The sequence below is a fragment of the Lactuca sativa genome, chromosome 5 (genome assembly GCF_002870075.4).
Source record: "Lactuca sativa cultivar Salinas chromosome 5, Lsat_Salinas_v11, whole genome shotgun sequence".
Classification (NCBI taxonomy): Eukaryota; Viridiplantae; Streptophyta; class Magnoliopsida; order Asterales; family Asteraceae; genus Lactuca; species Lactuca sativa.
In genome coordinates, this window is record NC_056627.2 from 49,285,755 (window position 1) to 49,357,843 (window position 72,089).

General features: G+C 37.1%; 5 protein-coding genes and 1 pseudogene across 10 annotated transcripts; 1 reads left to right on the forward strand and 5 right to left on the reverse strand.

Moving 5' to 3' along the window:
* Window positions 1–4,556: 4,556 nt before the first annotated feature.
* LOC111883276 (uncharacterized) lies at window positions 4,557–5,696 on the reverse strand. Its single transcript, XM_023879614.2, has 3 exons — window positions 5,300–5,696; window positions 5,042–5,164; window positions 4,557–4,905 (listed from the first exon to the last, which is right to left on the reverse strand). The coding sequence occupies exons 1-3, from the start codon at window positions 5,679–5,681 to the stop codon at window positions 4,766–4,768; spliced, it is 645 nt and encodes a 214-aa protein (XP_023735382.1). The 5' UTR covers window positions 5,682–5,696; the 3' UTR covers window positions 4,557–4,765.
* Window positions 5,697–7,989: 2,293 nt separating this feature from the next.
* On the reverse strand, window positions 7,990–9,573 carry LOC111883278 (eukaryotic translation initiation factor 5A). The gene is made up of 5 exons (XM_023879616.3): window positions 9,334–9,573; window positions 8,720–8,842; window positions 8,572–8,628; window positions 8,409–8,483; window positions 7,990–8,306 (listed from the first exon to the last, which is right to left on the reverse strand). Exons 1-5 carry the CDS (start codon window positions 9,454–9,456, stop codon window positions 8,205–8,207), a joined length of 480 nt encoding a protein of 159 aa, XP_023735384.1. The 5' UTR covers window positions 9,457–9,573; the 3' UTR covers window positions 7,990–8,204.
* A 25,278-nt stretch (window positions 9,574–34,851) lies between these two features.
* Window positions 34,852–36,373, reverse strand: LOC111883280 (uncharacterized protein At5g01610). Its single transcript, XM_023879618.3, has 3 exons — window positions 36,148–36,373; window positions 35,524–35,578; window positions 34,852–35,439 (listed from the first exon to the last, which is right to left on the reverse strand). Exons 1-3 carry the CDS (start codon window positions 36,247–36,249, stop codon window positions 35,060–35,062), a joined length of 537 nt encoding a protein of 178 aa, XP_023735386.1. The 5' UTR covers window positions 36,250–36,373; the 3' UTR covers window positions 34,852–35,059.
* A 1,149-nt stretch (window positions 36,374–37,522) lies between these two features.
* On the reverse strand, window positions 37,523–38,579 carry LOC111883273 (pentatricopeptide repeat-containing protein At4g22760-like; annotated as a pseudogene).
* An 11,181-nt stretch (window positions 38,580–49,760) lies between these two features.
* LOC111883289 (uncharacterized) lies at window positions 49,761–51,929 on the forward strand. Of its 2 annotated transcripts, XM_023879627.3 has the most exons (3): window positions 49,762–50,394; window positions 50,471–50,582; window positions 50,744–51,929. In XM_023879627.3, the coding sequence occupies exons 2-3, from the start codon at window positions 50,481–50,483 to the stop codon at window positions 51,833–51,835; spliced, it is 1,194 nt and encodes a 397-aa protein (XP_023735395.1). In that variant the 5' UTR covers window positions 49,762–50,394; window positions 50,471–50,480; the 3' UTR covers window positions 51,836–51,929. The 2 variants fall into 2 exon arrangements, with proteins under 2 accessions (XP_023735394.1, XP_023735395.1); XM_023879626.2 differs by having other exon boundaries at window positions 49,761–50,582.
* A 3,138-nt stretch (window positions 51,930–55,067) lies between these two features.
* LOC111883266 (cytochrome c-type biogenesis CcmH-like mitochondrial protein) lies at window positions 55,068–57,404 on the reverse strand. 5 transcript variants are annotated; one of them, XM_052764166.1, is made up of 5 exons: window positions 56,817–57,404; window positions 56,074–56,205; window positions 55,963–55,996; window positions 55,810–55,885; window positions 55,068–55,276 (listed from the first exon to the last, which is right to left on the reverse strand). In XM_052764166.1, exons 2-5 carry the CDS (start codon window positions 56,118–56,120, stop codon window positions 55,206–55,208), a joined length of 228 nt encoding a protein of 75 aa, XP_052620126.1. In that variant the 5' UTR covers window positions 56,121–56,205; window positions 56,817–57,404; the 3' UTR covers window positions 55,068–55,205. The 5 variants fall into 5 exon arrangements, with proteins under 5 accessions (XP_052620126.1, XP_052620125.1, XP_052620124.1 ...); XM_052764165.1 differs by having other exon boundaries at window positions 55,802–55,885; XM_052764164.1 differs by having other exon boundaries at window positions 56,074–56,412.
* Between the last annotated feature and the right edge of the window lie 14,685 nt (window positions 57,405–72,089).

Sequence of the window (72,089 nt, forward strand, 5' to 3'; positions counted from 1 at the left end):
TTTAACTATCTTCCTAGTTTTTATTATACAAAACTTTCAATCCATAAACTTATGTTATAATGTTGAGATCAAACTCCATAACCAATACTCATGTCATCATAAAAATGGAAAACTCATGTCATCATAAAAGTGAAAATCCCATGTCATCATATGGTTTGCTAGATGTGGTTACTTGTTTTTTTTTTCTTTGTTCATCATATATAAAGTAGGGTAAAGGAAAAGGGCTAAAGCGGAAACTTAGTGTGGTAAGCTTTCACTTTTCTCACATTGGTCAATGAAAATCAATATCTTTTACATTTTGACCCCACAAGTTATGATAAATATTATCCAAAGCACTAAATACATCATAAAAAGCTTCACATGATAATTGATGTTTCTACCGACGGGTGTCCACATTTTAAATGGATGGCTAAAATAAAGCATTTTATTGCTACTTTTCAATATATATGATTATACACATCTCAACTGGGTTTGCTTCTATTTTTGTGCCATTTACGTTAGCATATATTTTAGTAACAAAAACTCAACATAAATTCAAAATATAATATATGAATAACCTTTTTTTTGAAATTTTACAATGGATTCTTGGTAAAACAAAGTATGAAATAAAAATGAAAGGGATTACAAAAAAAAAAAGGGTATAACAACACATAGTGCAAATACAACTTATGCTTGTTTATATGTTAGTATATCGATCCATTGTGACACTAACTTGCAGCCGGTTGTCATCCTTATATCATAAGTATAAAATAAATTGATTGAAATAATATAAAATTAAGCAAGAAAATTTTTATATAAACATGTTATATATTCCCAAATAAAAAAATAAAAGTTTTTTACATGTAATATATATATATATATATATATATATATATATATATATATATATATATATATATATATATATATATATATATATTCAAAATGATTTTTTTTTTGTTTGTAGCAGTGAGATTGTATTTCATAAGAAATTATCTTCAATGGCGAAAAACAACAAGTGGCACCAGAAGAAAAAAAATTGCTGCATATGCCTGAAAAAAAGAGCTGCATTCGTCTAGAAATGGGTTGCATAATGTCCTAGAGCTTAATATGTAATATAGAAAATAACACTTTATTGAATATATAATGGAAGATCTACTTTATAAAATATTTCCAATTATATTAAAAATAAGTTATGATAAAAAAAATGTTTTAAAAGCCATTTTTTGTATTTTATAAAATTATAAGTAAAAAAAATAAAAAATAAAAAAAACCTAAGAGGTGAACTTTATTCTCCAAATAAATGCTTTATTATATATATTAACTTATGATATTTTATAATTTTCATAAAAAAAAGTTGGTTAAAGGACCGTATTTTATTTTATAAAAAATTGGTTTAGACATACTTCAAAGTGGCCATGTTATACTTCTAATGACTTTTTTTTTTTTGAAAGGTAGGGTTAATATTTTCCTAGGCTTGAACCTAGTACCTCATGGTTAGAAGCTTCAAATTAGACATTTTGTTAACCAAGTGAACTAACCCCAACTTATGCTTCTAAGACCATCTTTAATGGTAGTTTAATGGGGAGTTTAATCCCATTAAACTCAAAATTCTCATTGTAGGTTAATGACATGGCACTCAATAGAATGGGGAGTTCAATCCCCATTGAACTCCACACTCTCTCTCCTCTCACACACATATAAATGATGTGGCAATCCATTAAATTGTATTGGGTTTAATGGAGTGTAGAGTTTAATAGGTAAAATTGTATTGTAAGTGGAATGTACATGTGGCAATCCATTGAACTCATTTGAGTTCAATGCATTGAAGATGGCCTAATGACTAATTGGTATGTACTATTACCACTTAGACATAATGGCATTCTAATATTACATGTATAACAATCATAAATGGCTTGAGAGGGATCTTAGTTAGAGGATCTGTGACTTCAGTGGGGATTTTATAAATCTTAACATCATCTGTGTCAACAATAACACATGAGATAATATTTCATGAAAGTTTGCATGAATGTTGTCACAAAGAATTTGAATTGGACTTTAGTTACTGATTGTGACTCTATCGATCCACAATAAACTTCTTGATCCAAACAACTTCCTTCGACGCATCACATGTTGCTTGGGACTTGAAGTAATCATAGTCAATATTTGATGTTAATGTTGTGTAACACAATTCCTCATTAAGGCCTTTTTTTGCTAAAAATGTATCTTTAGCACTTCATAAGTATTTCATGAGTGTGGTATTACATGTTTTTATCCGTGAATTATGCAAATCTTCCATCATTTTGATATGATTTTTACAACTTCATTGATATAAAAGAGGACCTTGCCTGGGACTTAAAGTCGCCATAGTCAATTTGGAAGTTCATGTTGTGTGACACGTCCTCATCGAGACCATTATTTACTAAAAATGTGTCTTTAGCACTTCATAAGTACTTAGTGTGTTAGGTATTATAAGTTTTTATCCTTGAATTACATAACTAGAATGGAATCAGTGCGCCTTTGGCGCTGTGGTTTTGGAATTAAACTGCATCACAGTTACGTAAGACTTAGACATAGCAACAAAATATTTACAACATCAGATTTCTTGCAAAAGGACAGTTACATACCAACATAATATTCATAGCAAAAGATTACTTCCTTAAGGGTTGCATAGGTACATATTGTTTATTTATAGTAGAACATCACTAAATAGATAAACATATTACTTATAAGGATGTTTGTCTTCAGGGAGTTTCTTGATTTGTTGTTTGAGATTGTTGATAAGGACGTCATATTTTTCCTGCATTTCATGAATGGTGTTGGTCATTTTTGATGTCTCGTAGTGGTTGTCAAGCAACACATGTTACGTAGTGTTTGAACATCAACGTCGTCACCGTGATTTGTTATGTATAGTCGGATATTTTTGTCAATTGTGAAACTTTCTTCTAACCTCGATTGAGTTGCTTCAAGTATGTCTGCAATTTCTCTAAGGAAGTCGATCATAATCATCAAAGTGTTATTGAAATATGTACTATTCATTTTGATATTTATGATGCGATGTGGTTTAAATTTAGTTTTCAAAGTTACAATTTATATGTGTGGTATATTGTCATTTTGTGCATGTAGATAATGTAAGTTATAGTTATAGACATCCATGTGTGATGTTTTCCTGTTTGTAGCATTGCTTATTGATTAATTGCAAAGTAATCGAGAATAGTACGTGGCTTGTTATGCAGTGGGTTGGTAACAAATGTTATAGTAGGTTACAGTTGAAGATTATTATTATATGATGACAACTTTAAGTAAGTAAAAAACAATAATAGTAAATAAAATTTATAAAAACTTATAAACGTGTGTGTGGTTAGTTACATAGAAAAATTTAGTTGGAATATTACTTTCATGTTTTCTAATAATATTTTTTTATTTAGGTCATATTAATTTAGTTTATATGAATATGTAAAAAAAATTTAACTGACTCTTACTGTGATGTTGTATAAATATATATTTTTGCTTTACTTAAAATCAATTACGTTTTTTTTTTATTATTTTATAGAAAAGGTGAACAGTAAGCTGTTATAGGTTGTAGTTGATAAGATATTAATAAAGAAAAGAAACAGAAGGCAAGATATGTGCCCCAAAATGAAAAGGCGAAGACTCCCATGTGCAATGAAGAAAGAGAAGAAAATATATTGTTCACGAAAGTTTTAAGCTTTTATGTTATATATAATTCCACGGGAAGGCATGATTGACTTGGGCCACGACCCATATCATCATTCTAAAGGGGCAGTTGTTTTGGGTCAAAACTAGTTCCTTCCGTTCCAAAATTATTGTCAACCTTACTATTTTAGTTTGTTCCAAAATTACTGTCCACTACTACCAAAAGTAGATATACATTTTTACCATATTACCCCTAACATTTAATAAAGTAAACTTCAATAATTACAAATGCACATTTCCTATTGTTTTTAGAAAATGGCAAGATGATCATTTTACTCAAAAAGACAAAACTAATGATTTTTTTTCTTAATCTTTGTATTTTTTTTCTGTGGACAATAATTTTGGGACGGAGGGAGTATGAATCTGGACTTGAAATTTTGTCTTCAATCTTCACCTGATCGTAACTCAACGTCGTCACAGCATGATGATCAAATATGGGAAAGATGTCCAATATTTGTCTATTTTTATATCTATGTATCTTCCAAGTATTTCTTCATAGGCATGCTACTTTAGGACACAAAAATATGTCCACATTATACTCTGACATGCTCAAAATACATACAACAGCAAGAAAACAGACCTTGATATTTTTCATTAGTAATCTGAAGAAATTGGTTTATTGTCATAATCAGATTTATAGTAGAATTTAATAAAATGAGGCATTTTCATTATTCTGAAACATATGTAAATGGTAGCAAAACTGGAATTGATATCTTTTCAATTGTTGATCTAATATTATCAAGTAAAGCTTTAGAGGTACCTTGATGAACAAACCAAGTTGAAAATGAAGGTTGATGATGTTGATTGTTGAATGCATAAAATGAGGAACAAAAATATCCACTGTGAAAAGATGTTAGATGTTATGGAAATTGAGAATTCAGGCAAAATATCAAGCACAAAGTGTGTATCTGTGATACAAATTTGCAGACAAAACTTATACAATAAAGACCAACAATAATCATACCATAAGATCCGAGTGAATGGATTTATGAATATCTTTAGCTCATTTTTTGTTACTTTGAAATTGGGACCCACCCACAAAATAAAAAAATAAAAAAAGATGACTGTCTCAAGGCAAGGTACAGACAGGTGTATGGTCTTTAGGCTTGTACTTGCCAAGCAATTCATCGATGCTTCTGCAACGACATTGATTCCCTGGACGAATTACATCGCCATAAACTGCCATTTCAATGATGTCCAACTCCTTTTCTGTAAACCATATCATGTCATTGTTACTAGATACAGTCAGTTAACTTTGTATAAAATAAGCATTTTTTCCTTGGATATTATCTCAACACATTTCAATTCATGATCAATGTGGGGGGATGTGAGGGAGAAGAAATACCAGTGAAGTTGATATCACAAGAGTAACCACGCAACTGTGTCTTGTCAAGATGATCCTTGTCCGACTTGGTTCTATTTACCCTCGTTTGAAGAATCTGACAATTTTCAACTACCGATTCACCACCTACAAAATCAATCACACAATTTTAGCTTCTACAAATTTTGATGGATTTTCTTCCACAACTCCCTAAGCATCAAAGGCTATGCATCACAACAGCGGATCAATATTTGAGAAGCTTACAGAGTTAGTTGTAAAGACCTTTCGAGAAGGGGATGATGTGATCGTATTCAAAGCAGAGACATCCCTGACAGTTGCCGAAGCGCTTACAGACGACGTTGCCCGCGGCATCTTTACGCCATCGCTCCGGGTGTCTTCCAGGGACAATCTCGGCTTTGGCCCAGCACAGTTTTTTGGTCATGGAGTCAAAGAATCTCGGTCTCTCCTCCTTCCCGTTGTTACTATTATCGCCACCGCCACGATGCCGCTGCGGCGATGAGGGGGCAGGAGAACTAGAGCTCATGTTGCCTCTCTCCGGCCTCTCCTCTATGAAATTGGAGGGGACTGCTGAAATTGGGATGGAAGGTGTTCGAATAAATGCCCCAAAGAACTCCTTTTCTTTCGAGGGGCAACAATGCATCATTGCATAATTATGCAGCCACGAGTAAATTACATTTTCGGTCCTTCAGTATAGTTTAGTTTTCCAATTTTGGTTTTTAAATTCTTAAAATTTTTACTTTTGGTCCTCAATTTTAAGATTTTTGGTCCATTTTGGTCCTCATTCGGGGTTTTCTTTTATGTAAAAGCTTTGTACTTCTCTTGATAAAACGCAAACTCAATGTTTCTATGATTTGTGCAAATATTTAACTTGTAGATAGATCAATTTATTTGCCAAAGCATTCAACATCAATTACCAAAAATAATGGCCTTCAATTTTAGCAGCTCAAAACGAAATTGGAACTACAAATTTAACTAAAAAAAGCCCAAGAAAATAAACATTGCTCTCGAAAACACGAGGGAAATGAATCGTAATAAAACCATCACACAATAATTATTTAATCATACTAAATATACACATTCGAATTGAGTAACATTTATTTACTCAAAGTACGATATTCTTTTAATATATGACTAGTTTAACCAGAAACTTTATGTAAATGTGCACAAGCATCAAGAAACTTCAAAACCGACTCAACAAGCTCTGCAAATTTACCACACGCTACAGTAGTATCCAAAACTAGCTTCGGCACATCCCCTACATCATAATCGGTGCATCCGTTATAACCCTCCAACAACCTTTCCATATCCCGCCATGTGGCGGGCTTATGCCAACTGCCACCACAACCGTCTTTCCCTCTATTCTCAAGCCGACGACGCCACTCACTCTCGTCTTTCGGCTTGCACTCAACCACAACAAGCTGAGAGCCGTCAAAAGAATCGGCTAGTTCAACTAGCCGATCCAGATGACTCTTGCGGGAAAGAGGCGAGTCAATGACAACACTCAGGCCAAGACTGAGTTGGGTCTCGACCATTCGCCAAAGTACTTGATAAGAAAGATCATTAAGGAGTTTAGAAACAGTGTGTGACTCCACTACTTCTGCTTCGATAGCAGAAGTGGAGTCACGTATGTCGTCTTTGTCAAGGAGCGGGCATCTTAATGATGCGGCTATGAAGCGGGCAAGCGTTGTTTTGCCCGTGCCTGGGTGTCCCTTCATTGCTACTATGACTCTTCTCGGTCGACCTTCTTCGTGTTCCATTGGAGATTAATTTAATTTCTATTGTTATATAGATTCAGTGTACTATTTTCCTTTAGCACGAATAGTTGGGGATTTTATAGGGGCGAGGTGAATGTTACATGTCCTTTTCCGCTCATCTCAGATAGTTTTCTTTATAGATAAAAAATACATTTATTTACTTTTTTTTTTTTAATTCCATCTTATTTCCCTAGCTTCGGTGAATAAATATCAGAATAATTTCTCGTTTTCTTAATCTTCGGATAAGGTGACGAGGTGACAAGAGAATCTTGACGTTTTGTGAAAGGAGTTTGACAAGTGTTGTTAATGATAAGCTTTGCCAGGTCAGAACGATGGTGACAAAGATTAATATGAATATTTACAAAATTGGTCATTGATTTATAGGATATTTTTCACAATAAACCCACAACTATCAACTCTAACACCTTGGTCCTCACTATATTTGAAGTTCGTAATGCACTTGGAAGCTAGTCATCGACGATTGTAAAAGAAATTCACAGGAGTTAAAGAACAGAAATAAGCAAATAGAGAAATCAGAACCCGGATCTAAAGGACTTGAATTTGGGTTTTTTTCTTTGTGTCATGTCTTACCGGTGATTATGGGTCTGTTTGGGTATGGCCCTTATTTTAGATTTTTCATATTGTTATCAAATTTTAATACTAATAAATCAAAAGGATGCATTTATATAGCTTCTATGTTATTTATTGTAATTTAAATATTCAATAGTTGAGATATAACAAGGTAATACTTTAGCAATTATATAAAAAACAAAATAAATAAATAAAACCATAGGGGTTTTATTTAACTTTGCATCTCTACTTCACGGGTTAGGTTTTTTCTTTGTATCAGCTGTTGAGTGAAAAGAAACAGTTATACAAATTTGAATGCATTAAGTCACTTATCACATATGATATGCTAAGCTGGTGTTTCTTTGACGTAATGGGCTAAACTAAAAAAGAAACAGCAGCTAAGCTAGTATTTCTTTTTGAACTGAACGTATATATATATATATATATATATATATATATATATATATATATATATATATATATATATATATATATATATATATATATATATAGGTGTTGCTTATCTTTAGCTTAACATATAAACCATGTCTTAGTGGGTTAAATTAAAAAAATCTGACTTTTTATGAATTCAAAATAAGAATTTCTAAACCAAATAATCCAAAATAGTAACATAAGAATTTCTTTTTCAGACCAAATAATCCAAAATAACAAGAGGAGGTAAAAATACTTTATGTTCATGGTACCCAAACATAACAGTCAAACAGTAATACGAAACCCAGGTGGTAGAGTAGATTGCTACTATTATAACAGAAAACATTCTGCTGATAATGCAAGCAACAAGTGTTTATGGATTCATTTATAGACTTAGTAGAAGTAGATTACTACTTTGGGCCGATATCCTTAAGAGCACAGATCTGCTCCTCTCCCATTGCTGACATCACACTCACCACCAAGTCCTTTCCCTCTGCAAATCCATCCTTGATCTACAATTCATCCATATAAAAAAAAAAAAAAAACACTTCCTTCAAATCTTCAAAAACATTTATATATCTATATTAATACAATCACACATCATAACCACATACCTGAGTCAGGAGAGCATCATCAGTTGGGAGCTTGAGGTCATCTTTAGTGTTTCCATTTTCAGTCAGCAAACTCACCTAACAGATTTTCTTTTTTATCAGTTCCTATTATCATAACTTGAACAAAAAATACCAATTAACAAAGCTTGAATAGAATGAACCATACAAATCCATCCTCAGAAATATCAATTAGCTGGTAGTCAGTGCGGTTGACATGAGGAACCTGCAAACAGATATTTTATAAAAAAAAAAAAAGAAGTTAATTTTATAAAAGAGACAAAAAGACTGAAAAAAAAAGTGGATTGATTACTCACATCACAGTTATGGGATGAGGGAACAATATCTTCAAGCTTTTTACCATTGAAGATATCAATGGCGACAAAGTGACACTTAGCATGCCCATGCTTCCCAGTCTTGGAGGTAGAAACTTCAACAACCTGTTACAATTTAATGCATTAAACACAAAATTTCTAACAAGATAACATACTACACGGTTATATTAATCATTGAGTAAGATCAGACTCTCAAGATATCACCATACAGCAATTACCAATCAGTGAACAATTGATACAACCCACAAGAACAAAGAGATTCAATGAAATAGATCTAGGTCATATAACCTATGGTCAACTCTAATAGCCCTTACTGTAGCTTCTAATGAAAAGCTAAATGCTTTGACACGAAAATATCAAAATATCGGAATCATAGCCACTTTCAACCAAAAAACTCAAACTGAAATTTCGCAATAATCAGACGCACATCCAAACATTCCTTGAATCTAATATACACAAAAAGTGAAACCCTAACACTCGAAGTCAAAACCAAATCAACTCAAACCAGATGAAGATATTAACACGGAATAGAGAAAAGGATTCCGCTAAGCGAGATCAGAACTTAAAAGATCGAAGCTTATGAGAAATAAGTAAACCTTGCAAGCGCGATTTTTGATGACGATGTGGCCGCCCTTGCGGATAGTACCGGCTTGCTGAGGGTAGGTCTTGGAAGCACCGGCGTCGGCCTTTGATTCAAACTGATGCTCTTCGTCCGACATAGTTTTCCGATCGATCGATAGATTGATTGATTGTTGCGGTTTTTCAATCGAACTGAAGAGCAAGACGCAACGAGACAGAGGGAGAGGCGGAGAGAGGTGAATCAGGGGGGGTTAATATACATCCAGGGTTTACTCTATCTGTGGGGTTGAGCCCGGTTCAGCCGTCGGTTCATTTTAGAAAGTTAAAGATTTCGGGTTGATACTATTGGCGTTTTAAGGACGCCGAGTTAAGTGAATCGGGACGTGTGAACCTCACCGACCCGTATTTACTATTTAGAAAGAAAATGGAGAACTAAAAAAAAACAAATATCCATAACATATATTTTGAGATTCTATTCTTCAATCTTAAGATTTTACAAGAAAAAAACAATTTCGATCATGTTATGATTGATTACGAAATGAGATTTGGAGTAAGATTTATGCTCCCCTTACAATTGTAACATGCTATTCTAATATTATCTTATATCTATGGCCTTTTAACTTTAAGAGATGTTTGGGATTTCTTATTTAAACGACTTATGTTTTTTAAAAAATGTTTATTAACTTATCCCATGTCAAAACAAAGTTTAAAAAAAAATGTTTGATCGAGTTTATTCGATATCAAAACATAATAAATTAATAAGTTAATTTTTAATGTTTGGCAAATGGTGCTTATATGTATAATTAGGTAATAATTTACCAAGAACTCTTTAAATAAATCAATAGGTGTAACACTCAAAAATTCATAAAGATTTAAAATTTTTAAAAACCACCATTACCGATAATTGTTTACAAAAATGAACCGTTGTTTCAAAAGTAAAGTCATATCAGAATGTTTCAAAAATAAATATCATGAAAATAGGTGTAACGTCCCGAAAATCATGACATAAAATTTTTTCTTTTTAGATTAATAAATCATTAGTAAAGCTTATTTCCATAAAACCAAGGTAACCATGTAATATCCCAAAAATTATGACAAAAAATTTCATTTTTAAATCATTTAATAAACCATAATTAATAAAATTATCTTATCAAAACATAAATCATAGTATCACAAAAACATTATTGTCAGAGTTTCCAAATCATAATATCAGAGTAAACATCTCAGGCCAAACATCGTGATGTGTGTGCAATGCAGTCATCCCGAGCTCTTCTCTTTGCAACTGGAAATACCTGAAACCAAAACTGAAAATCGTAAGCACGAAGTTTAGTGAGTCTCCCCAAATTACCACATACCATACACATAATCACAAATATTGGGCCCCTGCCCCCTTCATCGGGCCCCGTCTAGCATCGGACAGAGTCCGACATCAGGCCTCGCCTGGCATCGAGCCCCGCTCGATATACATATATGTTTCTCACAGGCCCCGCTTGTCGTTGGGTAACACCCCGATTCTCAGGTATAAACTTTACAGTTTTATTTTCATTTCGAAAGGTCAACTCGACGAGTTGCATGTCCTGACTCGTAAAGTACGAACGAATTTGGTCGCGTGTTTTAAGTGATCAACTCGACGAGTCAGATGACACGACTCGACAAGTTGGAGCTGGAGGATGAAACCCTAATTTCCAGGGTTTTTCACCATATTTAAAGGATCGTTTGCCCCCTTAGCCTCCCTTACAGTCCCCTCTTGAGTCCAGAAACCCTAAATCGTTGCTTACTCTCCATTTGTGTGAATTTTAAGCTTTGAATATGGTTATAAAAGGAAGATCTTGAAGCACTAAAGCTTGGAATAAGAAAAAGGTTGTGGATCTGAGTCCTACTTCATCTTAACATTGTTTTGAGGTAAGAAGTCGTTACATTGACCTTCTTCTAACTAGATCTATTCATGTTTGAGATTTAGGGCCATTTTAGCAATGTTAATGTGCCATTGCGGGTATTGGGGGTGATCTGAAGTTGCAACTTCATATATGGGCCCATCTTGGTCTCTAAGGTCATAAAGCTTCAGCCTTTAGTGAGTTAATACCTTTTTCATTCCTTAGAACCTTTTATATACCTTGGTTTTGATGATTTGAGCCTTGCATGCACGTAAACTTTGCAACTTTACGTGACAAACGTGCCCAAGGAGGCTAGATCTACTGTTTGGAGCATTGGAGTAGCTTAGAATCACTTGGAAAATGGGATGAATCGCATGAACCTGACGAGTCGGGTAATCCAACTCGGCGAGTTAGGGAGGGTTTTCCCGTTACTGGTTCTGCATGAACTCGGTGAGTCAGCATGATAACTCGACGGGTCAGTTAGAGTTTTCCCGACAATTAGACACGCATAGACTCGACGAGTTGCCTGGAAACTCGACGATTCAACTAGGGGTTTTCATGACTTCTCAAGTTTTGGAAGGACTCGACGAGTCAGTGAACTGTACTTGACGAGTCGGGTCAACATGGACTGTCAACCTTAACCATTGACTTTGACTTTGACCAAGGGTTGACCAATTTGACTTTTGGGGTTATTTTGGTAATTTAGGAATTTAGGGAATTGGACCATTGGCAAGTGTTGGTGAGGAGCTATATTTGGAGGAGGTTGATACTATCGCTTAGGACTACTTGTGAGGTGAGTTGTCCTCACTATACTAACAGGGTCGAAGGCACCAATGTTGGCCCTTTTGGATTTGTATCCGGGATTATTGTACGTTATGTGACATCCCCAAAATCACGGCCAGAAAAGACCAGTTTGTTTATGCTTTATTTAAAAATCAGAGTAACATTTTAAATAAAAGTGTTGCGGATTTATCCCAAAACAAAATATGATAAAGATTTATCAAAAGCATTTCCATAGAAATGTATTTCATTAAAAGACTTGGGATGTCATGTTCATACAGATCAAAAGCATAAACAGTACAATATAAGCCTTACTACATTATTTCATATCTACAGGCCTATATCCGATTAATCTCTCATCCCAAGACATCACATCTATGCTCATGCGCCACTACCTATAATACAAGAAGCTGAGTGGGTCAGGCTTGGGAGTCTGGTGAGCACATAGGGTTTTCAACCCACAATAAATAAGTTTATTAACTTCATTAAATTAAACAAACCCGATTACCCGTTCCCGTTATCCTCACATTACGTCCCTAAGCATCTATCATAAGGGGCCTACCCTAAGGATTATCATCGGGACGGACACTACTGCTAAGGGGATTCCTCAGCAATAAATGTCCTTGAGGCAACCATGTGGGGGATGGAGTACATCTGGTGAGCACACAGTTCAAATAAACACACAGTTCGAATAAACACCTACAGGTTGCGAGCCTGCTAGTGTTCCACTGGACTGTCTAGAATAGTCCGTGGTCGTCATCTATACTCCGCTAGATGACTGATTCATCAATAACATCTATAACGAGGCCTCTCATTATTTTATTTCGTCACACAACAACTATTACATCTACCCATGTTTTACCCAACACATTTTGTAGATATAAAATACATATACAGTTTAAATCATTGAAAACATGTATAAAACGATCATCCAGCATAGATAGCAAGTATTCAGATAATATGCACACATAACACGTAATTTATATAAAATACTTCATATCTATGTTTAAGCTGAAAGTAACTATGCACTCACCTGAGTAGGTGGTGACTCGGCGCTTGGACAACACTTCGTTACTCTTAACACACTTTTCCTTTGGCAAAACCTAGTATCATTGCCACTAGGGTTTAGTCTAACGATAACCGCGATTAATTAATAGTCTAGCTATTATTATTATTATATAAGAGTTAAACTATACTTATATAACCCATAATAATAGCCCAAGTACTTATTATAAGGTCCTAATAACATTACTATATTAAACCGTAAGCTAAACTAAAGATAGGTTAGGCGTAGCTCACTTACAGCAGGTTTTCTCGAAAACCGGGCTTCGCTAGAGCAGCGTTCCTGAGTAGAAAGACTCCTTTTTCTCGGGACTCCGGGAGCCTCGGGGCTTCCTTCGGGTGCTAGGGGGTTTACCCTAGGCTTTAGGGGGTTAGGGAGGCTTAGAGAGAGATTCTAGAGAGAGAAAGAGAAGTTGGAAGGTGTGAGAAATGAGGATGCCCTGGCACCCTTTTTATAGGATGGAAAAGCCAAAAACTCGTCGAGTTCCAGGCCAGGTGTCACCATCTGGTGGCTAGCCTTGGGGAGGAAGCAACGGCCAGGATTGCGCCACGTCACCCGATTTCGCACAACAGCCTTCCGACTTAGAAAAATCATAACTCTCGCATACGAGCTCCGTTTTTGACGTTCTTTATATCCACGCGTAGGTAAAATCAAGATCAACAACTTTCGTTTAGACTCCGTCGGCTAATTCTCGACCGATCTCAAATTTAACAGTAGGAGGCGTTTAGACTGTTAAATGACCACGAAGAATTCGTAACTCCTTCATAAAACTCCGTTTTCGTCCATCTCTTTACCGTTGAGTTCCTATTAATGATATCTTCAACTCTCATTTAGGTCGCGTAAGCCAAAAACCGCTCGAACTAAAATTCGAGTTTCGGGCTGTAAACTGCTAAGCCGAATCTTAGAAAAATCATAACTTCCTCATACGAAGTCAGATTTGGGCGTTCTTTTTATCGACGCGCTTAGTTTAACATATTCTACAACTTTCGTTTAGATTTCCAAGGCTAAATCTTGCTCTATCGTAAATTCACTATTTACGCTTCCTGGTGTCGTGCCGGTTTTTTGCCGTAAAACTTCGACGAGTCATAACTTCTTCGTTATAACTCGAATTTCGGCGTTCTTTATATGTACGGAAACCTTGAGACATATTCCACAACTTGGTTACGATTATTTATTCTAAATAATCTTTTGTAGAAAAGTCGTTTTCGACCCCTATTTCCTCTAAATTGACTAGCCCGGATTTGCGGGCGTTACAGTTATCTCCCCCTTAGGATGATTACGTCCCGGAATCATCAACAAAACAGGGTCGTATAATGACTCCATACGTCATCTCTTCATCCTAGGTAATAATTATAACTTCTACATTCCTTCAAGTCTATCTCTCAGACTTATTAACTGTATGCAATACTCGATCGTGCACCTGCTCTCTACCTCAGGCTAGACTCCTAATTATGACCTTTAAGTCACAATCTTGATCCTTAATGGATACGAACTTGAGATGATTTCTTTTATTACTACTATGGATTGATGTGTCATATTCTAATGACCTATCATCGCATGTTGCAACACTTAGACTTAGGTCTCTTAGAGTTAAATTCTAAAACAGACTATGCCTTCCTTCATGTTCTAATGATATAATCACACTTTAACATTAGGCATTTCTGGCTACCAACTTCTTTAACAACGAGCGTGATACTTCTATTGATCGCTTTGATTTCAATCGTTTGGTTTAAGTCGGACGCTTCATCAAACTTGGTTCTCTGAACCACGTAACCTAGGGGTGTAAACGAGCCGAGCCGAGCCCGAGCCTAACCAAGCTCGAGCTCGGCTCGTTTAATTTGAAGAAGCTCGAGCTCGAGCTCGAGCTCGATTCGAGCCTTAAAATGAAGCTCGAGCTCGGCTCGTGAACAATTTAGTGGGCTCGCGAGCCTAAACGAGCTTAAACGAGCCTATATATATATATATATATATATACACACACACACACACACTTTCTCTCTCTCTCTCACACACACACACACATATATATATATATATATATATATATATAGGCTCGTTTAGGCTCATTTAGGCTCGCGAGCCCACTAGCTGAAGCTCGGCTCGAGCTCGTTTAATAAACGAGCCTCATATTTGGGCTCGAGCTCGGCTCGGGCTCGTTTAATTCGATCTCGAGTCGAGCTTTTAACGAGTCGATCCCGAGTAGCTCGCGAGTAGCTCGGCTCACTTACACCCCTAACGTAACCTACTCACCGTAGTCGGACTCAATGGGATATGACCACTAGGGTCGGGATAACAACAATCTTCTTAGTCATTACCGAAACAATGGTAACGACATACTTGAATAAAACGAAATCAATTATTAGCTTCTTGGTAACCTTGTGACTTTCCCTGATCCAAGTGTGAGTCCTATGCTTCCAGTAGTATAGGCCTCTACTACCATTCACACCTACTCATACTCGTCCCAAGTATTGTCTCACAGTTTCCCAAGTCACCATGCAGCAAATCACACAATCATTTAACACATCAGATAACAAAACGAAGGTTTTATATTATTTCTTGAAACGATTACATAGGTGTTCAAGTTCACCCTAGACTATGCCTCTACTAGGCTACATCATACGAAACTATAGCTACTACATAATCCGATCGTCAGGTAAGAAGTCCTCATTCTTGATTCCTCGCATGGTTCCCTGCTTCGTCGAGGATCATGTGAAATGCCCTTGGCCTTGGTGGCGTTTCTGGTCTTGCTGCTTTATTTTTCCTTGGGCGGTCTCTGGACATGTGCCCCTTGCCTCCACATCCATAGCATACTTTATCATTATGTGTGCAGTCTTTGGAATAGTGACCAGTCCTCCCACACTTGTAACAAGTCACTTCTTCGTTGCACTTCCCACCATGCTTCTTCTTGCATTTATCACACCATCTCGCTTCACCTCCATCTCCTCCTCCAAGCTTTGAGAATTTGCTTTCCTTGTTGGACCTTGAAGATCCTTCAAACTTCCGCTTCTCTCCTTCCTTATCTTTTTCTAGACCCTTTTCTCTTATCTGGGCCTCTACGTTCTTAGATGCCCTAACAGTTGTTTTCAAGGTAGTTGCCATTTTGACCATTGGGCCAAAGTCAGTGGGCAGTCCGTTAGCAAACCTATCAATCTTGGAGAGTTCAGTAGGCACCAAGTAGGGGAATAGCTTCATCCTTTCGGTGAATGCGGTGGCATACTCATCAACACTCATCTTCCCTTTCTTCAGGTTCTGAAACTCGTTGTTTAGGTCTATCAGATCTATCTCCGAGCAGTACTGCATTTTCAATTGTTCCAAGAACTCCTCCCATGACATCCTTATGGCTTCTCCTCGTGGCATCGTATCTGCCAATAGCTTCCACCAGCTCAAGACTCCAGTTTTCAGTTGTCTTACGGCGAAGATGGTCTTCTATTTCTCGCTACAGTCGCAGCTCTCAAACACCATTTCCATCTCGGAGATCCAATCCATAATCTCAACAGGCTTTGGGCTTCCTGAGAGACTTGGTGGTTTCGCACCCAAGAAATTCTTTTACACCCGCCCATCCTTGTTGTTTCTCCCTTCTGGGCCATCCCTTTGCTCACCTTGAGTCCCTACTTGACTCACTTGGCGGCTGTAGTTCCCTTCCTCAGATTGCTCGGGAACTGGCTTCGTCGGTTCAACATGTACGGTAGGTTCGTCCCTATTCAACATCCGTCTCATTTCTTCCCTTTGTTCAGCCAACATGTAGCACCCGGTTCCTAGTACGTAAATGTTATTTTGAGTATTTCCTTTCTTTTAGCCTTGGACTCGGCGAGTCATAGGTCCGACTCGCCGAGTGGATGCGGGACCCGGGACACGTTTAAGTTGGCGACTCGGCGAGTCCATATCCTGGACTCGGCGAGTCACAGCTGTTGGATGAAACCCTAAGTTTCAGGGGTTTGCACCCTATTTAAAGGACTTATCCGCCCAGGCCAGCCCCCATTCTCTCCCCAGAGCTCCCAACCCTCGTTCTAAGCTTGTTCCTTGAGAGTTTGAGGCTATTGTGTGTGTTCTTGAAGGTTTTGAGGAAAAAGGGGAAGTAGATCAAGAGGAAGGAAAGGAATCCGGGCATCTTTGCACTCTTTCAGCAGTTCCTTTGAGGTATAATCCGTTTTTCCCCTGTTTCTATGCTTATTACTTCATGTAAGTCATTCTTGAGCCAAACCCCAAGTTTGAATGTGCAAATTATTTCGTAATAGGCTGATTGGCCCTTAGATCTAGGCAAGATTGAGCTCCAGGAGCTCAGATCTGTTAGCTTTATGGCCCCATGTTGCTTGTTCACCCTAGATCTACCCTTTTGAGGCATTTTGAGCCCTAAAATCCATATTGGTGAATATCCACACATAAAGTTGGAAACTTTACGTGTGATTCGTGTCCTAGAAGTCCAGATATGTGAATGGCGTGGACTGGAATCGAGCAAATCTGTGTATTTAGTGGGTGCATGGCAACGACTCGGCGAGTCGTTCATATGACTCGGCGAGTCTGTTCGCGAGTCTCCGAGTTTGTCCCCTTTTCGTAGTGTCGAGTGAGCAGTGAGTCACGGGGTGTGACTCAGTGAGTCGGAAGCTTAACTCATCTATGGAGGTACTCGGCGAGTCAATGCCCTGACTCGGCGAGTTCAAGGCAATCTCCTTAGATCAAGAACAGACTCGGTGAGTTGTTCATACAACTCGGCGAGTCTTAGCATAAGTGTTCATCGGATGAAGATGAACTCGACGAGTTGTTCATACAACTCGGCGAGTAGGATGAAGGACTTGAATATTGGTTAAGAAGGCGAACATGTCGAGTCGTCGCCTAACTCGACGGGTAGGATCGGGATTCAGGGCAGTCGTTTGGGTAGGGACTCGGCGAGTTGGAAAGCCAACTCGGCAAGTCGGGTCAACTGAAAGTTGACTCTGACTTTGACTTAGGGCGTGGTCAGGGGTAAAATGGTCATTTTACCCAAAGGTCAGTGAGCAGTGTTTGATTGAGTATGTTGTGGGAATTGCAGCCGGAGGGTTTCTGGGGCAGCAGCAGTAGCAGTAGGTGATCAATTCCCACACCGACCAGCAGCTATTTCGTGGTGAGTTTCCTTTCCAGTAGGAACGGGTCTAAGGCACCAAGGCCGACCCGTGTAGACGAGATGCTAGTACTAGAGTGTGGTCCGAGCCCGTATCTTTGGGTTTAGTCAAGTATGATATATGTGTTAATATGATAGAGTTGCTTATACTTGTTGTCTGCGTGATACTTGTATGTTATGGGTTAGCGGTTGAGTGTGGGCAGGGCCCGTATCTCTCCGAGGTTGGAGTGTGGGCTAGGCCCGTATCTCCCAGATATCGAAGTGTGGGCAGGGCCCGTATCTTCACAAGTGTGGGCGAGGCCCGTATCTCCCAGCTAGCGAAGTGTGGGCAGGGCCCGTATCTTCCCGAGTGTGGGCAAGGCCCGTAACTCCTAGCTGAACATTGGTTGTTATATGTTTGCATGGTATGGGGTATTATGGGGGAACTCACTAAGCTTTGTGCTTACGGTTTTCAGTTTTGGTTTCAGGTACCTCCTCAGCCAGAGGAAAGGAGTCGGCACGGTAGCAACACGTCACACACACACTCTCTTGTTTCCGCAGTTACGAGTCTATCCTGGGATTGATACTCTGATATTTTGATTAGTTGTATGTTTTGGTTTTCAGACATGGTTCACTTTATGTTATGGTTGATCAAACGATGTTTTTTAGTTATTCATATTTTCTAAAGTAACGTTTTTAAACAAATTTTTTGGATGTGAAAATTGGGTCGTTACACAACATAGCCCGAATCATGGCTTAAACTCCAGCCATGGTGACTGGCTCAGGCGCAACTTCTTCTACAACAGGTATTTGCTGAACCACTGGGGGTTGGTTTATGTTCCCAATTGCGTTTACGTTTCCGCTACGGGTTCTTACCATCTTGATCTATACACCGAATAAGGTGAATCTAGATCTTAATTTAGGATTGACGTATTAAATCATCCTTATCACCCCGAAATGTTTATATGATAGTTCTAATATCGTAGTTAAACGCTTAGAATCCTAAACACATAAGGTTTCCAGATCCGGTCGGCAACAGACCATAAATCCGAACAAATAACAACATATCATGCACAAAGCATTTAGCACATAAAAGCAATTTAGGTATCATTCCTAAAATAAGCTAGTGCTCACACCTCACAATCATCGTTTAGCATTCTAAGTTTAAGTCTAAAAATAAATCCATATTCCTAGTTCGCTTAAACTAATGCTCTGATACCAACTGTGACATCCCCAAAATCACGGCCAGAAAAGACCGGTTTGTTTATGCTTTGCTTAAAAATCAGAGTAACATTTTAAATAAAAGTGTTGCGGATTTGTCCCAAAACAAAATATGATAAAGATTTATCAAAAGCATTTCCATAGAAATGTATTTCATTAAAAGACTTGGGATGTCATGTTCGTACAGATCAAAAGCATAAACAGTACAATATAAGCCTTACTACATTATTTCATATCTACAGGCCTATATCCGATTAATCTCTCATCCCAAGACATCACATCTATGCTCATGCGCCACTACCTGTAATACAAGAAACTGAGTGGGTCAGGCTTGGGAGTCTGGTGAGCACATAGGGTTTTCAACCCACAATAAATAAGTTTATTAACTTCATTAAATTAAACAAACCCGATTACCCATTCCCGTTATCCTCACATTACGTCCCTAAGCATCTATCATAAGGGGCCTACCCTAAGGATTATCATCGGGACAGACACTACTGCTAAGGGGATTCCTCAACAATAAATGTCCTTGAGGCAACCATGTGGGGGATGGAGTACATCTGGTGAGCACACAGTTCAAATAAACACACAGTTCGAATAAACACCTACAGGTTGCGAGCCTGCTAGTGTTCCACTGGACTGTCTAGAATAGTCCGTGGTCGTCATCTATACTCCGCTAGATGACTGATTCATCAATAACATCTATAACGAGGCCTCTCATTATTTTATTTCGTCACACAACAACTATTACATCTACCCATGTTTTACCCAACACATTTTGTAGATATAAAATACATATACAGTTTAAATCATTGAAAACATGTATAAAACGATCATCCAGCATAGATAGCAAGTATTCAGATAATATGCACACATAACACGTAATTTATATAAAATACTTCATATCTATGTTTAAGCTGAAAGTAACTATGCACTCACCTGAGTAGGTGGTGACTCGGCGCTTGGACAACACTTCGTTACTCTTAACACACTTTTCCTTTGGCAAAACCTAGTATCATTGCCACTAGGGTTTAGTCTAACGATAACCGCGATTAATTAATAGTCTAGCTATTATTATTATTATATAAGAGTTAAACTATACTTATATAACCCATAATAATAGCCCAAGTACTTATTATAAGGTCCTAATAACATTACTATATTAAACCGTAAGCTAAACTAAAGATAGGTTAGGCGTAGCTCACTTACAGCGGGTTTTCTCGAAAACCGGGCTTCGCTAGAGCAGCGTTCCTAAGTAGAAAGACTCCTTTTTCTCGGGACTCCGGGAGCCTCGGGGCTTCCTTCGGGTGCTAGGGGGTTTACCCTAGGCTTTAGGGGGTTAGGGAGGCTTAGAGAGAGATTCTAGAGAGAGAAAGAGAAGTTGGAAGGTGTGAGAAATGAGGATGCCCTGGCACCCTTTTTATAGGATGGAAAAGCCAAAAACTCGTCGAGTTCCAGGCCAGGTGTCACCATCTGGTGGCTAGCCTTGGGGAGGAAGCAACGGCCAGGATTGCGCCACGTCACCCGATTTCGCACAACAGCCTTCCGACTTAGAAAAATCATAACTCTCGCATACGAGCTCCGTTTTTGACGTTATTTATATCCACGCGTAGGTAAAATCAAGATCAACAACTTTTGTTTAGACTCCGTCGGCTAATTCTCGACCGATCTCAAATTTAACAGTAGGAGGCATTTAGACTGTTAAATGACCGCGAAGAATTCGTAACTCCTTCATACGAACTCCGTTTTCATCTATCTTTTTACCGTTGAGTTCCTATTAATGAGATCTTCAACTCTCATTTAGGTCGTGTAAGCCAAAAACCGCTCAAACTAAAATTCGAGTTTCGGGTTGTAAACTGCTAAGCTGAATCTTAGAAAAATCATAACTTCCTCATACGAAGTCAGATTTGGGCGTTCTTTTTATCGACGCGCTTAGTTTAACATATCCTACAACTTTCATTTAGATTTATAAGGCTAAATCTCGCTCTATCGTAAATTCACTATTTACGCTTCCAGGTGTCGTGCCGGTTTTGCCGTAAAACTTCGATGGGCCATAACTTCTTCGTTATAACTCGGATTTCGGCGTTCTTTATATGTACGGAAACCTTGAGACATATTCCACAACTTGGTTACGATTATTTATTATAAATAATCTTTTTTTCGAAAAGTCGTTTTCGACCCCTATTTCCTCTAAATTAACTAGTTTGGATTTGCGGGCGTTACACGTTATGCTTTATGATATGTATCCTGGTTTTAGGATGGTTGTTATGCTAGTGATCGGTTAGATCGGTATCCTGGTTATAGGATGGTTGCTCTGTTAGATATCGGTTAGATCAGTATATTGATTATAGGATGGTTGTTATGGTAGTGGTCTGTTAGATCTGCATAACTACTTGTTTATATGTACATGTACATGTTTGTTGGTTTGGGGAACAAGTTGAGGCATGCCCTACTGTATGCAGTAAGCCAAGACACCCGGGGCGGACCGGGTAGACTGCAGGACCGGGCCGAGAAAATCTGGTCAGGCCGAAGGCCCAACGAGCGATCCGGATAAGCTGAAGGCTCTAAGGGGCGGTCCAGACATGCCGAAGGCTCGGAGAGCGGTCCAGATAGAATGAAGTCCTGGGGAGGCGGTCCAGTCAGACTGATGACTCATTATGCATGTTTTTTGCTTATTATTATGTGATATGGTTATGTATGTATATCGTTGGTATTTTAGGGGAACTCACTAAGCTACGGGCTTATTGTTGTTGATTATGTTTCAAGTACCTTTGATGATCACGGGAAAGAGAAGGCGTGATCATACAGCTCCTCATATTTTATGATTTTATAATTTGATTCTGGGATACTCTGACATTATACTATTTTGAAAACAAGTTTTGTAATAATCATTGGTTTTGAAATGTTTTAAAAAATAAATTAAATTTGGCATGGTTTTTATGGATGTTACAAGTTGGTATCAGAGTCTTGGTTTGAGTGAACTGGATTAAACACTCGCGTGTCTCCAGTCTCAAACTAAGGACAAGATTCTAAAAACGGTTTTCTTAAAATGTTTCCAAAATAATAAAGGAGAATGCAAGTGTACGATCAGTCGGGGATTGCGGATAGACCCCAAAATACCTTACGAATTATTTGATTTATGTGATATGTTAGAACAGCATGCCAGTACTAGGCTAGGGATCTTTAGGAATTACATGATATAATTTCCTGATTATATGATGCCTGATAGCCTAGGGTTTTTCCGTATATGAAATTGACATCATTATTGTAGTTGCTTAGTGTATGCATCACGGCTGCACATAATTAAGATCTTATAGTCTGAGAATGTTTGGTTTATCTTTATTTCTTATTCCTTGTCTGGTTGTGGGCTTACAGTAGGACCGAGTATTCAAAAGTTTATAGGGTCTAACGTTATATGTGGTTAGCATACACGAGTGCTGCAGGGTTGCTGGAAGTTTCATGGATGGGTTGTTGGTATAAATCCGCCAGTTATGAGATATTTAGCCTTCCTCTAAGAGTGAGGATTGAGTGCATGCTATGCTTGCATATAGTTCTAGGGCGTTGTGATGATACTTGAGACAAATATGTGTAGGTGTGGAAGGTAGTATGGCCCCGTACTACTGAAAGAACAGGACCCTTACGCGTAGCAAAGAAGTCACAACCCCTAAGGTTCTGTTGGGGTTGGTTCCCAGATTGTTATATGGAATATCTGATATCTTACTGGCATATTTTTTTAGCATGGTGGTTACTAGACGATTTGTGACTGGATCCGGGTCAGGATCAGGAGAAGGCGGACAAGAGGCACCCATAGTCCCGAGACTATTGGCCAGATGGGGCCAGACGAGATGGACTCAAGGATCCGGGAGATCCTGCATGAGGAGGTGGCTGCGATGTTTCGGGCTCAGTTACCGGAGATATTTGGGTCTATCAAGATCGTCATAGTGGAGTATTTTGATGATCGCTATCTAGCCATTACTGAGGCGGCTATCACAGCAGCCACAACGGCTGTAACAGCCGCAAGGGTAGGAACCAGTCAGTGTGACAACCCGATATTTTCGAATCAGTGTAATGACCTAAAAAGTCAAGAATTTGTAATCTCTTTTAATGTAATGAAATTTGCATCAAAATTTTGAATGTTCAAAAGTCTCTATTGGGTTACATAAAATGATAAACATCGTATCAAGGGTTTCAGAAATATAAAGAACACTAAAAACCGAGTTATAACGAAGAAGTTATGATCAATCTAAGAGTCACAGTAAAATCCGACAATACTGATAAACGTAAAATGCGAAGTTTCAATACAATTATATTTAGCATTAAGTATCTAAATGAAGGTTGTAGATATCATTAAACCGTATGTATATATAAAAAGAACGTCCAAATCTGACTTCGTATGAGAAAGTTATGATTTTTCCAAGTTCCGAATATAGCAGCAGACAACTAAAATACTCAAAATAGAGATCGAGAGATTTTTAGCCGATACAACCTAAATGAGAATCAAAGATCTCAACAATAGTATCACAACGGTATAAAGTTTGACAAGAACGGACATCACATGAAGAAGTTATGAATTTTTAATAGAATTTTTGTGTCCCGGCCCGTTAAAAATAAACAAAAATAAATAAAAAATAAAAATAAAGTCAAATTTTGCCGACAGAGTCTAAACGAGAGTTGTAGAGCATAATCTCACCTACGCGTGGATATAAAGAACGTTAAAAACAGAGCTCGTACGCGGAAGTTACGAATTTTACAAGTTTTCGACACAAAATTTGAGGTTGTCAGGCCCACCACGACGTGGTGAAGAAGCCACGATGTGGTATTGTGACTGATGGGTGCCAGGTCCATCAGCAAACATCTCGTCAACAGAAGAGGATAGAATCCCTCACCACGACGTGGTGAGGTGTACCACGACGTGGCGCCCAATATAGGGCTATAAATAGCAGCTGAAGGTGTTGGGTTCCATTGCTCATTTCTTCTCTCTCTCGTGCCGAAGCTCTGCGTTTAAACCCCCCGAAGCCATCCCGAAGCCCCGGTCTTCATATCCAAGTTTCGAAGGAAGGTTTTTCACTCCCGAGATTCCCGTGAATCCCGAGAAATTCAACTTTCCCTAGTCGAGGTTCTACTGAGTTTTCGTTTCACCTTCTTCTGTCTATCAAGTGAGTTCATACCCCTACAACTACGTTTTCAAATACTTTATAAATGCTTTTATACACTTTCAAAGGGGGGGGGGGGGAATACAAGTAAACACACAGTTACTCTCATGTGAAAAACATTAAGCTTTTACTACACTTATCTTTATATAACAAATCATATGTGATTCATATTTATCATATGAAAACATTCGCATGCAACACCTATTCAATAACATTTTGTCCTTTAAGAGTAAAAACATGTTATACAAATATCAAACACTTTATTTATAATTGGGTGTATAAATGTTCAATAGTGTTATTACAAATGTTATACTTACATACCAAGCTGATACTGCATTAGGGTTTATCATACAACGAATCATACATTTGAGAAAAACTATAATAGGTATAGTTTACTAGATATTCAAGAGATTTTACATACTATAAGTACTATATCAAGGAAATACTTTCATATAGAAGAACAAATGAACTTTTCATACGTAAATCTATTTGATGCTAAGTTTTGTGAGACGTTCAACTTCACGTACTTTCGAGTATGCAGTTAAAGTCCTGTATTATATACCATAATCTCTTGTAGGGAGAGCGTGATACTTGTGTATAGATCTATACAGGATTGACAATCCCACACCTAAACTGTTAGCTACAGTTACACCGACATGTTTGGGGTGACAAACATCATAACATTCCAACGCCTGAAGAACGTTGTTACAGGCAGTATGGGTCAATAGTATGGTTATAAAACTCACATGGAGTATTAAAAACACGTTGATTTACGGGGTTATCTAATGCCTTATCGATTCTTTTACATACATAAATCTACTATTCTAGGCATGAAAAACACTATTGCATAATAATTTTTGGAACTTTTTAACTACCTTACACTTATGGAAAAATATTGGAATTTTAGAAACAACATTCGAAACAGTCGGGTCTTAGTAGAAGACTACTTTTATACTAGTAGGAAATATGGGATTTTCTAAGAGTTTTCAAACATCTACAAACAAATTCATTCAAATTTATACAAACATTGACATTAAATACTTATGAATTCACCAGCTTAAATGTTGATCTACTCTTTCAAATCTACTTGTATTTCTCAGGGATTCAGTAATACAGGTAAACTTCAGCTTTTGGAGAAGTGATGCTAAAGCGTCAGTTTTAAACTCATTTTGTCATCATATTGTAATTTGTTTTTGAAACAAGTATCACCCAACAATGTAACTCTTAAATTATATATATGATGGTTGTGTTTACTTTCTTTATTATGTATTCAAATGTTACGATACTACATGAAGTCATCTACACTCGAACGATTCCGTTGTTCTGGTTTGGGGGTGTGACAGTCGGGTCTTCCAGTATCGAGACTTCGACAACACGAAGCCCCTACCTTTGATAGGACTTAGGACCCCGGCAAAGCCATGAGGTGGTTGTCTAACGTGGAGGGGTGTTTCTTCACGTGTTCATGTCATACTTATCTTAAGACACATAACTAACTAGGTCAGAGTTCATCAGCGGATTTGAGAGCTACAATTTGCTAATCAGTTTTGAAGTTATATTGGCAACTATAGTTATTAGACTTATCTAGGTGGGAGATTGTTGGATTAGGTGTCTAAGCCCACAACTATAATTGGTATATACTTGAATTGATGGTAGCACTGTCCTTTTGGGTTGCCTTCATAACTAGCAACTAGACAATATGATTTTTGGAGAGAGGTTGTATTTATTATTTGCATAATAAATTAAGATAATTGATTTATTAATGTATTATGAAAATAATATATTAATTAGAAATCATATTATTTGATTAATGATTAATCAATAAATAATTGGAATTAATTGAATTGATTAAAAATGCAATGGCTTTTTAGCAACTTATTGATAGTTGAGGAAAGAGGTTCTAGAACCTCCCTAGAAAGTTTTGGACGAAAACTTCTAGGAAGGCCCTAGAATTTTTGTCTTAGGGCTCTTGGATGGGGATTCTTGGGCTGGTTGGTCCTTAAGCTAAGGAATTAGGGTTTCCTCCTAAAACCCTAGCTTTGAGTCTAAGATACCTCACATATATAAAGAGCCTTACCCCTTCACATTTTTGGCTACCTAGAAACCCTAGAAGGATAGCCAAAAATCTCAAGCTCCATCTCCTCTCTCCCCTTTCCTCTCTCATCCTCTTGCTTAGTTTGTGTGTGATCTACTAGAGACGTGACACTTGCTCTCAAGGTTCAAAAAGACTTGGATTTTCATTGCTATTACTACATAACAATAAAAGGTATGTTTACTAACCCTAATTATGATTTTTGAAAATAATATAGATCTCCTAGAGATTTCCATTTGATGTTCAAAAGTTATATGTTTAATTAGAGAAAACATAGATCTAAGAATTAGGGTTGCATGCATACATATGTTTTTGTTTGTTATGCTCAAAACTCATTAGTTACGACGTTCAGAATACAAAACCTAAGCACCGAGTAATCGAGGCCGTAGTGCTCATAAGCATACACAACCCCGAACATCTAATTAATGATTGTCATATGTAGGATGTTGTGAGAAAAAACTAAAGAAACCATTTATAAGTATTGAATGTGTACAAAAACAACAATGACTTATTTTAAAACAAAAAAATATTATAGGCTAAATGTGCAAAAAAAAAATATTAAATACTAAATATGTATAAAGTGAGAAATATATTACCTTATTAAGTCATTTTTTCGGTTTACCTAGAATAATCGATCATAAAGAATAAACATATATAATTAAACAAGTTGAAGAGACAAATATAAATGAAAAAATCACAGTGGACAAAATATATACAAATCATAATTTTTTTTTTTTAATTATTATCCTTTTTTTATAATGTTGGCAGTAGGATCGACCTTCAAAGACTTGATTTAATAACTATTCATGTCTAAAGGTCATTGAGATTCGTACCTTTTTCGATAAATGAAAACAAATAAAAAATAATAATAATAAGGGCCTGTTTATGACAGTTACAAATTGTGAAAGTTAGTGGAAGAAATTTAAATGAAAATATAAAAAAAAGGAAAAATAATAGTATCAACAACAACATATTGAATTACCTAATTGCTTTGAATATGTCATGATCATTGGTATTAACGAAAGAAATATTTTTACTGTCTTTTCTTGAATGGGTTTAATCGTTATTAAATTTAAAAAATCAATATTTTCAAGAATTATTTTACTTTTGGAAAAGGTGAATATTATTAACAACCTTGTTAACAACCTTGTGACTAGCTAGGAACTAGTGGGTGCAACAAAAAGAAAAAAACACAATAATAATTCTTTTTCAATAAATATTTAATACTAAAATTAATAAGATTGATTTTTTTTGAAACGACCAATATATTAATCTCTAAATCTCTAAATATTATTAAAAGAGAACCTTTAATTCTAAACTGAAGAAATCAGGACCATTGATTGCATTTCAATCATATATTTTTCACCTTTGGATTATTTGATGACATCATCTTTGTCAACCCATTTATTTTTGTCAATAGATTTTATAAAACGTATATTACATTTTAAATTAGAATTCCATTAATGACACTTAAATATCACCAAAAATAAAATGAATTAAATTAGGAATTCTATTAATGACAATTAAATATCACCAAAAATAAAACGAATTAAATTAGGAATTCTATTAATAACAATTAAATCTCACAAAAAATAAAATACAAAAATACTCCGCCTCCCTCAATTCTTTACATAATATATCTAACCTAAGTTTTGTAGTGGAGAAGAAAATGGGGGAAAACATGTTGTTTTGATTTTTACTTAACGATTTAGATTTGTAGTCGAACGACTGGATTATAAATACATCAGATAAAGGTAAGAAAACAAATAACTCAAATTCCACTTGACAACTTTTTAGTCATCTCATATATGTTTATTTCTTGATAACTAATATTTGTACTATTTATCGATGTTTATGTTAAAGTTGTGACAACATGAAAATGATTGTTACTCAAGTTGTTTGATTTTTTTTTAGATTTTTTGTAGGTCAAAATTGGAGTTGACGAACAACAGAAATGGTCGAATTCATCTGGGTTCTTGTGAACGTAAGTAAAATATATTTTGATTTTTATGTTATGAGGGTGTCAAATTTTATGGTTTGAAAATTAATTGTCACAGTTGTGTTATTTAGAAATTTGAATCGGATCTTTCTATGAGATTCCCCATTTTTTTTCATACTTTTGACGAATTGTTCAATAAGTTGAGCAATCAAATTATAAACGATAAACTCATACACAATGTATGTCATATCCTTTGCTTTTGGTTGTTAAAATCACAAATTTGTTTTTTTTTATGTGTTAGGATTTGAGACCTTGATTTGGATACTTGGAAATTTTGTTTGGTCTACCTGTCTACTACATGTTCGATGAAATGCTTAAGGGAACAATATTGGGATAAACTTGCGGCCCGGTTTAAATTACTTTAAAAATATATTGGTTTAAATTACTTAAAAATATATACTTGTCGATTTTTGTTATCCTTCACGGTTTAAATTTGTATGTTTCTCCTTAAAGTTTCATGTTTCATCCCTAATAGTTCTTTGTTTATGTTTTAGTTATAATGTCTTCTTTGACCCTTGATCACATGGTTAGTTTCTCATACTAATTTTTATTTAAAAATTATATTTAATTGCAAGTTATTACAGTATCTAATACCCCAATAATCTCTAATATTTGTATAAGATGGTGACAATTATTATTTTTTATTGCAGCTTCTCTTCATATTAATTATCGGATGTGGTTTGAGTTATGGAATGCTGCGACTGAGCGGATTCCACATTGTGGGGCGTTAGAATTCATTACAGAAGGAGGTATGATTTATATACCTTATTGGGTATTGATGGAAACGTTTAATTCTTGCTCATGTAGATCGATAAATATTTTACAATATATTCTTTTAACCTTATATTAGGACCTTTTTGGAAAACAAATTGTTTTTAATATTAAACTTTAAAAAAAAAGTTCATATATAGCATCATACTCTTAAAAAATGACTTTTTTGGATTATTTTTAGTTGATATGGAAAGTTATATTTTTTGTATATTGAAGCTTATTTAAACGATTGTTTTCTGGAAAAAAAATCATTAATAGCGTTAAAAATATATTGGTTTAAATTACTCAAAAAATATACTTGTCGATTTTTGTTATCCTTCACGGTTTAAATTTGTATGTTTCTCCTTAAAGTTTCATGTTTCATCCCTAATAACTCTTTGTTTATGTTTTAGTTATAATGTCTTCTTTGACCCTTGATCACATTGGTTAGTTTCTCATACTAAGTTTTATTTGAAAATTATATTTAATTGCAAGTTATTACAGTATCTAATACCCCAATAATCTCTAATATTTGTATAAGATGGTGACAATTATTATTTTTTATTGCAGTTTCTCTTCATATTGATTATCGGATGTTGTTTGAGTTATGGAATTCTGCGACTGAGGGGATTCCACATTGTGGGGCGTTGGAATTCATTATAGAAGGAGGCATGATTTATATACCTTATTGGGTATTGATGGAAACGTTTAATTCCTGTTGATGTAGATCGATAAATATTTTACAATATGTTCTTTTAACCTTATATTAGGACCTTTTTTGGAAAAAAATTGCTTTTAATATTAAACTTTGAAAAAAAAAGTTTATATATAGCATCATACTCTTAAAAATGACTTTTTTGGATTATTTTTAGTTGATATGGAAAGTTATATTTTTTGTATATTGAAGCTCATTTAAGCGATTGTTTTCTGGAAAAAAAATCATTAATACCATTAAACTTTTCAAAAACGTTCATTAATAGCATCGTAGTTTCAAAAAAATGATTTTTCCGTATTCTTTTTGGCTAATCTAGAATTTTTTTTTTCTACATTAGAGCTAATTAATAGGATTTTTTTGAAAACATTTTATTAATGGAAAATACATTTTCATTTTCTTTCGCGTAATAGACCATTTATGTAAGAAAAACATTTCAAATATAGACCATTTGTGTACTTTTGTTCACATGTGAACCATTTATGTAGTATATAAATTTAATTGTTAATTAGTAGGTCATTAATATGACAATTTTCTAGTGTAAATTTGCTTTTAGTATTGAAATTTGCAAAAAATAGTAGAATGATAATAATATATTAATTTATTTGTATTTATCATATATATATATATATATATATATATATATATATATATAGAGAGAGAGAGAGAGAGATAGATAGAGAGAGAGATAGCTAAGTTCAAATATTCTAACTAATTATTATACATCTATCGTATGCTATGAGAATGATAAAGAAAATATGTTGTTTGATAATATAAATACGTTCAATCTTACATAACTATTATCATTAACACACATTCTCACTAATTAAATCGTCTATAAGGTTATTATTCACTTATTATTATTATTCTCATTTCTGTCAGAATGTTTTATTGGGTCATATTCTGTCAGAATGAAAATGAGTGAAAAACGATGTGTGAGAACAAAAATAAAATTAACAAGAATGCATGAAAATGACGATATTCTTTTATGATTAAACGTATTCGCATTGCTAAACAACTTATTCTGTTAATAATTCTCATTGTATACGATAGATGCACAATAATTAGTTAAAATACAATAACCTAAGCCTATATATATATATATATATATATATATATATATATATATATATATATATATATATATATATATATATATATATATATATCAAGGTTGTAAAAATCGCTCGGCGGTAGCTCGGTGGTCGACTGGGGTCAAGCGATTAATCGGTTTGGCGGGGATTAATCGGGGACCATAAATTACTAATAAAACTATTTTAAAACTTAATATATCCTAAGAAAAAATAGTATTTGAAAATTTCAATTTTTAAAATTTTGAAATTATGAAATATTTGGTATAATATTTGAAAATTTGAATATTTAAAAATTTAAAAATTTGAAGTTTTGTAAATTTGGTGTGATATTTGAAAATTTGAAATTTTGAATTTTTTGAAATCTTCCCGCCAAGGACCGCCTAGCCCGAGTTTGACCGATATTGACCAATTTCCGCCAAACACCCCTAATCGTAATCAGTTGCAGACCGCCTAGCGCCTAGGCGGCCGCCTAGGCCGATATTTACAACACTGATATATATATATATATATATATATATATATATATATATATATATATATATATATATATATATATATATATATATATATAAAAGTTATATTATAATATAAGTTTTAAATAAGACATAACGAGATTATCACCTTATAAAAATAAAAATAAGATAGCAACCAATTAATTGATTCTTTACTTCAATATTTCATTATTATTTTTAAACGATTAATTATGTTCTAAAGTTTTGTTATACAAAAATATTGTCAAATATATAAAAGTAATCATGTTTTAATTTTTCAAATTATAAAAGTAATCATGGTTTATTTTTTTCATATATGAAAATCATATTACGAAAAAGAGTGTTAGCATCTACTCGTTTTAAAATAAATTTCACATATTATTTTAGTTTTTAAACTGATATTTTGACAAAATAACTATTTTTTTTAGGATTAATGTATAATTATATATGAATAAGAGATGATACAAGAACAATATATTACGTGTTCTTTAAAGTATAACATGTTCCTGCTAAGAACATATGAAAATTTGCATTCATAAATAAGTCTCATTTTTTAACAAATTTGCTAATATTTATTGCAACACACCCTCCCTCTAAACCTTAAGCTCCTAAATAGTCGTCTGAAACTTATCATCAAAAGAAACTATTTGGTACCGTTGCATCACTAATAGTCAAAATAAACTATCTAGAGATTTGGTCCATGGTTTCCTTTATGTCCGCATGAAGATGACATGTTACCATTCAAACTGATAAGAAAACAATTTCTAATCAAATTATGTTTCGCGATGGCAATCAATAAAGCTTACGGAGAAACAATTCCAAATGTAGGTATTTATCTCCCAGAATCGGTTTCACGCATGACCAACTTTATGTGACATTGTCTAGAGGGATATCGTGTGCCAATACAAAAGTATTAGTGAACTCTGACGAACAATTCAACGACAATGAAGTTTATACATCAAATATGGTCAACAAAGAGGATATCATTGCTCTGTAGGTATTTATCTTTAAGAATCGTTTGGAGGCAAGACCATTTTATATGGAGATGGCTTTAGACAAATTCTTCTAGCAATACAAAGAGGCAATTGTTCGGATACTGTGCATGCATTATATTCGTCCAAATTACAGCGTGATGTACAGTTTTACGTTTAACCGTAAACATGAGATTTATTTTGGTTGTATAACTAAGATTTGGATGAGACAAAGCATTTGATGAGTGGATTGTTAAAATTGGTGATGGTAATATTGGCGGCCCTAATGATGGTGAAGCTGAAATTGAATTTCCAGAAGACGTTGTTGTTCACTCTATAGGTGACCATATTCATTCAATTGTATCCATCATTTATCTATCCTTTGAAAATCATCTTGATGATCAATCATATTTTCAAGATAAAGCTATTTTGGTCCCTACAAATGAAGAATTTGATGCTACCAATGACTACATTTTAGGATTGATGAAAGATGAAGGGAAAACATATGAGTTCAAATTCTTTACGTGATACAGAGTTACCGGGTTTTTTTTGAGGAATCAATTTACTCTTCAGCTGTGTTGAATGATTTTAAGGCATCTAGAATTTCCATCCATAAACTTACACTAAAAATATGTGTTCCAGTCATATTACTTTGTAATATCGACCAAACCAAAGGACTATGCAATTGTACTAGATTATAGATTGTTAGGCTTGGAAGAAACATCATTGAAGCCTGAATCATATATGATAGATTCTTTATGGAGACTACTTATATACCTTGCATGAATTTAACTCCGTCTAATGAAAGAATCTCATTATGTTTTCAGCGGAGGCAATTTCCTATAATAGTTTATTTTGTTATGGCCACTAACAAAAGTCAATGACAATAATTATCAAATGTTGGATTATACTTGCATAAGTTTGTCTTCACTCATTTTTAGTTATATATTCTTTGTTTTTCACGTCACAAATGAAAAGAGATTGAAGGTACTCATATATTACGAGGAAGGTTGTCCAACTAATAAAACAAAAAGTTATGTTTACAAAGAGGTCCTTCAACTATTATAGATATTCAAGTGTTTCTTTGGTTTTTTTTCAAACATTTAAATGTTAACAATAATGCTAAGTCTGTTTATGTTACTTTATTTTTTTATAATGCCAACTTTTTTATACATTTACATGTACATTTTTATATGTTCCTCCGCGTTTTACGCGGGGTCATAATCTAGTAATAAAAAGGAGTCTAAACCACTTAGCAAGGAGCTAGAAATGGGAAACAAAACAAAGAAAAGATAGAACAAAAAATAAGAGAAAACAAAAAAGAAAAACCAAATATTACATGCCAATAAGAGGGCAATGGGATGAGACTCTCTTAGGTGTAGATCTCCTCTATTACTCATGTTTTTAACCCATAGGAACGCCAACGATTTAATGATGTCTATAGTTTTAGTGGGTGATGACCGGATCTTTTTAAAGATTTTGTCGTTCATTGCTTTCCAAATACACCTTAATCTGCAGTAACAGATTGTTAGTAATAGTTTTCGTCGTTTTGGATAGGTTCCCCATTTTGCTGCATAATCGAGCATATTGATAACCGATTGAAAATCTTAAAACCTAAAAACCAATTCCATGACCTTTTTAGCGAAATCACATTTAACTAAAACATGATCGGTACATTCATCCTCTTTATTGCATGTAAGACAAGTTGATTGTGCAAAAGTAATGAGATTGATACTAACTTAAAACCTAAACTTTCAGTTTAGTAAAAAAACCAATTTTGAATTACATTAAGATCCCGTTGGGATTGGAAAAATGCACGACATATCGGCATATCCATTTGATTTGTAATTTTTTTTAAATGACAAATAATTAAATATCTCTTCTATCTAGACCTCCTTGTTAATTGTTAGATTAAAAACCTTATCCCAACTTGCTTCGTAGTTAGTTTCCCTTTTTCACATAGTGGCATGCAAAACTTTAGCAAACATATTTCTTTAACCAATATGTTTCCTTTTTGCACAATGAAATACAATATTTAGTACCTTATCACCATTGTTATTCCTTGCAAGTTGCAACTATAACCGCTTTTTTTAGAAAAAAATCATTTTTTACATTAAAAATAAACTTCCTCAAACATGATATAAAATATAATAACTATTTCATTATTTTTTATTTTATCCAACCAAATATAATAACTATATTATTATTATTATTTTCATCCAACAAAACAAACCCTAACTCATTTTTCCAGGACATGCAAACACTCAGTAAAATCAATATTTTAATTTTCTTTGGAAAACGATTAACAAATTTGACACACTAGCATCATTAAACAAACTTGACACACATCATAAAACATGTTAAGATCCATTGATAGTTTGATACCAATGGACAATGTGATTGAAACAAATCAAATATTAACATAACAAGAACAAAAAAATAATTATCTTCGTGAAATGTGAATGGTGACCTTCAAAATTCATCAACTCTAATCGCATCACGGGGTGTCTCATAAGCATCTCTAGACCGTGATTTCTTCACACCAGCCGTGAACCACACTTTATCAGACCTATAATTCTCCACAACCACACTCGATACTTTCACCCAAACAACCACCTTTGTCTTCATTCCTTCTATCACAGTCAGCTTTCCCCTTGACACAAGCCCTTTCACTCGAGTCGCGTATCTTATCACAGACTGATCCTTGAAGGTAACCTCGCAAGGAGAGGGTAAATGCACCACGAGTTTTAGCTTTGCCTCATCAAACTCATAACATGTTATGTTTTGTGGGAATAATCCAGGAGGGAGGTTGTATTCTCTAAGGAAATCTGGCAATGGTTTCGAAGGCTTGCCTATGAAGAAATATCAATTATTTTTATACGACAATGATACGTGTAGTATATATATACGTGCACAAATTACAAACAGTTTAATACCTTTTAGTTTGTCGAATACCCATTTCGCCTTCTTTTCCACTGTGTTTGAGAGCGTCTGCAAACATGAATACAGATCATTTCAAGTGTCTTAATTGGGATAGTCTTATTACTAAAAATTCAAATGAAAAGACATATTGCCTATCTCTTCTTTTACCTCGGGGAAACAAAGACCATTCAGATCCTACATTATTCCCAAACCCAATTAAATTTATACTCAATTTCATTGGAGATCTCTACTTAGACCCTTATCAAGATCAAGATAATTCCTCAATTTATCTCCTCATATGATTAATCGATTACCTATTAAGTCTCAACACCCATATAACAAAACTGGGAATTAAAGAAATAGTGAAATTAAATTGAGCTTGATTTGTGAAGAAGAACAAAAACCTACACGTAAGAACAAGAACAAAAACCTACACGTAAGAACAAGAACAACGCAGATCCTACATTGCGATTGCACATAACGAACAAACCCATAAAAATCAAATTTTTACTGACGTTTCTATCCAAACACAGATCAAAATTAAGCAACTCGAATCAATTGAAGATTACGTATAACAAACAAACCAAAATCAAAATCAACCAAGAATTACTGATAAGCTATTGGGTGTGGGTAAATACCGAAAGATCTTGCGAAATGTTGGAGATCTCTTCTTTGGCCTTTTTAGAAACCCAAAAGCTACCAGCTTTAATGCTGCCAACTTTAATCAAAGCTTTCTCCATTCTTCTTTCCCTCTATCCCTCCAATCGATCAATCGGCAACACTCAAATCTTGGAAGAAAAGAGTAGAGATTTCACAGAAATCTCCCTCACACTAAATCCACTTTTTTTGCACCGATTCTTCTGTTCCAGAGCTTTATCAAAGCGTAACTTTCCCCCAGAGCTAAAATGTTTCTTTTCAAAAAATATAGAGTATCTAATGCATAATGTACAAGTTATTAAAGAATAACTTTCCTGGATTTGGTAAAAATGCTTTGCTAAAAGGAATTACCAATTATGCGGCTCTTTTCATTTCACTTTCCTAGATGTTTTTTCATCATTGATCCTTCAGCTTTGGGTTTTTTCTAATTTTGGTCCCTTGCTTTCTATTAAAACGAAACCACATCATATTCAATTTTTAGGTTCTCCCTGGTATGTTCTCTTTCTTGAATGCAGTTTAAAAGGAAGATAAGTGACGAAAAAAATATTTTAATGTCTTTGTCAATCTAGAATTGACTTGTGAAATGTCCATTTACATGACTTTTGAAAGGAAATTAGGATGTTTAAATTATTATTTTTTTTGTTAAAATCTAAAATACAACACAATTTATGTAATAGAAAATATAACCGAGTTTAGTCCTTGGTAAAGAGTGTAATGATACGATCTTTCCTTGCTCTTGCTTTGAATAACGAGGCATATCACGTAATGAATCTGAATTGAACAGAGGCTTGAGCTTTAATCAAATTGAACGTAAATAAACATTTTTAAGTTGCTTATAATTCAAATTCAAAGTCAAAGTCAAAGTCATCCAATATTATTTGGTTACATTAAGTAAAAATATAGAAAGAAACTTAAAATCAGATACATTGTTTTCTCTTTATATTCATTAATTATTTTACAAATTAAGTGTAGTATGTAATGAAAATTCCCAATCAATAATCATCGATTATTTTACAAACTTAAATGTATGCAATGAAAAATTCCAATATTAGAGGGGTAAAGTGATGAAAAATTCCAATATTAGAGGGGGTAAGTGAAAAATCAAGATATAGTTGAAGTGAGAAATAAGCAATAAGCCACTCCAAAGGCCATCCAAGTTACGACCCTTTTAAGTGACATCCTACCAATGAAATTGACCGTTTAGCTCCATTAAGAAATATGACCATTTCTATTAAATTGATCAGCTAACCTATTGACAAAGTAAAAGGTTCGTGTTTTAGTACATTAAGCTAGACTTGTTGGCTTAACCTAATAAGTAAGAGGGTGTTTGGATAAATTAACTTACAGCTTATTAACTTAGTAACTTTCTTCGACTTTACCAACATGACTTAACACGGTTAGTATTCCTGAAAATGTGACCAAATTTGGACGGATTTTGGACTCCATCATTTCATCGAACACTTGGATGGCAATATGTTCCTTCCCATTGTTCCCACAACCCAAAATCATGGATGTGTATGAAATGATGTCTTACTTGTGTAACTTGTAAAATAATTTTAAAGCTTTATCGATGAAACCATGTTTGGAATATAAGTCGATTAATGTTGTATGTAAGTGATCATCCATGGTGATGCCGATTTGTTTCATGTAAATGTCATGTATCCAAGACCCGAAAGTGAAGTCTTCTACTTGGGAACAAGCAGATATGACAGTAGCTAACGTCATTTTGTCTGGTTGGATGTTTGATTTTAGTTGAAGCATTTTGTCGAATAGCTGGAGTGCTTCTTTTGGCCGACTGTATTTAGAGTAACAAGTGATCATGGCATTATACAACAATTGGTCTTTATGAAACATATCATTGAATACTTGACGCGCCGATTCGATATCTCCACACTTTGAGTACCCAGTACCCACCAATCATTGTGATACAAGAAATGGTGTTTCTTTGGGACATTGAGTTGTAGAAGCTTCGTGCCGAATCGTTTTTATCAGACTCCACATAATCACTGAGCATGACATTCCATGAAGTTGAATTTCTCTCAGGCATTTCTTGGAATAAATGTAACGCCTTCTTAATATCCCTTGTTCTTGAATACCCTGAAATCATGGAATTCCAAGAAACAACATCATTGTTTGGCATTCCAGAAAAGAACTCTTCAACTATTGATACATTCCCCTATCTTATATACCCATCTATCATGGAATTCCAAGACATTACATTTTTTTCAGACATTTCATCAAACACCTTCTTTACAGTCTCCATGTCATTAAAACTTTTATAAAATCCAAGTAGAGCAGTCTCCACGTAAACATCCCCACAAAACCCATGACTATGGATTTGACCATGACTCATAATCCCGCCATTTCCATTACCAAGCCTTGCACATGCGTTCAAAGTAGATGCTACAGTAAATGAGAAGTGATTTCATGGTTCGAGTACCATGATTGGCAGCAGGTTGATAAGTGATGTCACAGTTCGAGTACCATGCTTTGTAGCGGATTGAGAAGAGATGACATGGTTCGAGCACCATGATTTATATCAGACCGAGAGGTGGCCACTTGGTTCGAGTACCATGATCGTGGTGGGTGGTTAGTGTTACCGGTTCTACCAGTTATTCCGTTATGTTTGGTTATACTGAGATCAAATATGAAAGGGTATGGGCCCAGAGGGCCAATTTGAATGATTTTCGATGGACCATAACTTGAGAGGGAAATCGAGTTAGTTCCCGAGGAATTTTTGGTGAGATGTCATTTGGAGTCGCAAGACTCAAGGATAAGTAGAGGTGGTGTTTTTTAAGGATTGCGGTCTGAGCTGAGCAGTCGACCGATAGCAGAGATGCCACTTTCTGTGACCAGAGTTGTGCTATTTTCTGTGAGGAGCAGGAGGGATATTGAACTTTCGGTTTCAGAGTTGGAGGTAGACGCGGTGGGGTAGCAAGGGGTTGTGACCTTTGCACCAGAGTATTTGGGCAGTATGTTTGCTGCGAGGTATTCTTATCCTATGAGAGAATCATTAGTGGGACTAAGATGGATAAGAACAAAGAGGTGCTTTATTGAGGGTGATGTATTATTTTTTTTGGCAGTTCCCGGTGGCTAAGAGGAGTATATAGGGGCGGTGGCCCCCATGGTCTACGTTGTGTATCGACAATGAGAGTGAGGTCTATTGATTTTATGAGTATTTCCGATTTAGGAAAACGGGTCGAGGAGTCAGAGTCGAGGTGTGTGATTGTGCATCATTTTCCGGACCGAGAGTCAAATTTAATTCGAAGCAGTGAGGTACCCCGACGGTGTGTCGGTTTGAGGCTTCGAGATGAACAAAGGCAGTCACGCTGGGAGGATTCTGAGATTTTTGGTCAAAGTTGAGATATGTGGAGTTTCTTGGTTTCTATTGGGAAGATCATTAAAGCGATTACGTGACACATTCCAAGAGTCAAGTGTGAGATACCTGGTGAAACAGTCTATGGAATAGATTGTTGGTATACCAATTGGTGATGGTTCGAACCCTGAGTGGGGGAGAACTGGGTATTCTATTGAGAGGATCAACAATCCGTTAAAGTGCGGTTATAGGATTGGTTATGAAGATTTGCGGTGCGGACACATGAAACCTGGGTATTTGGTGAAAGAGGTGAGGTTCGATGCAAGATGATGTATTTGTATGTGCTTTCGAAAGGGTGTGTGAATCCACGGCGATTGGTCGTTGGTCAGAGAATTTGTTATGGCTAGGGATTTTTTTTTCAGATTTGCAAATGTTGAGTTCGAGGAGATTGGTTCGATGAGTTCAGGGTGCAATAGCTGAGATTTGCGGGTATAGGTATATATTGTGATCTATACTTCAGGAGGGGCAACTGTGGATTTGTCAACCAATTTTAGAGTTGGAATGAGTAGTTTCGCTTGGGTGGTGATCAGTAGAGGATGCAACTTCGGAATTTAGTCAACGTGTTTACAGTCATTGATCTTTCCTTCGTGTTTCAATGTGTGAGATGGGAATATTTTGAGGTTCCGAGTGCTTGAGTAGAAGAGGGTATCAGGGTACTGCGGGGAGCCAAAGTACTAACTAGTCAGCGAGAGAGTGTCGTGATACTGCGGGGAGCCGTAGTATTCGCTGGTTAGCGAGAGAGTATGGTGATACTGCGGGGAGCCGTAGTATCTACCAGCCAGCGAGATGATGTGGCGATACTACGGGGAGCCGTAGTATTTGCCAAGCAGTGAGGGAGCATTGTGAAACTGCGGGGAGCCGTAGCTTTCACTGGTCAGTGAGAGAGTGTTGTGGAACTGCGGGGAGCCGTAGTTTTACTAGCCAGAGCATGACGTAGAGGAGTTCCTAGGCTTGGGTAGCCTTATCAGTGAGTTTGTGGGAATCTGGTAGACAGGACATAGGCGAGACTGGGGTCTCCCTAATGGTCGGGAGTCGTTGTATTCTGAGTTAAGGTGTGGTTATGGCATTCATAAGGAATTGGATGTAGTGATGTACGCAAAAGTTACGAGTCATGGGTTATGAGTTGAGAGCTTCATTGGGACGAGTGATTCCAATTTTGCGTCGAGCCAGAATCTTGAGTTTTATTTGGCTCTAGTGGTGTAATGTGAAGGCAAGATGAGATTCCGAGCTTAGAGGTGGGTTCCTTTTGAGGGGTATTGTGTGTCATCTGATGTTTTAGACTTGTGTGGGTCAGTTTGTTTGTATGGGACGGAACACGAGATGTATGAAGCTAATGAGTAGTAAACGACAGGGGTCGAGGGTGAGACGATTTCAATTGGAATTGTAGTATTCGCTTGGGATAAAGCGAACTTTGTGACTTGTGTGTCATGATGGGCCGAGATAGTTGTTGTGAGAAGGAAGCCGGTAAGTCGTTTTATTGGGTGTGCAGTGGGTAGCCCTTGAAGGTCCAACAGTCGGATCAGGAGTTGACCTGGTGTTCAGTGTCGGATGGAACATTTGAGAAGAACTGGGGCTTATGATTCAGAGTGCCAGAGGATCGTTCCGAGCCGGCTTGACCGCTTTCTTGTGTTTGAGGATAGAATTTTGAGGATCATTTCCTTCAGAAGAGTTATGATAGTTGTTCAGGCAGTGGGTCCTTAGTGGGATATGACCTTTCCATCCCTTTTAAGTTGCGAATGGGATCGATTAGAGAATCAGAATTGGTAGAGTATTCTTAGAGTATGTTATTCGATGAGCGATTAACATGATGATATTGCGAGGGTGGTTTGGCAGGAAAACAGACCAGTAGAGTTTTCAAGTTCTGGAGAGGCGGATTGATTACCACAACGGCATAAGGGTTTGTCCTTCTTCGGGGTCGGGAGTTCCTGTTGGGTTTAGGTGTTTTTGGAAGAGATCGTTGTATGATATGGGGTTCTTTCGATGGTTCTTCCTGAATCATTGGGTTCGACCTATGTGTTGATAAGGAGCGATTTCGAGGGCGAAATCTATTTCAAGTGGTGGAGAATTGTAACACCCTGTTCTGGATTATTTTGTGATTTAAGGCCCATGGGCCTTAATCCGAGTATAAGAAAGGTTATGCCCTTTTGGGATGTAGGTGAGGTAGGTTGTGTGATCAAAGAGTTTGGTTTGTGCTTAAGAGCCCAAATGTATTGTTAAGGCGCTGGTTCGGGCTTTTCATGAATTTTGGATTTGAGTTCGAGTGGTATTCAGGAGGAATAAAGTTGATAGAAGTGTAGGGCTTCTCTTTAGCTTTCCGTGGATATAAGGATCATCGGAAACGGACTTATAACGAAGAAGTTATGGCCTTCAGAAGTTTTATGGTTTAGTCGAGTACGTTGGGCGTAATTTAGAGTACGTTGGGCGTACTCAGTACGCTGGGCGTAATTTGGAGTACGCTGGGTATACTGACCAAGGAGGGTCGCGAATGTTCTTCAAAGTACGTTGGGCGTACGCCAAATAGACCTGAACGCTATTTTAAGGTCTTGGACCCTATTTAAGGTCCTTATCTCATAACCTAACCCTAATACCTTCAGCCTCCATCCCTCTAAACCCTAGAAATCGACCCTAAGCCTCCATTTGAGTGATTCTTGAGCATTTTGGTGATTTAGTGAGTTTTCGGTGCATATTGTGGAAGAAGGAGTTTCTTGAGGAAGCATTGCTTGGCTTGGAGCTTGTGGATCTAAGCCCTAATCATGTTGATCTAGCTCCAGAAAGCATAAAGTTTGAATCTTGGTGGGTTTCTCATATGGATCTAGTGGGGTGATGACTTGTTGTTTTTTTGGCTTTTGAAGAAGAAGGAGCTTTGAAAGAGAATGGCTTGAGCACCTAGCTTTTGGATCTATGTTCTTCTCTTGTTGGTGCATCCTCCAGAGGTATCAAGTTTTGAACTTGCTTATTATTGTGCTAGTTTTGTTTTTGGACCATTTTAGGGTTTTTGGTCCCAAAGCTTGAATCTTTATGAGTGGTTAAGCTCCACAGCCTAATATATGTCCCTTTAAGTGTTTCTAGTGGAAAGGATTCATAAAAATGAGTCCTTGGATGTTGGAATCAAACCATGCATGAGATATGGGAATTTTTGGGTAGTAAAGAGTGAGAGTTTTTGTGTTTGGGACTTGCTCAGCCATGCAAAGGCTTAAAGTCATGAGCTTTGTTGAGTATGAGCCTTTATGGAATCCAGATCTAAGAGTATAGCTATGGTCTTAACTGATTAAGACCAAAAGAGTTGAAAAAGTAAATATGGGCGTACGCTGAGCGTAAATCTAGTACACCCCGCGTACTAGGTTAGTGTCCCCGATCAAGATTCGTGTGCGATGGAGTACGCTGAGCGTACCAAAGGAGGTACGCCCCGCGTAACCCCACTGTGGAATTTTTGGGCTAAGTCTTATATTGGGCCTTAAGTGTTGGGCTTGTTGTGCTAGAGATTTGGACTAGAGGAATATGTATATGTGCCTTGGGCCCTTGAGTTGGGCTTGCCTCTTGGACTTGAGAGTTGGGCCTCGGTAGAGTCCATTTATTATTGGGCCTTGGTGGGCCCAATGGTTTTTAGGGGTTATTTATGGACTAGTTAGTGGACTACCTTTAGACCTAGAGAATGAGGGTTGGGACTTAGATCCTAATTTGAGATCATTGTAGATATGGCTCAGAGGCAGAGGCTGGTGCGCAACGGCGATATTTGTAGGAGCCGTTCATCATTCGAGGTGAGTCTTCTCACTATACGTTACCTAGAGTGGTATTTATGTGATGACCGGAGGGTCTTATGTGTTATGTATGAGATTATGTTCTATGTGATATATGTATGTTATATTATTGTATAGACCGGACCGGAGGGTCCAACGATACAGACCGGACCGGAGGGTCCAACGATACAGACCGGGCCGAAGGGCCCAACGAGCTATGACCGGACCAGAGGGTCCAACGAGCTACGGGACTGGAGGGTCCTGCTGAGACTCATCGACAGGAGGGTCATACTGTAGCCTCGAGTGGCATATGTGTTGTATGCGGTATTTTGGGGAACTCACTAAGCTTCGTGCTTACCGTGTTATGTGTTATGTGTTTCAGGTTCTTATCAAAATCGCGGGAAGGCGGCGGATCGATTGTACACACCAGAGAAAAGAGTCACGAATGGGGATCCTGGATTTTGATAATGTTTTGAAAACTTTGTTGACTATTAAATGGTGTTTATTTAAAATGACACGTGTTTTATGAAATTAAAAATGAAAATTTTGTTTGAGAATTTACGGTGTTACAGAATCGAGTGTAACAGTCCGTTTTAAATAAATAAATAATAAACCCTAGAACTCGAGATGTATTTTTAAGTATTGTATTTTAGCCCTAAGTCGTAATAACTAACGGGGTGTGCACATTGGGGTGTTAAAAGCTACATTTTTATTATTTGAGGGTTAAATGGTAACTGTCGGACTTGAATTGTAATGAATTATTAAAGATGGGCGTTGTTTGGTAAGTTTTGGAGTTAATGTGAAAAGCTTATGGTGGAGGAGGACCAAACTTGAAAAAAATGAGTTATATTTGAATGTGGAACGGGATTAAACCCGGTAACCTTTTCCCCCCTCATTTTCTTGAGGAAACCCTAAACCTAGATGTGTAACGTCCCGTTCCTGGTACACATTTCATTTATTCAAGTATTTATTTTTTTAAAAGCTACTCGACGATTCGGTTGCCCTAACTCGTCGAGTAGATGCCAGATTGGACACGGGGTTGCAGATGATCAGCAGCTGCGGTGGAGGTAATATCTTCAATATCAGAAGAATCTGCGGTTGGAGAGGGCAGTTCCCCCTGTACTTGAGAACATCCTACTGAATTGTCTTGAACTGGGAAGGATGGATCAGAGGTGCAAACTTTATGACCACGGAAGCCCCATGCAAGCTTATATGCAAGAACATGGCCTTTTTAGCTCTAAAAGAGCATGCATGGAAGGAAAGCTCGGAACTTTACATGTCTAACAAATGATATCAGCCTAGATCTAGTATATTGTGCCTTGGTTTAGGAAGTTATGGCCTATGGATCAAGATTTATGCCTTAAAGTAGTTAGGGTTTGGGTTAAACCTATTAAGATGGACTAAGGACGGGTAAAGTTGGAAACCTTACTCTTAAGAGTGGATTTCCAGTAAGTAGAGGAAGTTTGGAACATAGATCTGAAAGGTATGAGCTTAATCCTTTAGGATGGCTCATTCAGACAGGGGAACTCGGTGAGTCAAGAGAAGGACTCGACAAGTCGAAGCGGGTTGTCCCGATGATTATGACAGGAAGAACTTGACGAGTATGTAAGGGACTTGACGAGTTGACTCAGTCAACCACGAGTTAATCATTACAGCAACTCGCCAAGTTGGGCTGACTGGGAATTGACCTTGACTTTGACTTTGACCAGGACGCTGAATTTAACCAGGGGTAAAATGGTCATTTTAATCTAAGGAGGATTATTAGATTTTTGACTATGTATTATTTTGATTTGATAGTCGGGGAGACGTGGGAGCAGTTATCAGATATTCCTCACTGCGAGATTTCACGACAGCTTTGCGAGGTGAATTTTCCTCCAGTAGGAACGGGTCGAAGGCACCAATTCCAGCCCGTTTATGTATTTAAAGTATGCCGGACTTCGTTCCGATGCCGAGGTTAGCCTGATACAAATTATATGTTTCCGGACTTCAGTCTGATGTCGGGGCGGTCTCGAGAAGAGAATATGTATGCTTGATGTCTTTGTGATTCATTCATGTTATGTGTTGTGTATTATGGGGAAAGCCCGATGTCGGGGTACGCACGATGCAAAATTAACTTATATGTTATGTGTACCAGACTTTGGCTCGATGTCAGGGGAAGCCCGAGGATGTTTGTTATGTTATATACTTATGTGTTATGTGCTTGCTGCTATGATATGTATTCCAGATTTCGGTCCGATGTCGGGCGGGGCCCGATGTCGGATTATTCCGAAGTCGGGCGGGGCCCGATGCAGTGGGCAAGGCCCAATATGTGTTATTATTTTTATTGTGTGGTATGTGGTAGTTTGGGGGAGCTCACTAAGCTTCGTGTTTACAGTTTTCAGTTTTGGTTTCAGGTACTTCCATTAGCAAGGGGAAGGGCTTGGGATGATCGCATGGCACACACCGCAGTTTCAGCCTGGGATTGTTTTAAACTCTGATATTTTCTCATTTGATTTTGATACAATATTTGACATGATGTTTTGAGATACATGGTTCTTGATTTTTGTTATGATGATGGATGATTTATCGTTTTATTAATGATTTAAAAATGAAATTTTTAGACTATATTTTTGGGATGTTTCAAGATGCTTTATCAATAGCCACCACCTTAGAAGCCTACACAGCCGCCACTGTTGTCTTTTCCAGCGAAGTCGAAGGTTTCGAGTCCCACTGCCACCCTACCACCTGTTATATTGGCGTCAGCGCATCTACAACAACCCTTGTCGGTGGTGTCGTGGGGAGCTGAGAGGACCACCGAAGACCGAGGATTGGGCGGCATTCGTCCTTGCACGACGTCGTGAACAACTAGAAACACTTGGTAAGTCCAACCGCAATCCACATTTCCTCTCTTCCTCGTTATTTGTTGTGAATACTATGTTGGAGACGTCATTACCATTGTTGGTGGCCATAGGGGCTTTGTTTTCATCTTTTCCGGTGACTTCTGCCGCCTAGGCGTTGGCTGTAAGGGTGTGTATTCGAAGGAACATGCTATTTGATGTATTCATGGGGCCATAGGTATGATTTGTGGCCAGAAAACCCACCGCCACCACCATGAAGTGGTGGCTGCCACCGCTTGCTGCCACCTGTCACCGCATGGGTGGTTGTATGTGTGTCGTTAGATGTGTATGAGTGCATTTCCTATATTATTGGGATGTTGATTGGGTGTTTTGGTCGGAGAAAAACCAAGTAAAATCCCCACCACCACCGTGAGGTGGTGGTTACTGCCGTGAGCCGCCGTCGACCACCATTACCCGAGGTGGCAGTAGGTGGTGCCCGGCCTAGTGAAGCTTATATCAGACAAAAACATAACCATTGGGACTAATTGACTTGTTTTTGGGTTGGAAACCCTAATTTGGGTTTAGAAAACCCTAATCTTGGAAACTGTTGTTAGGACTTGTCGGGACCCGCGTTTGGACAGTTAAACTGGAATTTTGAATTATGTCCGACTACATTGTATGAATGGCTGAGTGGAGTGATGAACTTAATGAATTAAGTCCTTAATAGGTTAATTTCATAATGGGTTAATTAAGAATACTTAACCCTAATCGTCATTTTATGTGAAAACGTTAATTATTATTGGGCTTCAAGTTGAGCCTTTCTTTTGGGCTTAAGTGTTTGGATTCTTGTTGGGTCAAGTGAGAACAAGTATATGGGCTATTATATTTGGATGGGCCTTAGGGTAAGGCCCATTTAAGGGGTTTGGGCCCAATTTGGAAAATTGGGCAATATTTGGGCCTTGGTTGATTAATTCGCTTTTGGGCCTTCAGAGTTTGAGTTGGGCCTTGATCTTGGACCAAGGTATGTTAAGGGTAAAATGGTCCTTTTACCCTAAGTGTGTATTTATGGTGACGCATGAAACCCAAATGGTTAATTGGGTTTTATTTTGATGTTGACAGTTCACGAATTTGTCAGCCACCAGCCAGGGATCATCTGTAGTGCGAGGTGAGTTTCCTCCTGGTTTGAATGGGTCGAAGGCACCAATGTCGGCCCATGTAGTTTGTATGTTCTTGATAGGAACACAGAGTGTGGGCGGGGCCTATATATCATCATTACCTGAGTATAGATATCAGTCAGATTGTTGGATTGATATACTTGTTGTCTGTGTGATACATGTATGTGTTGTTAGGAATATGAGTGTGGTCGAGGCCTGTATCTCATAGTCAGTGGAGTGTGGGCAGGGCTCGTATCTCCTAGTTAGTCGAGTATGGGCGGGAGCCCATATCTCATAAAGTGTGGCGAGGCCAGTATCTCATTATTAGCTGAGTGTGGGCCGGGCCCGTATCTCATAGCATTATTTGAGTATGTATATAGGACTGTTTGATAGATTTGGCTATACTTGTTATATGTATGATACTTGTATGTATGTTTAGTATATGAGTGTGGGCAGGCCCCGTATCTCATAGTTAGCCGAGTGTGGGCGGGGCCCGTATCTCGTAGTTAGCCGAGTGTGGATGGGGTCTGTATCTCGTAGTCAACGGAGTGTGGGCAGGGCCCATATCTCCTAGTTAGCGGAGTGTGGGCAAGGCCAATATCTCCTTGAGTGTGAGCAGGGCCCGTATCTCCTAGTAGCATGATTATGTATATGGTATGTGGTAGTTTGGGGAGACTCACTAAGCTTCGTGTTTATAGTTTTCAGTTTTGGTTTTAGGTATTTCTGGTAGCAAAGGGAAGAGCTCGCGATAACTACAGTGCACACACCATTTGTTTAGACTGAGATGTTTTTATTGATATGAGTTTTGATGAGATACTTTGATTTATATTTGACTTATGTTTTTGGAAGAAATGATTTTTATAAGTATGGTTATTTTAATAAATAAAAATGAAATTTTTAGTCATGATTTTTGGGCTGTTACATCGATGAACCACAACATCATCGAAGAACTCAATAAATTCTCAAAATAATCTTCAACTTGAAATAATCCAAAACCATTTTAACACAGGGAATCTACCACACATTTAGGACACAAAAACAAATTCAATCGATTTATGAGCTTTTAATTTAAAATATGAACCACAAACATTAATATGAAATACAACATACTCGAACCCAAATAGTAGAAGATGAAATCAGATCCAAATTCAGAATAAGATGAAATTGTGTTCCACAATTAAACCTAACACATTTTTAAACAATAGAGATGGCAATGGAGAATGCATGGGTCGACATTAGAGCCCAGAGCCCTGATCCATTTTGTAGTTCCAAATCTGGAATCAACAAAACCCAAAACCTTGCATCCTATTTCAAACCCAAACTCACCTCTATGTGTATTTATATGTGTTTATCAAGTTGTAGGTGAGTGGTTGAAGAAGAAGACGATGATGTAGGTGAGCTTGGTGGTGTTTTTTGAGAGAGCCAGTAAGAGAGAGATTGTGTTTTTGTATGTATATGTGATGTGTTTACCAATTATCTTCTATTTTTTTTAATTATATATCATTTTAAAAAAACAAAAATTCATTAAGGTATATTGGTAATTTTACATGGACCTAATCTTTACTTTACATTTTACTAAATGAGCATTAGGACCGTTGGAATCGGAACCGGACCGGAATCGAATAGGAACCGGAATTGATAACAAGGTTTGATTACCGGTTCTCCATTTTTATGAAAAGCGGAACCAGTTTGACAATTTTTCCGTTTTTTAAAATATGCATAACTTACTCATATGAAGTCGGAATTATTTGATTTTTTTCCAACATGTAATTTGGAGTTTGTAATTCATTTTTTACTGTGCAAACATATGTTTTTGTTAGATACTGAATCAGACACATGCCCCGAAAGAAATAATATCAATGCTGCGTTTTCTCTAATTCAACATTTTCTTTTTGACTCTGTCCCATTTTTTTAATGTGCATAATTCATTCGTATGACGTTGGAATTACTTAATTTTTTTCCAGCATGTAATTTGGTGTTTGTATTTCAGTTAAAACTATAAAAACATATATTTTGGTTAGATATTGAATCAGTTATAGACCTCGAAGACATCATATCAATGCTGCGTATTTTCTGTTTCAACATTTTTTTTTTGGAATTTGTCACACTTTTAAAATGTGCATAACCCACTCATATAAAGTCGTAACTACTTCATTTTTTTTTCATCATGTAATTTAGTGTTTATATTTCAATTTAGAATGTAAAAAGTCATAATTTGGTTAAATACTGAATCATTTACAAGTTCCGGAAGATAACATCATCTATAATATTTCAACCGGTTCTAATTTGAAAAATATTCAAAAAACCGGGACCGGAACCGGAACTAGAACCGGCAGTCTGGTTCCCGGTTCTGATAATATAGAAAAACCGGTTCCAGTTCCGAACTGGTCCGGTTCTAAAGCTCATCCTTACTTTTTAGCATAGTCATATGAACATCCAAACATCTAACATAAGGATTATTGGTGTGTGAAGTTTGGTCAAAATGGACATCGTATGTAAGATTTGCTGCAAAAGGACCATACCATTCTATTTTTATAAACATATCAAATGTAGTTTCTATTGACATTGTTTTTTTTATCTCAGATAGTCAAATACAAGATCATGTCGTGCACAACCCGAATTCTGACGTTACCTAAAAAACACTACTAATGGAATGGGCCTACTCTAAACCAATTGGATCACTACTTACAAGAGCTAACTCCAACTGAAACGGGGAAGAACACAATTGAAAATTTGTAGGATTCAGTGAAGTCAAATCTTATCTCTACGAAGCAAAATGACGAAAAGAAAACTACGAGTTCCTGCCTGGTATATGCGCCATGGTTTATCTCAGACAGCTGGCCGGCCGGCGATCTTCACTAGGTGCAGGTGGACGGCGGTATGATACTCCATCTCTCTCTACCTCTCATCCTCTCATATGTATGTGTGTATTTGTGTATATTGTATAATATACTAATATACATACATCAAAATCAACGCAACTTCTTAATCTAACACAAACGAGCTGAATTTTTGTCTTCGATTCTATCGGAAACCAACAAAACCCTCAATCGAAAACGATAAACCCAATGGTACGAACAATATTTCCTTCCCATATTTGTACGATCTTCAACGATCAACTTCCATAACTTCCTAATTTTTCGAGGTACATCTCTCTCTCTCTCGCACATAACATATGCAGCAATTTTGTACATATCAATCATAATGACTGAATTGTTTAGGGAAGAAAGTATGGGGGAGATCGATACAGATCATATCAAATCCGTTCGAGCATCTCTTTCGCATTTTGGGGAGAAATGCGGTCAGATTAGGAGTCGGTCTAGTAGCGACGATGTAAGTTTCTAACTCCGGTGTTGTAGGCAGTTTCATCTGCATGTCATCGTCTATTAATATAGATGATTCTGGACAAATATAGTGGAGTATAATTTGTATTTTTTTTTTCCCACGTATTGATCAGAAGATGAATTGTTTGTTTGAAATGAAAAATGGATCAGGAATCAGAGAAGGTGAAAGATCTTGAAGTTGTCCTACAAGATTTGGCTAATTGCAAGGTTCAACTAGAAGCCATGGATTCTGCCCACAAGCAAGCCCTTCTTAACAAAGATCACCACGAAAAAACCGTTGAGGAGCTCTCAATGCTATTGAAGACCTCGGAATTCGAAAAAGATATATACATCAACGAATGCAAGGAAGCAAAGATTCGTGTATCAGAACTCCATTCCAAGATCCAAATTATGGCCGATGAGTTGAGCGACTTAAAATCAACACGAGATCAGCTTCTTACAGTCGAGAAACAACTCGTGGCTGCCACCGATGATAAACTCGAGGCCATCAAACACACAAATGCGCTCAATGACACCATTCTCAGTTTACAAGCTTCGTCCATGGAGGCAGAGAGCGCGAAGATAAAGGCTGAAAAACATATGGAGTTATTAGAGAGCGAGTTGACTCAGTTGAAGCTGGAAATCAGAGGTGAGTTAGACACGGTTAAAACCGATTTGGAAGAGATGTGTAACAAAGAGAACGAAGCACAAGTCGAAATAGCCTTGTTGAAGGCCGAGCTTCATAAAGGGAGATCCAAAACCGCATCCGCAGAGGCTTCCGAGTTACGAGCTAAAGGCGAAAAATCCGCTGCTTATTTTGCTCTTCAGGAAATGGCGATTGAGAACCAAGAACTGAAGAAAGAAAACGAAAGTTTACAATCGGAACTTCCAAATTCCGACCATGAGATCACGATTTCGTTGGAAGAATACGAGATGTTGGTGAAGAAAGCGGAGGAAGCTAAATTGGAACCGGAAATGGAGAATTTGAAGAAAGATTTGGAGAGTGCGATGGCGAGAGTGAGCGAGTTCAGGACAAGAGCGGAACAAGCGGCAACGAGGGCGGAGGTGGCGGAGGAGGCAAAGGCGGCGGTGGAAGAGCAAATAAAGAGCTTGAAAGAACAGAAGCAAAGACGGAGGGCGGCTATGGCAGCACTCCGTGCGGAATCAATGTCGAAATCGAGTCGTAGTTTTGAGTATCATGACGATATTGATAACCCTAAAACATACATGCCATTAGGTACGTTTCTCAAAATGAAATTCTAGTTCAGGACTAACTTAAATTGAAACATATCTTGAATTTTATGTAATGAATTACATTATATTTAACCAAAATAAACGATAATATTTACCAGGCAAATATGATCTCATGTTTCTTTTGTATTTTTGTTTCAAATATTGTTTCTTTAAAAAGGTGCATCATATATACATAGTTAGGAAGGACGGTATCCCTGCATTAACTTTGGGAACCATATTCCCGCTGTGAACATGAGCATGCGTCCTTTGGGAAAAAGTAGAGAGAAAAACTCTTGGGTTGTTTCCGCAAACATCTTGCATCTTTCAAACCATTAGGTTTAAAAAAATCTATGAATAACCACGGTATCTTCTTAATAATAATAAATCAATCAACTTTTCTCTCAATTTATATAATCATAGAAGATATTCAAGGAGTTCGATTACACACCTAACAAAATCCATGCGTAACCGTTAAGTTTCATCTTCGTCATCATGTTCAATAGGCGTGTCTTCATCTAATGAGCATAACATGTGCGCTATGAAAACAATTGCTCAAGCTAAATTACATCTTCTTCAAGATACTACAAGTTCAAGCGGGTTAACAAATGAAATAATTTGTGTTCATGATCTGGATACTACACATGATTGTCACGTGCATGATTATTTTGCTCCAAATACCGTATTTTGTGGTGAGGGTTTTAGAAGAAGGTTTTGGATACAAAGAGAACTATTTGTAAGAATAGTTGATGATATTGAGACAAATGATCCATGGTTTAGGTTAACCATGGATGCTAGGAACCAAATAAGTTTTATTTCATTGTAGTAGTACACATATGAAATACATTAACTAGGGTACAGGACAGTCGTTGACTCGTCATACGAGTATTTGAATATGTTAGAAAGAATTTAAACCTCATCTCGAAAATATTATTGAGTTGTATCGAGACGAATATTTGCATAAACAACTATGCACGACATACCACTTTTGTAAGCCGTACATGAATCCAAACATGGCTTTCCTAGAATGTAATGTAGTAGTGATTGTATGCATTTGACACAACGGAATTTCCCAACGACATGACGATGCCAATACATAAGAGCAAGGTGTTGATTATTAGACATGATCAATTTCACATAAAGATGGATCTTAAATCAATTTACTTATATGGAAGGGTTAACTTTAAAGAAGATGTTGCCATGTTCTTGATTATTTTCTTCCCATAATGGTGTTTACTGATTTTCAGATGGAGAGAATTGTGTATTTTTTTATACTCCTGATGATGGTGTTTTATATGAGAGTATTTGAATCGTAAGCAAGAACTATTGAGTATCTAGATGATGATACATATACTAATGGAATAAATTCAATAGTTACACCTTTTGGAAAAGAAATTTGAACCACACAAAATTAGTCCCTCAAATTATAGAGTTATGACATATCCTTCATACTACATTTATTTAGTCTAGGGACATGATATGTCATATGGAAAACACTCAAATGAGGGCTAGGGTTTCGTTCTTAGAGTTTGGAGAAGTGGAGGTTGACCATAAGAAGCTCCCAAAACAACATAAGTTGATTAAATATGACACAAACCCTAAAAATTAGGGTTTGCCCCTGATGAGCATACGCCCAACGTACTTCCACGTGGGTGCCTCCACGTAAATCCATCGAGCCAGTACGTCCAGCGTACTCGGCTAAGGACCAAAATGAAAAGAATTTACAATGAAGGGCTAAAAGGGAAAAACCTGAAATGCAATGTTGCAATGTATGTCTTACATTACCTTATTTTCTGATTTTAAATAAAACAATGATATTGTCATTTATGATTGTATTTGTTTTTTTTTTTTCAGTCCATTAAATTTTATATTTCATCGTATAGTATAATTATTTATCATTAATCTTGAGTTAAAGAACATTGTGAATATTTTAAAATCATTTTACATATTAATTAGAAATAACGATGACAGACTTACAAAAAAAACATTCATATTTGTTTAAAATAACTGTTTGCATATTTAGGATTGACAGTTACGAGGTTTATAGTCTATATGTTTTTTAATATTTTAGATAAAATTAGGAAAATATATATATATATATATATATATATATATATATATATATATATATATATATATATATATATATATATATATATATATATATATATATATATATATAGGAAAATCTCTGGAAAAGTCCTAATATTTTACCTTAATTTACGAAAAAGTCCTAAACTAAAATTTGTTTATGAAAAAAATCCTAATTACCGATAAAATGACGATTTGACCATATTTCCCCGGTTTACCGGTTTCATTACTTAACCGGTTTTAAAAAAGTCTCATTATTTTATCATAATTTACGACAAAGTCCCAAATTATTGTAAAATAATAGGACTTTAATGAAAATAATGGTAAAATAATGGGACTTTAATGTTTCCGGGTAAGTAATGAAACCGGTAAACCAAGAAAATAGAGCCAACTCGTCATTTTTACGGGTTTTTTGGACTTTTTCATAAACTAATTTTAGTTTGGGACTTTGTTGTAAATTAGGGTAAATATTGGGACTTTTCCGGAGACTTCCCTATATATATATATATATATATATATATATATATATATATATATATATATATATATATATATATATATATATATATATATATATATATAGGGTTAAGATCGGTTGAGAACTCATAGTTTTCCGAGAACCCGAGAACTAAAAGTGGAATGTTAGATCAAAACTAATTCATTAAGGGCATGATCCTAATCTTATCGATTTCATTTAATGTTTAATTTTTTGTGTTATTCTACATATTAATAGAAATGTCTAAAAAATTACATAATAAATCAAATTTTCGGATTTTTTTTAAAAAAGTATTTTATTTTCAGTTTTTTTTAAGTGCAGATTTTTAATTTTTTAAAGAAAACATGAATTTTTGAAATTTTTTTCAGTTTTTGCATATTTTTTAAAAAATAGTATTTTCAGTTTTTTTTAAATAGTATTTTTCAGTTTTTTTAAAAAAAAACAACAAAAGTGCAGATTTTTTAGTTTTTTATAGAAAACATGAATTTTTGAAAAAAATTGAAAAAAATATATTTTTTTTTAAAAAAACTGCATTTTTTATAAAACATTTAAAAATCAATTAAAAAAACTGGAATATTTAAAAAATACTATATTTTTTAACCAAAAAAATCAACATTTTTGGTACATTTATGCATATTTTTTACAAATGCATATATGCATATTTCATATACTATAATATTTGTAAGAAAATCATAAGAAACTCATTTTATTTACTAATTTATAAACATAATACAATAAGTATTTTATTCGATACAATATAAAATATAAAAAACAAAAAAATGTTACAAAATATCAAAGCATTTTCATGTCTTCGTGTCAATATTTCCATATTTTCTTCAATTTATCATTTTCCACCTCTTCAATATTCACCACAATTTCTTCCAAATCTACAAGAAAATTAAAAAGAATCTGATTAATGCAAAAACACTCACAAAAATACATATGTGATTTACATGTGAATCACATGTAATTCATATGTGATTTACATGTGAATTACATGTAATTCATATGTTAGTTACATGTGAATCACATGTAATTCATATGTGATTTACATGTGAATCACATGTAATTCATATGTGAATTACATGTGACTTACATGTGAATCACATGTAATTCATATGTGAATCACATGTAATTTATATGTGATTTACATGTGAATCACATGTATTTCATATGTGAATTTCATGTAAATCACATGTAATTCATATGTGATTTACATGTGAATAACATGTAATTCATATGTGATTTACATGTGTGTGTCACATGTGTTTCATATGTGATTTACATGTGAATCACATGTAATTCATATGTGAACTACATGTGAATCACATGTAATTCATATGTGAATCACAAATGAATCACCAAATTAGTATGTGAAAAAATATGTACATATATAGATACCAAGTTAGTACCTATATACCTGCACATTCCAGGTTGTTTATTGGTTCTGGAGATAGTATTGCATTTGGAGCTGGGGTGATTTCTATTTCTGGAGCCTACAATAAAACAATGTTATTTTGAAAAGATATTTTTTAAACAAATAATCAAAAACAAATTAAATAATACTATATACCTTCATATTGCCTCTGTTGATAAAAGTTCGGATGCTGAAATGTCATTTGTAACAGATTTCTAGGATTAGTATCAAATCAAATAATATTAAGTGGTTCTAAAAGAAACTGACAAGTGAGAGCCAGAAGGCTGCAGTCTGCCAATCAAACTTTGGAGCATAAAGAATCATCTCCCTATAATCATTTTCAAGCTTTTTATAGATATCTTTGTCACTTTTTCCAGAACGGATTTTATCACGAATAAGCTGCAACATCATGAGTTAGTTGAAGCTGTAATACAAATTTTGTTGAAACACAGTTCTATCACATGGCTCTTAAGAATCCTATAGAGGTTGACACTATAGAGAAGACATAAATACATATCAATAGGGGAGAGGTGCATATGGTGAAGATTTGAAGGATACATCTGCAGCATGAATGATTTGAAAACTTTATGTGTAAGCAACTGGTAGCTGTTACACAATGAAAAATAAAAAAGTTACCTTCCTAAGAAGAACAACAAGTATGGGAAGAAGTCTAATTTTCAGCAAATAATGGAATTTCAATAGCACGTAGCAAGTATGGGAAACGAATTTCAGAAAGCAATTGTAACGTGGTACATAGCAAGCAATCAATTTTCAGTTCTACATAGCAACTTAGCAAGCATAGATTTTCAGCAGAAACTTGATTTTCACCAACCCCTGTTTACTTAGCAATCAATCAATTGTAATGAACCATCGATTTTCAGGAATCAATCGATTCTCACTAGAAATCGGTTCATGAAAGATGACAGCTCAATCGATGGTAAATACGCAATCGATTCTACATACCAGAGAGAGAGAGAGAGAGAGAGAGAGAGAGAGAGAGAGAGGCTCACTTATAGGCGCAAGAGATGGAGAAGACGGAGCAGTCATGACATCGATCTGACGGAGCCGAGGGTGGCAACGACGATATCTAACGGATGCGAAGACGATATCGCCCGACTCTGCTGAAGCATCACTTTGTCTTTTGATTCCGCATCTGAATCGAACAAAGTTCTGTAAGCCGGTTTCAAGATAAGATCCGTATAGCTGCGTGAAAGATCAGTCAAAACCCTAACGAGCTTAGAGTTCTCAAGCTTGAGATTCAAAGCATAGGCAACATAAGCGAAAGCGACTTGTGATCATCTGCTTGCTTCCGGATTAAGGATTGTTGATTGATAGCCATTGTTGATCGTTAACGGAGGTAGAGGTGATCGATTGATGAAGGGAGGAGATGATTGATGGAAGGGGTAGGCGTTGGAGGTGGAGGGCAGAGGGAGGTGCTCGATGGATTTAGGGTGGAGGTCGATGGAGTCGGTGAAGAATCGGGAGAAAGAGAAGGAAACGACCGATAGAAAGACTAATTAGGATCTGATATGTTTATTTGGGGAGCAAATTACAGATCCCGCACTTTTAGTTCTCAGGTTCTTGGGAAAATATGAGGTCTCAAATGATCCTTGCTCTCTCTCTCTCTCTCTCTCTATATATATATATATATATATATATATATATATATATATATATATATATATATATATATATATATATATATATATTATTGACAAATTTTTTTGATAAAGTCGTAAAAGAAATTTTAATAGAAAAGTTCCGATTATTTAATTTTACACGATAATCTGTTATTTCTTATAAAAATAAAAATAAAGACTTTTTCGTTAATTTTGTGTAGCACCTGGTTCTTGGTACGTATTCTTTGTAATTAACTCTTTAAATTTTGCATTTTTGGCCTTGGACTCGGCGAGTTGAAGGACCAACTCGCCGAGTAGAAGCGGGATAAAACGCGGGGTTCTAAGCTGTGGACTCGACGAGTAGACCCTGTCTAGGCAAAAACCCTAATTCGGATGATTGCACCCTATTTAAACACTCTAATTTGGCCTCCTTTGTCCCTAACACTTCCAGAGAGCTGTAGAGCGAAACCCTAGCCCCCATATTGTTCTTGTGAGTGATTTTGGCTTTGTGAAGGAAGTTTAAAGCTTAGAAGAAGGAGGAGGTTGAAGAGTGCAAGGAGGGGAAGTAGATCCGGAATCTACATGTGAGAAACTTCCATTCAGGTAGAAAAGTTCCTACCTTGATCACTAGTTCATCAGATCCCCTTTTTGTCCCAAATTAGTGGTTTTCAAGCCCTAAAACCTCAAACTCCATGTGTTTATGCTCTATGTTCTGAAAGGACTTCAGACCTGGACCTTATGGACATCTTAGAAGTGTAAAGTCTCTGTAGTTGAAGTGATTAAGGTCCCTATTGAGTGCATGACCTCATAAAGAGCTTGGAATTGCCTTTTGGAGCTCATATGGCCATTCATGCACGTAAAGTTTGCAACTTTACGTGATAAGCATGCCCTAGGAGCTTAGATCTATGGGTTGGAACCGTTGCATGTCTCAGATTTGATCTGTATCGGAGGAGAGTGGAAGGGACTCGGCGAGTTCCAAAAGTGGACTCGGCAAGTTCTATAAAGATGGTCTTAGACTCGACGAGTTGGAGGAACAACTCGGTGAGTCCTTTGAAGATTGCCTGGTACTCGACGAGTTGTTCTTCAAACTCGGCGAGTCATATGAACTGTTACTGAGTTAAGACGGGTTTAAGTGTAGAAGGTCCAACCCTTCGTAGCTGCACACAAAGTTAGCAATTTAACGTGTAGCAATTGTCCCAGAAACCCAAATCCTCAGGATGGATGCTCTGGTGAGGATTTGGAATCGAGTAGGAGATCTGCTCGTGGGACTCGGCGAGTTGTTCTCGGACTCGGCGAGTCGGATCGCGAGTCGGTCCAATCGTCCCAAGTAGTGAGTTATGGGTGAATCAGTGAGTGGAGGAGGGGCTTGATAAGTTAGTGCTGGGATAGTAGGAAAGGGACTCGGCGAGTCTATGCCATGACTCGGCGAGTCCAGTCAACTGGAAGTTGACTTTGATTAAGGAGTTGACCTTGGACCTGGGGTAGGTCGGTCACTTGACCTAAGGGTATTTAGGAGTGACTAATCTATGTTTATGGATTTATAGCCGAAGGATTACCGGTGCAGCAGTTAGTCGTCTAGCAAGCAGACTCTCCGCAGCTACTTTTCGAGGTGAATTACCTTCCAGTAGCGGTGGGTCCACGGCCACAATGCCGGCCCACCAGTAGGAGTTGTATGGTTAGATGATTGTCTTTGTGATATTCATCTAGATTGCTACTACTTGATATGTTTATGTGCTAGCATGTTATGATGTTATGTGATAGTGGGAGTAGTAGGGGTCAAATAGTCCCCAGTATCCGGTCGAAAGGACCGAAGGGGAGGCCGGCACCCAGATATGCCAGGCAGTGTCCGGTCGAAAGGACCGAAGGGGAGGCCGGTACCCAGATATGCTAGGCAGTGTCTGGTCGAAAGGACCGAAGGGGAGGCCAGCACCCAGATATGCTAGGCAGTGTCCGGTCGAAAGGACCGAAGGGGTAGGTCGGGCACCCAGATATGTCTGACAGTATTGTATATTATGTGATTGTATGATATGTGGTACGATGGGGGAACTCACTAAACTTCGTGCTTACAGTTTACAGTTTTGTTTTCAGGTACCTCTTCTTCGAAGGGGAAGGAGTTGGAGCGGTAGCGGCACGTCATACACGCACATTGTTTTCCGCACCATGAGTTATTCTGGGATTTGTACTTTGACATTATGGTTGTTTTTATGTTTGGGTTTTCAGACACGAAATATGTTTATGAAATGATAGGATCAAACGATGTTTATTCACAAATGTTTTCCAAAGTATTGATTTAAAAATGAAATTTTTGGACGTGAAAATTGGGTCTTTACAAGTTGGTATCAGAGCCTTGGTTTGAGGGATTCGGACACACCTTCGGGAGTGTCTGAACTCCAATCGAGGGAATAAAAGAATTTTTCTAAGAAAATGATTTTTTTCAAAGGAAAAAGTTTTCTAAAGGATTAAGTAAAGAGTTTTAAGAAAGAACGAAGTGTGTGATGTGCGCGACCGGCCGAGCTCAAGTAAGTATTCCCCAAAGTACCCATACAATGTTATTTTATGTTTATCAGATTCAGTAGAACAAGCATGCTAGTATAGGACTAAGGATCTAGGAATGATGCCTTATGTGCCTGTTATATGTGTTTCTGCTTATGAAAATTGCATTCTAGCATCGAGTAGACAGCAGTAGGGTAGCATGTATAGGTTATGCCTGGTAGTGTGAGCTCAACATTGTATGCTAGGATAGTTTCCTACTTTGAGGATGTGAGACATCGTTCCCTTTTCGTCCGGATGTTGCTTGCTTTGTGCTTTGAGGGACTTCGGGTGATGGGGGTTAGCTATCAGGTGGATACATTAGGTCACATACGATCAGGGTCGAATAACCCCAGAGTGAGGGGTTCGACTTTATTTCATAGCTCTCGAAGGATTATATGAGCCTCGTTGCATGTGATTGTATTCAGGTGATGGCTAAGCACCATCACACGGAGACCTTCGGCAACTGAGGACTAATTGGGGTAGGGTCGGGAGATTCCTAGGCAAGCCTAGGATGAGGATAGCAGAGAGCGGTAGTAATGAAGGGACTTGGTGGAGTCGAAGCAATCCTTGAGGAAAGTACGGATAGATGTGGAATGTAGTATGGGCCCGTACTACTGAAAGCAGAGGATCCGTACTCGAGTCAAGGAAGGCTAAAGCAAAACCAGGGAACCTGTAATAGATGTGATCCCTTTAGAGGTATCAGTATCACTAATGGTTGCCTGTGTGTATTGCAGAATGGTGGTACTACATCAGAGGCCAGCAAGTGGTAGTTCTGGAGAGGGATCAGGTTCGGGATCAGGTTCTGAGCCAGTAGATGAGAGGCTACGCGAGTTCATCGCGTTAGAGATCACCAGAGGCATCCTTGAGTCGACCCCCATCATTTTCGGGTCGATCAAGGAAGGGATAGTTGAGCTGATGGAGGACCGCCTCAGGGCGTTCAGGAGTGACATGGAATCTGGCCAGTCAGGATCTCGCACACTGTCCTTTAAGGACTTCAGGGGCAGTGGTGCACCGGACTTCCATGGGGCGAAGGACCCCATTGCTGCCAGACAATGGATTGCGGACATTGAGTCCGCACAGCTGACCAGCTTCTGCCCCGAGGGGTCGAAGGTGAGATACGCAGCAGGGTGTTTGAGAGACAAAGCTAGAGACTGGTGGGAGTCTGTTGGTGACTCATTGGGAGCCTCGACTGTTGAGGCTATGACATGGTCGGATTTTGTGACCTAGTTCCGATAGAGTTTGCGCCAGCAGTAGAGCTTCAGCAGCTGGCCAGGGAGTTTTTGGACATGAGACAGACTACGGAGACTGTGGCGGAGATCACCGCCAAGTTCCGGGAGAGGGCATTGCTGGTGCCCCAGTATGCGGGAGATGAGGATATGAGGAGGACCCGTTATCATGACATGCTACGAGCTGACATTCGGGAGCATGTTAGTTTTTTAGCTTGCCCTACCCTGGATTCCATGATTTCCTGGGCTAGGGAAAGGGAGATTGATCTGGAGCATATCCGGAAAAGGAAGGCAGAGGAGGGACATGTTACAGGGGCTTCGGGGAAGAAGCCCAAGGGATCAGATGCTGGGCCGAAAGGCCAACAGAGCCGAGGCCGTTGTAGGAAATACAACAAGGCACATAAGGGGGCGTGTAGGTTGGGATCGTCGGGCTGGTACAAGTGCGGCAAGACGGGGCATATTAGCAAGGATTGTACCGCCCCTACACCTGTCTTTTCGACGTCTGAGTTGTTGTGTTTCCGCTGCAACCAAAGGGGACATAAGAAGGCCAATTGCCCCAGTTGACAGCAGCATCAACGCCAGTGAAGGCGCCAGCTCCAGCGACCGTGAGGATCACAGATGGCCGACAGGGCAAGTCGGAGGCTCCAGTGGTGAGGAGTCGGGCCTTTTAGTTGACTACAGAGGAGACACGCGCCACACCCGATGTGGTGACGGGTATGATTTCTTATTTATGCTTTATGTTATGTTGCTGTAATTTTGATATGTTATATGTATGTGCTCTGTTTAGGATCGTTCCATGTGAACGGTATCCCAGTTCAGGTGTTGTTTGACTCGGGGGCTACCCGATCATTTGTTTCTCTTGTGCTTAGCAAGAAGTTTTCTGAGTCCTCGGGCATGTTGAATTGCCCTCTAGAGGTTGAGATTGCGGACGACCGGTCGGTGCGAACATCAGAGGTCTTCCGGGATTGTGTATTGAGATTGTTTGAGGAGCGGTATCTGGTCGACCTAGTCCCCATACCTTTGCAGGGGAACAAGGTTATTATCGGTATGGATTGGTTAAGCCCCAATGAGGCAGTGATCGACTGCGCACAGCAGTTGGTGTGGATCAGGAGCCCAAGTGGGGGAGAGTTGGTGATTCAGGGCGAGAGGTCACAGCGAGGACCAGCCTTATGTTCAGCAGCAAGAGCTAGGCGTTACCTTCAGCATGGTTGCGCAGGATATGCCGGTTATGTCATGGACGCCCGGGAGGCGAGTAAGGTGATAGTGGGTGATGTGCCCGTGGTTCGAGAGTTTGTGGATGTATTCCCCGAGGAGTTGCCTGTGATACCTCCAGAGCGACAAGTGGATTTCAGGATCGACTTAGTCCCTGGTGCGACTCCGATAGCCAAGGCACCATGATGTGTGTAAAACCAACTAGTTTTAATCATACTAACTTAAACATAAAGACAAACACACGAAAGGCAGTGTACCTATCGATTAGCAGTTTAGTTCAGGTAAGTAGGGTATCGAACACAGGGAACGGTAAACAATTAAAATAAATGCTAATATTATCTAAATAAAACAAGTAATAGAAAGGGGGTTTTCTCTAGTTTTTCAAGACTAGAAACTTAAACAATTAACTAAAACTTAAACTAAGAAACTAAGAGCTAAGCAAATAAAAATCAACTAAATTCAATAATAAAGAGGACTTGTGTTTAGTTCGACTCATTTGTTCCCATGGATGATTTCAATGTATCGGATTAATTCTTCATTGGCTACCGACTAAGATGATTAGTTTCATGTTCGCTATTACTAATCCTTAGGAAACAAATTAACTCAAGCAGTGGCCAGTTGTCTAAATTAACGGATTTCCTAGTTATTAATTCGGGTTAAATAAGACTTGTAATGGTTAATTAAATTGGCCCTTCAATTAACCTCTTGCTGATGTTCATCAAACAAGCTCACACATTAACTTACCTATCTTCTAGTTAATTCTAGTTTCATATTCGTTATTCCTAGACATGCAACTATGTGGTCACAATAAATCATATGAAATTAATAACTAAGAGATGTTCATACAACTTAATTACTAATTTATTAATAGAAGAATAGTTATTGTTAACACATAAGGTTCTTTAACAAGCTTAATAAAACATAATCACCAATTAAAATTAATCCTAATCAAATAATCAATCCATGTTCACAAATTCATCTACCTAAACAGAAGTTATGAGTTTTATCTCATGATTACAGCAGAAACAAGCTCAAAAACGAAATCAATTGGTAAAAACATAGTTCAAACAAGAGATTAGGTAAAGAGTAAAATTGATTTTGCCTTGATTCTCCTTAAAATTGAATGTAGGGTTGATTCCCTTGCTTCCCACGCTCCAGCAGCACCTTTAGTCGACAATTGGCCTCCAAGGGTTCATCTATATATTAGGGTATCGATCTGAAAGTCCCTTTATATAGATTTTCACAAAACAGAGGCTACTCGGCGAGTCCAGTGACCTACTCGGCGAGTCCGTCACTTAAAACCCGTGTATGGCAAGTCAGCGCGTCCATAACCGCGAAACTTCTGACCAACTCGGCGAGTTGATGTCCTACTCGCCGAGTACGTTTGGAATCAGCATTTTCTCAAAACACGAAATTCATCCGAAATTGTGTCTAGTTTTCAGAACATTTTAAATCTCGTATATCGGAGTTACGGTTCATGAGATATGGCCAAAACACTGACGAGGGGTCAAGCTGTCCAGCAACATCCTTATTTCTTCAAAATCCAAGATCCAAGCCTTCAATCGCTAGTTCCGCTTCCTTTTCCACACGAGCATGTCATTGTTGCTGAAAAATGAAATTATAAAATAATTAAGCACATTTTGTTCATTAAATGAGATAAAATCAACATAAAGTATTAAGATAATGCATGAATTTTACAACTAAATATGCCCATATCAAAATACCCCACACTTGACTTTTGCTTGCCCCCAAGCAAAACTGAATTTTAGTAAACTAATATTACATAAGAAAATCCCAATCGAACCCAACCATTATGCCAAGACCGCAACGCATGCATTTGTGTCTAAAATTTTTCCTAAGAACCCCCCATACTCCAAATACTCACAATCCTCATAAACATTTGCCCACTTTTTCCGAACAATGCTCATTTGATGCATCCCTCCGAATCCATCCTCAGAAAACCTCTTAACCTCAAGGTATTTTTGGTTGAGCAACCCAAGCATACATAATCTAGACAATTACAATTTATGATACCACATTGGAGCTCTTTGGAATTCTTCACTTCTTTGACATTTGATCTTTAATTTCTTTGAATTCACCAACCTGTTGTTTGATTTTTGGTATCTTTAACTTTTTGAATCTTCGGAATTTTTGTCACACCCCCGAACCAGACGGCGGAAACGTCCGGGGGCTGTCGTGACTCAATTGCATACCATAACATTGAATATATATGAAACATAACAACATTCGTCACCATTCATTAACATAGTACAACCAGTAGTGTTTACATGTCATACATTGTTTAAACATTACATTCCCAAAAATTAAATTGTTTGATTCGTACATAAATAAACTGCAACCGTCACTGAATATGATTTCCCTTGATTCACTGGTTCCCTGAGAATACAAGTATTTTGAAAAACGTCAACATATGAAATGTTGGTGAGTTCATAAGTAGTGTTTGAAATCGAATGTTTGTATTGTGTGAAAAAACACCAGAAAATCCGATATTTTCTGAAAAGAAAAGCTTTTGAAAACGTTTGTGAAGATCCATAAGTATGCTTGTTCGTTTCTATACTTGTGTCAAAAAAAAATGTTCATTGAAGATGTATGCAGTTCAAATCTGTATGTATTAAAAACCCTAGGAAAACCCGATGTTCCCCTAGTTCCTTTGAAATCCATTAAGTTGCGTTGAAACCATTACAAAGATAGAAGTGTCAGTCCCAGGCGACGTTGGAAGGTTCTCGAGCAGGATTATTTACTACAAACCCGCGTTACACAAACGCCCAGTTTATAGTTATACTAACGATTCCCGTAGGCGTCGTCAGTACTAATCGCGTTATCCAATCGCCCGGACTAGGTGTAGTCCCACATCCGAAGAGAAAGAGGACACGAAGGCCTCGATGACTCTATAAATCGGTTGGGGATAATATGCGTGCGAGGGGTCCCCGACCCGCCTCGTAAAATATGCAGACTTTTCTAGCAATACCAAGGACCCTTGGGGACCAGTGGTATACAAGCCATTGAAAGTCCCTCTACGTTGTGCCAAGTCGGTGAAACTCAACACCTCGTAGAAAAATATGCGTCTCCGGGCCTTAAGATCAGGTCATTGGGCTAGCTAGGCCCAACAAGCAAGATTTTACACTTTTGGGGCCCGAAGATGGTGCGTAGACGTCTGTGCACACTCGTATGTAAGCTAAGTTCCCAAACATTATTTATATGAACCGTAGTGTCGTAGAGTTAGTAGTTGTAGATTTCTATTGGCTCGAGACCGAGCCAATTCGTTTAACAACGACTTTTGGTATTGTAATGTGTTGTATTTCGTCGATAGTCGCGATGCTATTATTTAATCAAATTGTGTATATTGAATTAGCCTTGAAATATTTCTGTTTTCAGCCCCTCATTATTTGTAAAATTTACATTTTCAACCCTTTTATTAAATACTTCCCGGTTTGGTCCTTAAACTAATTTTCTTGACATTTTAACACCAAAAATTATTGAAATTAATATTTTTCAGCATATTTTTCATAGAAAACAGTTTAAGTCCCTGAAAATGCAGTTTTCTCGGTTTTAATCCCTTCTTTTCGCAACTTTGACAATTTTGGCCCAAATTGGAAATTTTTTGCAACTTTGGTCCTTTTTAAATTTAAAAAGCATTTTAAACCTTTGAAAAGGATTTGGAACACTTATAGTCCACTGTTTTACAGAAATCACAGTTTTGGCCCTCCAAAACAGAAAAATTCGCATAATGGGCCTCATTGGGCCGAAATTTTCATTTTTAGCCCATTAAGCTTGAAATTCATGTTTTTAATCCTCTAATTAAGTGTATTTCCAGAAATTGATTTATGGAAACTGTTTTGGCACACTTCCTCCATCAGAATCTGTGAAATGACAATTTGGGCCCTTAGTTTTGTATTTTTCACATTTTTGGCCCAAAATTTGTGTTTTTAGCTTAAAGAAAATTGTTACTAAACCATTTAGCTATCTTTCTTGAAACACTTTGTATTTAGAAATATATTTGAAGCTAAAATCATTTAACACAAGATATATCTCGGTTTTGAGGGGTTTTATGGCTAGATCCAACATTAAAACACATAAAAGCATACATATAAGCATGGAAATCATACAAGGCATACAAACACATATAGATCTACACTTTCACTTGTATTCCCCCCCCCCCCCCCCCCACAAAACTCATAAAAACAGAAAATAGGGGGTATGAAGCTCACCTTGGGGTGTTGATTCGGTTTTGCAAGGAAAAATGGAAGGAAAATGAAGTGTTTTTGGCCTTAGCCCCCTTTGATGAAGATCTCGAGTTTTGAGATGGTTCTAGGATGCAAGATCACGATTTTTGCATAGATTAGGAAAGGATTTTGATAACAAAAGAATTTAAACCATAGATCTATGCATAATCTTACCTTAGATGAAGAATTTTGTGGAGATTTCCTCTTGAATGCTTCCTAGAACTCGAGATTTTTGAGTGGAGAGGGAGAGTTGTTCTTGAGTGATCTAGAGAGGATTTGAGAGGTTTTTGTGTGTGTGTGTGAGTGTATGGCCGAGAGTGAGAGAGAGGAAGGAGTGAGATGATTTTTGAAGTGATACTTGCATGGGAAAAGGAAATATCTTGCATGGAGATCCTATGGACAATAATGAGGTGGCATACTTAAGTCAACTCTTCCTTATCTTCTTGGATTTGGGCCTTTGGGCCGAGATTTTTGAAAGGGAAAAGAAAAATTTGGGCTTTTTCCCTTAAGCCCAAAATTAGAGTTAGTTAGAGTGTGTTTTATGCTTAAAAGAATGTAGTATGATTTTTATATCTTTATTGGACTAGTTTAGGTTATTCATGGCTCAAAGCTTTCAATTCATTTCATTATAGGCCCAACATTGCCCAAAATGTTGAAATAAATTAGTGTGGGTCCAATTAGAGCCCAATTAGGGTTCTAAGCCCATGATAGTCTAATTGGAAGCTTATTGGTCCGTTTGGATCCAATAAGGAAGTTCTAGTCCAAGATAGACTTAACAAGAACTTCTAGGGTTTTCCAATTGTTTGATGACTACTTGTAGTACTTGTATGATGTATTTGATTGAAGTTTTTGATTCACATTTACTTGAATGTATAGATTACATAGCTCAAAATTTTCAGTTGTGACAATTTTGATCTTTTGATCTTCACTTTGATTGCTCCAAAATTCTTACAACTTTTCTTGTAATTCTCTTTTTTTTTACATGTACCTCACTTTTTTTTCACTCAAAACCTACATGCTTAAGCAGGGGCGCTCAACATCAACCTTTATTGGTTAACGATAATAATTTTCCTGGATACATTTCTGGTACACGATGCTAAACATATTGCATCCTTCAAACTAAGTGAGGTCGTGTTTTTGTCCCATGATTTCACTAAAATAAGGAAGCCACAAATGCACTAGAACGTATATAGGCTCAACTAAACATTTGGGTTTTCATGCAATCATCAAATATAATATTAGCATGAACCCTAATTGCTTTTACCAAAATTTTCTAATTTAGCCCTAGAAATTTTAGTGCAAAAATTTCAAAATTTTCAAAATTTAACTAAAATTTTAACTAATGTAACCAACCCCCTACCCCACAATTAATTTATGCAATGTCCCCATTGCATATCATGCATGATAAAAATAAGGAGAGAATTGGAAGAAACTCCCCTGGGATAGTAGTGTGAAGTTGATATTTCGTCTTTAAGCTCCATCTTCAATTGACTTTAAACATAGGAACAACTCATCCATGTCTTGGGTGTCAAAATCTCGTGTGGTATAGCTCCAATTATAAGGGAAAAATTCTTGGAAATGCTCGGAAAATGATCTCCAAAGAAAAGAACCAATGCCCATATCAAATGTCATCAAATCTTCAGCTCAAAAGTAAGAAGAATGAGCGACTCGTCGAGTAAGTATGTAGACTCGCCGAGTTGAAGCGTAAATGGCAGAAGAATCATGAATTTTCACATGGACTCGGCGAGTCCATAAGATGCACTCGGCGAGTAGACCGCTGTGTGACAAAAATTTTATTCTGCCCAAGTCCGTTGCTGATGAATGGGGGTTATATAAATCAATAATTTCCCTCATTTTTCTTCAAGGAATAAACACTCTATAAGCGTTCTATCAATTGGACTCATAGCTTGACTCAAAACTTCGTTTCCTCTCTCGCCTAGACTCGATTTCTCGCTTCGTCAGCCTTGACTCTAGACCCTCACATGCAATCCTAAGCTTCAAACTGAAAAGATCAAAACAACACACAAGTAATAGAAAAACGAAAACACACATCAAAATTAAAATCCTAAATTACCCTAATAAACTAGAAGTTTAAAGAAAAAAAAGCAAACTCTAATGACAGGTTGCCTCCCGCAAGCGCTTCTTTTTGTGCGACTCTTTAGCTGGACTCCCAACTTAATAAACTTCTAATAAATTCGATGCCTGTGACATCCCCAAAATCTCGGCCAGAAAAGACCGATTTTCATTTATGCTTTTAAATATTTTCAGAGTAAATCCTTTTGATTTGAAAGAGTTGCGGAATTTGTTCCCAAAACAAAACATGATAAAATAATATTTATCAAAGCATTTCATCAAGAGATGCATTTCATTATATAATCAAAACTCGGGATGTCATGTTCCGATACAGACCATAAAGCATAAACGATAAACATTACAAGTCATTCAACAAATATATACATATACAGACTTGTAAACAAAACAACAAGATGATCCATCCATCTTACGCCCTTGTGCCACTTCCTGTAATACAAATAAAACTGAGTGGGTCAGGCTTGGGAGCCTGGTGAGCATATAGGGTTTTCAACCCACAATAAATAAGTTATATTTAATTTCACCAACCAATCACTATCCCGATTACCCATTCCCGTTATCCTCACTTTACGTCCCTAAAACAACTATCTCAAGGGACCTAATCTAGGATTTTCATCGGGACGGACATCACTGCGAAGGGGTTTCCTCAACAATAGATATCCTAAAGGCAACCATGAGGGGGATAGAGTACACCGGTGAACACATCGTTCACAACACCTACAGGTTATGAACCTGCTAGCGTTCCACTGGACTGTCTAGAAAGAGTCCGTGGTCGTTATCCATACTCCGCTGAATAACTAGATCAACAACAACAACAACATCGAGGCCTCTCATCTGTTTATTACACACCAACTATCTACCCATGTTCTACCCAACATATTAGTAGATAAAATATATATATTCATACGTAGTTTAAAGAAAACCTGTATAGCATGCTTTAATCAACACATATATCGCATAACAGATGAGGCACACACACACATAACACATATCTCATAACGAAATAAGCAGATCTATAAGATAGAAGAGAGTGAATACTCATTCACACATAACACAACCAAATATATACACATAGCACGTATTTTTATATAAAATACTTCGTATTATTGTATTAGAAGAAATAACTACACACTCACTTGATCAGAAGACGATCCGACAGCACTACGGCTTATAGAAGTAGTAATCCACAGCAGATCTGGAAGATCTCCTCGAAAATCGAACTTCTCGCGGGCAGAGCTTCGACTCGGGAACCGCGCTTCTCGGGATCTTCGGGATCTCGGGACTTGCCTCGGGGCTAGAGTATGATACCGGGGCTTCGGGGTAGCTTCGGGGGTAAAAATGCAGAGCTTCGACACGAAAATGAGAGGGAATTGGCAAAAATACCCGGAACCCTCGCATCCTATTTATAGGAGGCTGGAGCCTCGGAGTACGCGGGGCGTACTGCGTTACGCGGGGCGTACTGCCCAAAACGTCATTGCTTACGTATCCGAAGTGCTCGAGTGCGAGTGTCGACATCCCTCGGAGTACGCTGGGCGTACTCGAGTACGCGGGGCGTACCTCGGATCAGATCGGTGACTCCTTCGGATAATGCTTCCGAATTTCCAATTAAATTTAAATACAAAATATTAAATAAACTTCGGAAATTCATATCTTCTTCATACGAACTCCGTTTTCGACGTTCTTTATATCCACGCGAAGGTGAGACTACGCTCTACAACTTTCGTTTAGACTCCGTCGGCTAATTTTGAATTTATTTTTTATTACTTATTTTTAATAGGCCGCGACAGAAACTTTCGTTATAAATTCATAACTTCTTCGTTTGACGTCCGTTCTCGCCTAACTTTTTATCGCTTTGATACCAACAATGAGATCTTTGATTCTCATTTAGATTGCTTCGGCTAAAAACCGCTCGATCTCAAATCGAGTATTTCGGGCTGCACACCGCTAAGCCGGAACTTCGATAAATCATAACTTCCTCATACGAAGTCAGATTTGGGCGTTCTATATATATTCGGAAACCTCGTTTCAACTACTACAACATAGATCAAAGATATTAAGTTTATTTTACACTTAAATTTTGACGCTTATTTTTATTCTTAATTAATCAGACCACATAATTAAGCAATTAATCACAAAACACATAATACTCAAATAATACAATCTTATTATTTCAAAACGGGTTACAAAGGTTAACCTAGACTATTATATTGCTAATAACGGCAAGCCCGGAAACACAGGCGTTACAATGCCCATCCATCCATTGCATTAAATATTTTCTTTGGACCAATTTGTAAAATTTGGCTCTTTGCTTCTAAAATTGGCCAAACGAGCTTGAATACATAAAACCCAAGAATTCTGACAAGGGTTGGGACCGGCCGGGTACTAATCAGAAATGGATCGCGCTTCAGAACTTTCTCAAAAGTTGGAATCGTCACCCCATGCTTCGAAACACAAACCGGAAGAACAGGGGACCATGTCGTGGTAATGGTCAAACCACAACTTGGTTCCTGCAATTCAGCTTGTTCTTGTTCTTCGTCTGACCTCTCTACTATCAACCGTTGCAGCTCCTCCAAATCTCTTTCTGGATTAAATTCTTCATCTTGTAACTCAGATGTCCCTTTTGTGTTGGGCAAGATGTTATCTAACCATCTTCCAAATTTCTTCAAATCTTCATCTGAGTCATACTCCTCATCTCCTTGCTCAATTTCCTGTACTACTTCCTCAAGAGAAGCATCAAAAGCATCGAGATTTGGAAAATACATAATAAATAAAAATAAAAATAAAAAATTAAACTAAATAAAAAAATTAATCAACAAATAAAAATAATAATAACAATTAGCAAATAAAATTAACTATTTAGACACCGTTCCCCGACAACGGCGCCAAAAACTTGATGTGTGTAAAACAAGCTAGTTTTAATCCTACTAACTTAAACATAAAGACAAACACACGAAAGGCAGTGTACCTATCGATTAGCAGTTTAGTTCAGGTAAGTAGGGTATCGAACACAGGGAACGGTAAACAATTAAAATAAATGCTAACATTATCTAAATAAAACAAGTAATAGAAAGGGGGTTTTCTCTAGTTTTGCAAGACTAGAAACTTAAACAATTAACTAAAACTTAAACTAAGAAACTAAGAGCTAAGCAAATAAAAATCAACTAAATTCAATAATAAAGAGGACTTGTGTTTAGTTCGACTCATTTGTTCCCATGGATGATTTCAATGTATCGGATTAATTCTTCATTGGCTACCGACTAAGATGATTAGTTTCATGTTCGCTATTACTAATCCTTAGGAAACAAATTAACTCAAGCAGTGGCCAGTTGTCTAAATTAACGGATTTCTTAGCTATTAAT

Bases quoted from the DNA above. Each gene is read 5' to 3' on its own strand.
- LOC111883266 (XM_052764162.1), bottom strand. From the start codon at position 56,217: ATGATGTTGCAGCTTATTCGTGATAAAATCCGTTCTGGAAAAAGTGAC. The intron at 55,997-56,073 runs GTCAGTTTCTTT...ATGACATTTCAG, and splicing joins CAGCCTTCTGGCTCTCACTT to CATCCGAACTTTTATCAACA. The intron at 55,277-55,801 runs GTACTAACTTGG...ATTTTCTTGTAG, and splicing joins TGGAATGTGCAGGTATATAG to ATTTGGAAGAAATTGTGGTG.
- LOC111883280 (XM_023879618.3), bottom strand. From the start codon at position 36,249: ATGGAGAAAGCTTTGATTAAAGTTGGCAGCATTAAAGCTGGTAGCTTT. The intron at 35,579-36,147 runs GTATTTACCCAC...TCATGTTTGCAG, and splicing joins ACATTTCGCAAGATCTTTCG to ACGCTCTCAAACACAGTGGA. The intron at 35,440-35,523 runs GTATTAAACTGT...ATTTCTTCATAG, and splicing joins GGTATTCGACAAACTAAAAG to GCAAGCCTTCGAAACCATTG.
- LOC111883278 (XM_023879616.3), bottom strand. From the start codon at position 9,456: ATGTCGGACGAAGAGCATCAGTTTGAATCAAAGGCCGACGCCGGTGCT. The intron at 8,843-9,333 runs GTTTACTTATTT...AAATTGTAACAG, and splicing joins TCAAAAATCGCGCTTGCAAG to GTTGTTGAAGTTTCTACCTC. The intron at 8,307-8,408 runs GTATGTGGTTAT...GATGAATTGTAG, and splicing joins ATGATGCTCTCCTGACTCAG to ATCAAGGATGGATTTGCAGA.
- LOC111883289 (XM_023879626.2), top strand. From the start codon at position 50,454: ATGACTGAATTGTTTAGGGAAGAAAGTATGGGGGAGATCGATACAGAT. The intron at 50,583-50,743 runs GTAAGTTTCTAA...AAAATGGATCAG, and splicing joins GTCGGTCTAGTAGCGACGAT to GAATCAGAGAAGGTGAAAGA.
- LOC111883276 (XM_023879614.2), bottom strand. From the start codon at position 5,681: ATGATGCATTGTTGCCCCTCGAAAGAAAAGGAGTTCTTTGGGGCATTT. The intron at 5,165-5,299 runs GTCTTTACAACT...TTGATTTTGTAG, and splicing joins CATCATCCCCTTCTCGAAAG to GTGGTGAATCGGTAGTTGAA. The intron at 4,906-5,041 runs GTATTTCTTCTC...TATGGTTTACAG, and splicing joins TTGTGATATCAACTTCACTG to AAAAGGAGTTGGACATCATT.